This window comes from Uloborus diversus, chromosome 5, assembly GCF_026930045.1.
Source record: "Uloborus diversus isolate 005 chromosome 5, Udiv.v.3.1, whole genome shotgun sequence".
In the NCBI taxonomy this organism is placed as follows: Eukaryota; Metazoa; Arthropoda; class Arachnida; order Araneae; family Uloboridae; genus Uloborus; species Uloborus diversus.
In genome coordinates, this window is record NC_072735.1 from 3,266,255 (window position 1) to 3,338,343 (window position 72,089).

The 72,089-nt window shown below is 34.1% G+C and overlaps 1 protein-coding gene across 1 annotated transcript; it reads left to right on the forward strand.

Moving 5' to 3' along the window:
• The first annotated feature begins 11,050 nt into the window (after positions 1–11,050).
• LOC129222686 (uncharacterized) lies at positions 11,051–52,382 on the forward strand. Its single transcript, XM_054857216.1, has 9 exons — positions 11,051–11,249; positions 14,195–14,398; positions 18,728–18,947; positions 25,210–25,453; positions 32,630–32,753; positions 32,892–33,078; positions 40,416–40,423; positions 44,951–45,270; positions 52,100–52,382. The coding sequence occupies exons 1-9, from the start codon at positions 11,136–11,138 to the stop codon at positions 52,359–52,361; spliced, it is 1,683 nt and encodes a 560-aa protein (XP_054713191.1). The 5' UTR covers positions 11,051–11,135; the 3' UTR covers positions 52,362–52,382.
• The last annotated feature ends 19,707 nt before the right edge of the window (positions 52,383–72,089 follow it).

Here is a 72,089-nt window from a genome sequence, read left to right on the forward strand (position 1 = left end):
AAAAGGAAAACTTTTAAAGCAAACTTTTAAGCAAAAAACTTTTAAGCAAAACGTATGAAATGCAATAGACAAGGATAATATGACATTCAGCAAATATTTCTCACCGGCCAATATCGAGGACGATGGTACTCGTTGAAAAATTTGCTTCGATCGTTGTGGATGTTCTTGCGATAATCTGTATGTATTCCAGGAATATTGTAGTAAAGTGAACTGAGATGAGGACACCAGCTCTGGTAACTGATCAAACTAAATAAGAAAATTTCAGACTATCAGCATATTTGTAACCAGCAAACATACCCAGCGTTGCCTGGGTCAATACTAATAGTAAGAAGCAATTTATACTTTCCTTTATTTATTTTTAGCTGTGCCCCGCGGTTTCACCTGCGTTAAGAAGACAACGATGTTTTTAAAAACTATTTTAAGTACATCACGCTATGATATATATATGATATATATATGATATATATATATATAGTGAAAAATTACATACCGTTATCCACATCGATGTTTTCCGCTACATAAGAGAATCGAAAGAAAAAAAAAGCAATAAAAAATAATTGAAAACCCATGATTTATAAATTAATTAATTTTAAAATGAGCCGTTTCATAAATATTGAAAATCTCCCCGCCCTCAGCCTGACTTGAGCCCGTGACCCTAGGGGTGCTGGTCCAGCGCTTTACTGACTGAACTATTCGGACAACAAAAGTTCGAACTTGAAAAGTTGATGCAACAAAAAATGCATCATTATTATTATTAGTTTAATTTCAATCTATCGCTGCTCCACTGCTATTAGTCATAGTGGGATGTTATATTAGCATATAGCCTTCTTTACTAATAATAAAGCTGAAAGTCTCTCTGTCTGGAGGATGTCTGGATGTCTGTAGGATGTCTATATGTCTGTGACGTGCATAGCGCCTAGATCGTTCGGCCGATTTTCATGAAATTTGGCGCAAAGTTAGTTTGTAGCATGGGGGTGTGCACCTCGAAGCGATTTTTCGAAAATTCGATGTTGTTCTTTTTCTATTCCAATTTTAAGAACAAAATTATCATTAGATCGACGAGTAATTTACGAAATTATCATAACGTGGAACCGTTACATGGGCACAAGCCAATTGGCGAGATACGAAATTATCATAACGTGGAACCGTAACATGGGTACAAGTCAATCGGCGAGAAAATTCACCATACATTATTTGTAAATATACAGGCGAACCAAAAAACCTTTTAATTTTTCTATTACGGGCAAAGCCGTGCGGGTACCACTAGTTACTAATAATAAAGCTGAAAGTCTCTCTGTTTGGATGTCCGGAGGATGTCTGTAGGATGTCTGGATCTCTGTGACGCGCATAGCGCCTAGACCGTTCGGCCGATTTTCATGAAATGTGGCACAAAGTTAGTTTGTAGCATGGGGTGTGCACCTCGAAGCGATTTTTCGAAAATTCGATGTGGTTCTTTTTCTATTCCAATTTTTAAGCACAAAATTATCATAAGATGGGCGAGTAAACTACGAAATTATCATAACGTGGAGCCGTAACATGGGCATAAGCCAATTGGCGAGAAAATTCACCACACATGATTTTTTTAAATATACTGGCGAACCAAAAGACCTTTTAATTTTCTATTACGGGCAAAGCCGTGCGGGTACTACTAGTCCTCAATAAATGGGCTGTTCAACTCGTAAATAATTTTTTAATTCGGACCAGTAGTTCCTGAGATTAGCGCGTTCAAACAAACAAACTCTTCAGCTTTATATTAGTAGTATAGATTCTCCCCCGTCACATATTTGGAAGCTTTTGCCGCAATATGAAAAAACTATCCTTAGTTGACGGTACCTCCGAAAATGAGGTGCCTTGGTTTATACATGCATTTGACATCTTCAGAGAATGTCGGGACTAGTTGTTTAAGAGTTGATAATTTGTATTGTGAAAAGGAACAGTGGTCTGAGCTGCAGGTTACTTGTGTTACAGATATGAATTGTTTTTCATGATAATACAGTAATCAGATTGCACCGTTCCCAAAAGTCAAAAGTAAAATTTCGTAAGTTACAATTTCTTCTGTTTTTGTGTCCAGTACGTGTTTCCTAAATTGTCTCCCTTCCTTCAGGAGATTGGATTTTTGTCTGTGATTTAAAGTTTCGTTCTTTGTCCTTGTTTTCTTCTTGCCTTCGTCCTTTTATAAATGTTTTCATAATACTCAATTTTTTTTCTGTTTACTCCTTTAACTTGTTATTCTGAATTAAAAATTTCGTTTATGTGCTTTTTTTTGGATTTTTTTCCCAAAGTTCTAGAGATTTTCTGTCTTTTTACTCCTTAAACATTCTCTCTTCTTTGGCTCCTTTTTCAAATTTAAACAATCTTCTGGCGCAGTATAGCCTACTCGGGTTCTTGCGCCACAAAACCCAATCTAATCAACCAACCAGTACGTATTTTTTCTGTAATTATTCGATTTCAAGTACAATTTAATACTTGTGCATTACGTGAATGGGGCTGGGTACATATGTTACAGTTAAAGTATATGATGCAGTTATTTTATAGAATACCTAGCTATTCCATGAAATAACTAGGTACTCTATAAATTGACTTATAAGAGACAGTTAAAGTGTAAAATAAACAATTTATCTAAAATGAAATAACTATATATAGGTATTCTATAAATAAACTAATGATAGACAATTAAAATGAAAACGAAGCAATCTATCTAATTTATGCCGCGTATAAATGGTATAAAAGGAACAGCAGCCGGCAATGTACGTGTAAGCAATCAATTAACCGGAATGAACTGGCGCGAACACGCTAAACAAGTTCTCTCCATATGGTTTGGAATAGGTCATAAATGCAGTAGGGGTGGAGGGTAAATTTATTTGTCGTGCAAGATATATAATATAGATTATTTTACACTTTAACGGGATGCAGGTCGTTATTCTATGAAATAACTAGTTAAAGTTAAACCATGAAATACAAGAGAGTTTTACACTTTTACGGACTCGATCAGTTATTCCATGAAATAACTAGGTATTCTATAAAATAACGGATTTCATACTTTAACGGTAACATATACATTGCGCGAGATCCTCTTCAAATGCTTTGTGGTTGAACTGTAGGTCTGGTGAATCTTCATTGCCTATGGTTTCATTGGCTTATATAACAATTCGGTAAGATAGAGCCATTGTAATATTTTTTTCATCGCCGACTGTAATGTTTGCTCCAAAGGTTACAGTAATGTGGTAGTGGCAAATTTTCAGAAATCTTGGCATTACAGCTATTTTAAGACCTCCATGAATATGTATAATAAATAACTTTTTTAACAACATGAAAAAACAAAACAAAAAACATTGTAACTCCTTCCACACTTGCAACAATGGGTATAACTTTGATATACCCCCTTCAAAAATTACGCACCAAATCTGGTACTCCCTACGGACTTTTTAGGGTTGCTGTTTCTTATTTTGGTGTTGCCAATTCAGGTTTTTTCAGCTTTTAGATTTTTGCTGTTGTCAAATTTAGTATTTTCTTGTATTTTGAACCATTTTTTGAGTTTTTTTATAAAAGTTTTGTGGCAACAAAAACAGGTATTTTGCTTGGCGAGAAAAAGTAATCGCCAAATTTCCGATTTGGGGGGTATATCAAAGTAGTTCCCAACAATGATAGAAATAAATAAATAAAACCAGTCATTTAACAATATTAAAATACCATTAAAATGTAATTTTATTCGCCTACAAAGTTTTTTTATTGCCAATCTCGCCATGCGATTGTCTCGTGATTAAAATAACGTCAAGAAACACTGCGAAAAGTGCCAGCTATAATAGCTTGTAATGCGCCAAATTCACGATAAATCTCAACATCCCGCATTTTTTAATAATTTAGGCTTGGCACTGAATAAGACCATACGATTTCAGATTGGTTGCTTTAATTCTTTTCATACTCTTGGGGGAAAAGCCTCCTTTTCGCTTTTAGTAGAAAAAATTGTGGGAAAATTACAATGTACAACATGCCACATTGGCGGATTTTTTTTTATTGTGGAAATAGCTGTTGCCATCTTTGTTCATCCTAATTCAATGTTACATTTTGAAGGATCTTTTCATGTTATACTATGACTTATCTTTTTTTATTTGGCAGATTATTTTACATCTTAATGACTTAATTTAATTTTGTTCATCTTAATGTTGATTTTAGTCTTGTTAACGGCTTGTTATGTTTAAAAATTAAAAATTGAATTTCAAAATTCCGGCAAATTGAATTTCGTGACATTTTACAAGTAGAAAAGCACTTCGTTTTGATTAATTTTGCGAACATTTTTGAAAATGCATGTTTAAGTGATATTTTCCCCCAAACAATCGTATATCCCCTAAACAATCTCAACATAAACAATTTTTACATTGTTTGTATTGATATTGTAAAAAAAAAGAAAAGAAAACAAATCGCATAAAAATTTAAAAAACACGCAAGTGTTTCACATTGTATGACAATTCTCCCCAAAAACGAACTAAATTACACCAATAACGGAGGAGGAACCACCACGTGAGGAAAAACTGTCTGCAAAACATGCCTCTTTTGCTGAATTTCAGATTTTAATGGGACTTTTAATTATTTTTAATGACTTCTTGTTTACTATTCGGCGAATTATTTTATATTTTACTGGCTTCGTTTGCCTGTTTGGCAGATTTTATTTTCATTTTTACTCTTGTTAAATGTCTTGTTCTGTTTAAAAACAAACCGTTCATTTTCAAATTTCAGCAATTTTGAATTTGGTAACGTTTGCAAGCAAATAAGAGCTTTGTGTTGCCTGGTAGGTGCAAACAATTTTAAAACACATTAAATGTTCCACATTATGCTAATCCTACCAACAAAACTACAAAAAATATTGCCAAAATCTATGCATCAGCAATAAAGATTTATGTTACGGGGATATTTTGACAGCTGGGGTTTTGGTTTCACATTTTGTGCATAATGTGAGTCATTAAGAAACTATAAACGGTTATACAGTTAAATTTTAAAACATATCACCTAGTCAATTCCATTTCATCCAACATATGCTCGATGAAATTCCTGGACATGGTTTTCCCTGCTGAAGAGAAAAGAAAAAACAAGACATGAAAATAAAAACTTTAAAAAATAGTACAAGCACAAAATTTTAAATTGCAAGCTTATATTAAGGCAAAGTTTGAAATATATTTAACTAAAACAAAGTTACCCAATAACGTATCTAGTTTATAATGACTCTATAAGCAAAAAACTGTAGCAAACAAAAAGCGATATAGTAAAATTTTGCTTTTCAAATCCATTCTGATAAATGTCAACCGAAAAAGTTTAAAAATCGTGAAAATATGGATTTACAAACAATTTTTACTAGTATTGATTGATTGTTTAACACGTGAATGATGAGTTTATTTAAGTAGAAAGGCATCCACCCAACAGTTTATCGTCAATAGATTTAATCTTTGTGAGACTCAATCAAAGCTTTTGCGTCAAATAAGAGCCGCTATATATTCGCAACTCCAACGAACTATAGGGGGCACTGCAGTCACTGTCTAATGGTGGACGAAAAAACTAAAACAAACGCACGCCGTAGCGTAGAAAATGCTAATAAGCCTAGTAATTTTTGTTTGTAAGGCATGACTTTTTTGTTTTATTCTTTTTAAATTAATTTTCAAAATCTTGTGAATATTTTGGCCCATGTAAAAAGAAATGAGAATTCAAGAAGCATTACTAAACATTAGAAATTAATACAAATTCCGTAGTTGTAAACAGCCATTTCCAGGATGTTGAATTCGAAATTTATCAATTCTTGATGAAACTACATTTTTATTGTAACCATATGAACACTATAAATATTTCATGTAAATAAACCTTTGTTTATCAGTGTTATAAAAAGAGGAAGATGAAAGTTCTTTGTTTTGTTTGGTTAGCGCTAATTGTTTTACATTCGGTTTCGTATGTTTCTAATTTCTGAATTATGATTTAATTCTGTTACGCATCATCAATAAAATTCTGACGGATACATGGCAGTAGTTTTCTTTTTAATTGATCTTCCATTATTTCTTTAAACTTATCGAATTCTGTTATCTTTCTACCATTTTAATCCACACATGATAAAAAATAAAAATGGTTTACAACTGACATGCAAAATCTCGCCAAGCAAATGTTCTTTGCTCACACAATACTAAAACTATAACCCTAAACTATAACGCACTACTTTGGCGATGAAATTTCTCTGCGTTAAACATTTTTCATTCCGTTCTACGATAATACTGCATAATATCCTTCTTTTGAGCTTAAGAGTAAGAGAAAAAAAGAAAACCATATTCTTACAAATTCACACAAAAGAATAAAAAAATTTACCTTGTAGAAAGTTATCCTCTTCCAAAAAAAAAAAAAAAAAATGCTTCGAATAGACTTGCAGATGCGAAGTTTGATAATCCAGAGTTTTCATGTGATTAGGATTTCACGCCATTTACGACAGTCAACTCACTTTTTAGAGGGAAATAATAAAGACTAACTTTATTTTGAGGAGCTCGAGAATACCATTAAGGGACAAAACACTTTCTATTTCTGAAAGCAATCCAAGACACATCGAATGCGTTGATAAATACTCATAACAAACTGCCTATGTTTACGTCAACAGACACACATGGAACGCAATGTTTTAGTTTCTTCGGCAGTTATGTAAATCACCGCAAGGTAGCGTATTCGAACGCTGGAGTTGCGAATAGAGAGAGACCGTATAAAAAGGGGCCTTACGTCAAACTACTGATTTTATCGAATCAGAAATCAATTTGCAGTTCTGGAGCTTGAGCACGCCATCTTGCGGTGATTTACGAAATTAACCAAACAGCAAAACAGTTTAACTTCTAAGTGGATAAAGCAGATGCCTCTTTGTAAGGCCCCTATATATACGAGAAGACGCATCAGCTTAAGATTAGCCATTTTGTATCAGAGCGCGTGTTTGAGTAATTGTCTTTTCTGACGAGTTGTCTGACGAGTCTGGTGATTGTTCACTGTGAGCAATTATTAGCGGCACGTGAATTGTTTATGAAATAAATATTATTTTTGGCAAATTTGGCGCAATCCGAAACTTTGCTGTGGTTTAGCTCAACTGATGCGTCGGCCTATCTATATAGCGGCTCTAAGATCCGCTATATAGATAGGCCGACGCATCAACTTCAGTTTAGCCATTTTGGATCGGATTTTTCATTGTTGCACTGCTTGGGTTGCCACAGCAAAGTTTCGGATTTCGCCAAGTTTGCAGAAAATAATATTTTATTTTATAAACAATTCACGTGCCGCTAATAATTGCTTACAGTGAACAATCACCAACGTGATAACTCGCCAGAAAAGACAACCACTCAAACACGCGCTCCGATCCAAAAAGGCTGATCTTAAGCTGATGCGTTGGCTCGTATATATATAGGAGCCTTAGCGGCTCTTCCTCTTTTTATAGCTCGTTCCTTGCGTAAGCGGGTCGGTCTTGGTTTTTACCTGTTTCAGCCGCCATTAACCACTGCAACGTCATTTTATTGGAATTTTAAACTTCTTTTATGTTAATGTAAAAATAGTTTTCCCTTTTTCTCTTGGTACGCGCTGTAGTACTGGTTGATGGAGGACTTAAAAGAATTGACTGCCACACATTTGTCTACTAAATTTGAGAAAATCAGGAAAATTCCCAGTAAGCAGCTTTACAAGGTACTGTGAAACAGTTCTCTATTCAGGACTGTTTCACATTTGAATAACTTTTTAAAAACTTCTTACTTTTTAGCATCAAGCTTTAGCTTTACTTATATACTGGCATACGAAACAGGAGAATTGACAGCTCCCGGATACCGCGACATTTCATGACGAAGTTAGATGACGCGTCATTATGAGTTCGCAGTCACAAAGTGATATTGTGACGGCTCACAGAAGTCGCGTTGTGACACATTTGAGTCATTGGTGGTGCGCTCAGTGAGGCGTTGAACTCGTAACTGGAGGGTCCCGGATTCGATGCCAGCCGGTTGAAGATCTTTCGTGTTCGCTAATGGTAATTGATGCGTGTTAAATGTGTTCGCGATCACATTGTCCACCAAGTTTCCATTCCAAATCAATGCATTTATCGTGTTAGTGCCCAGGGTTTAGAGAACTGTTTCGGTAAGGGGGTCATCCCGACGTACTGAGCCGATGTTTGAAACTTAGAAATCGCTAGATCGGTTAATTATCGCCCGCTCGTACTTGAAAATGCGATTTTTTCAAGCTCAGGGCAAGCGGTATATGGCGTGCGTTGACGCGCGAAGCAGAAACCCCCCTCACGCCGTAAAGTCATGGTGGTAGCCACTGCATCCAGCTCAGAATGAGCCAGTGCGTGGCGTACGCCCGACGAATCGCGGCCTAATTTCAGTCGCGTCATGCGAATTAATTTTGGGGACACGATGGCCAAAATTTTTCATGAGCATACCGACGGGGTGTTGTATCAAGGGTTGCTCAGCTCCTGGTCTGGATCAAAAAAAGAAATCTCTTCAGGGTCCCATCCAATCGGTTAAACCACGTGTAGTGGTAGATACGGGGGACTCTGGAGTGACATATTTGTGACATGTTATTTCAATCCAACTAAAATGCAATAATTAATGTGTGTCAGCACATATTCTAACGTTGTGAAGACATCACTGCGACGTCACTTTGTGATATCGCCATGGACTCAAATAGAGTTAGAGCCGCTATATAGATAGGCCGGCGCATCAGCTTAAGTTTAGCCACTTTAGATCGGAATTTTCATTGTTGCGCTGCTAGGGTTACCACATCAAAGTTTCGGATTTCGCCAAATTTAACGAAAATAATATTTTATTTAATAAACAATTCACGTGCCGACTAATAATTGCTCACAGTGAACAATCACCAAACGCGATAACTCGCCAGCGAAGACAACCACTTAAACACGCGCTCCGATCCAAAAAGGCTAATCTTAAGCTGATGCGTCGGCTCATATATATATAGGGGCCTTAAATAGAGTAAGAGCCCATGAGCGCCAGACCTACGTCACAGTATAAAGGCCTAAAATTTTTCTCCGTAAGCACATCACAGCAGGTAAGAAAGGTTCACTGTTATTTAAGCTGAGTCGAGCTGGCGTTGGAAGGAAACAGGTAGCGAAAGTTGATGCATAAACTGAGTCATTTCATGTCAAGTGACCTCGTCCTCTCCAGCCGACCATCTCCGATTTGAACGAAATTTTATAAAGCTACAAGAATGCCTTTAAAACTAACTATACAAATTTTCAGCTCCCTAGATCCATATCCTGAGGATCAGAGATCAATAAAAAATGAGCTCCAAAATGGCGGATCAACTTCGTGAAACGAAATGGCCATGTTTAGCATGGTTCTCTCATTGGAGACCATTTTGGAGCCCACTTTTCTTTTCTTTTTGGGATATCCTAGATCCTAGTGATTTGTGTCTTGGAACCTGAAAATTTGCACAGGTCGGTTTCAAAGCCATGCTGGCACCACTGTAGAACGTCCTCCAAATCGGAGGTGGTTAGAAGGGGACCACCAGATCACGTGACATAGAATGCATCTACGATGTTTAGTTTTTGCAACAATTTTACGCACCTCTGATTCCTGTTTAATGCCAAAGTCAGCGCAACTCAGCTTCAATAACGAACCTCTCTTACTTGCTATGATGTCCTTACGCAGAAAAATTTTAGCGCCTTTATACTATGACCGATACACTGATTTTACACCGAAAAATACGTGAAAAAAAATGGGGCCTACAGAGGAAAAAATAAACCTCGTGATGACGAACTTCAATGAACCACAAATTTTGTACATTATAGCCGGAATTGGGTGGTTTCCTTCAGTCAAAAGTACTACTTTTAGTCATTGAAATGGAAAGAATCAGCAAAAAAAAAAAAAGAATTTTGTCATCTTGAATTCAAATTATGTTTTTCGCAATCACGAGTGTGTATGTATATGTAGGCGTGTGTGTTTGTGTGTGGGGGGTATGTGTATGTGTATGTGTGTAGGCATGTGTGTTTGTGTCTGTGTGCAGGTGTACAGGCATGAGTGTGTGGGTAGTTGTGTGTATGTGAGTGTGTAGGTGTGTGTGTGTGTTTGTGTGTGTATGTGTTTGTGTGTGTATGTGTTTGTGCATGTGTGTAGGTGTATGTATGTGTGTGTAGGTGTATATATGTATATGTGTGTAGGTGCGTATATATGTATGCGTGTAAGTGTAGGATATTGACGAAACCTGGTGACGGTTTTCGCTAGAGGTGCAGCATCGTGAGGAGCCGGTCGACGGTGATGCTGCGGAGGGTGCTGGTGGGAAAATAAAATCATAGGAACGCCAAAAACAGTCAAGTGAGAACAATAATCAATCGTGATTGCTCAAAAAAAAAAAAAAAACATGGACCCAGAAATTCCATGTTCGATTCTTTAAACAAGGCGTGGTCTTGATGACGTCACAAATGATGCAACTTGGCGCGTCTTTCTACTACGTTTCCACGTTATGGTAATCAAGCAGCGAATTAAAATTGCGCTCTACGCTTGCTAGCAACCATATCGTTGCCAATACACGTGAGTAAAGATGCGAATTAAATATTTTGTTCCGTGAATGGTAACATTGAATGGTATTTCATCATTTGTGATGTCATACGACAGAAGTGTAAGCAAGAAAAGCGCACCGATTTAAATATTTTTTAAAAAATATTAAACTTCAATAAATTATTTAAAAAATGATCAGATCCAATGTTTTTAAGCATGCTCTTTCAGAAAAAAATACATTTAAAATTTTGGAAACGACCCCATTTCGTTGTAATTTACTTCAAGAAGTGAAGTGAAATTAAATAAGCACTGAAAACTTATTTCGTTGAAACGGATATTTCGCTGTATTGGGTATTTGTTGTAAAGGGATTTCCCTGCACAAAAAACTATCATCTGACTGAGCTTTGAGACGAATTTAATCCGTCATGTATAAAACAGTGATAAGGCACGGTAGAACAGCTGGTTATTTTCATACGTAAGGCGATAATTAAAAATCCCTGATTTTCACAAAACTGATAAGATGCTTGTTTGCCTTTGGGAATCTATGCAGCAGCTCTCTAGATGCTTTTGGGGACTTCTTCATTCGTAATTTGGTGAAAACTTATAAGAAAAGTCTGATTCTTCTGGTTTTGGAAAATGCTGGCCAACATCTTGTATATTCTGCCCATGCTATTGGGGAGGACGTTCGATGCCAGAAATGATCGTGTTGGAATCGACATATTTCCTCAGTCTGAATTGAGTAAAGCAAGGGTAAGAACTTTTTTACAAACCAACTTTTTTATTGCATCTCTTTCTGTTACAAATAGTGATGTTCCGGATATCTGTATCCGTATCCACGAACATCTGAGGAAAAATAAAGATCTGTATCCGCATCCGTATCCGTTACTTTTAGGACGGATCTTAAACGGATCTTTTCTATTCTAAAAATTCTTAAATATTTGAATAAAAGACTCTTAAACTCCGTTTAAATTAGGTTTTATTCCGGGAGTTAAATTATAAGGTATCATTTCAGACGCCAGCGGCATTCTGAGACATGTTTTTTTTCTTTTTTAATTTTTAGTTTAATATTAGTTTTTGTTATTGATTTAGGGTTTCTGTTATTCTTCATTTTGGTTTTTTTCGGTATCCTTCAAAAAAAGTCAGACAAAATTCTCTATTCGCTGTTTGTAAAGGTGTTCCCGACTCTGTTATTCCGTTAATCGGAGTAATCTGGTTGGAATGGGTTCCCGACTCTGTTATTCCGTTAATCGGAGTAATCTGGTTGGAATGGGTCAGCTCTGCATTTATGCTGAAATAAAATGCGAAAAATTATTTCTAGCCTATCCAGTAGCAGCTTTACACTCTTGCTCCTGTATCCTACATCTACCGAGCACGATAGAAATAATTTTTCACATTCTATTTAAGCATTAATGCAGCGCTGACCCGTTCCTTCCAACTCTCCCTCAATTTTAACGGAGATTTCTTTAAAGAGTAAATCATAGTCTTTATTATATTTTCGCCTTAAATGACACTTTTTGAAGAAACAGTGTTATTATTATGAGGGGAATACCTTCCGTAATAAATTTTAAACTCGGATAGTTGAATTGGGCAAAAAAAAAAAAAAAAAAAAAAAAAAAAAAAAAAAAAAAATCGAGATCCGTATCCGTATTTGTGGATCTTGACACTGATGGTCCGGATCCGTATGCGTATCCGTGGATCTACTTTTTTAACTATCCGGCACATCACTAGTTACATATTTAGTTTTCTTCTTTCAAATAATTGAAATATTTTTTAATCAGTAGTATGGAATTCTTTGCATTAATTTTGATTTTTACTCCAAAATATGTTTAGAAACATCAGTACCTATGAAATGCAATTAGTAAATGAGTTAATAATATTTCTGTAGAGAAGTGTTAATATCGAGATTATAAGACAATAAATACTGTAATCGCTTTTTATGTTTAGCTTTTATTGCTGTTTGAAAAATATTGTAACATTTCTGAACCTCAAAACCAGACTAACGAAAGTCATTTTGTCACTACATAGCAGGAGAGCGGAAAACCGTTTTTCTGGTACATACAAATGGAATTACGTTCATATAGCTCGATGCGGAATAGGACTCTACATGCAGTGTACTAATAAACGGAAAATCGCAATTTTTCGACTTATGTCAGTCTGGCTCTGAGGCACAGAAATAAAAACCGTTTTTTATTTTTCAACTAGTGGTACCAGCACGGCTTTGCCCGTAATAGAAAAATTAAAAGGTCTTTTGGTTCGCCTGTATATTTACAAATAATGTATGGTGAATTTTCTCGCCAATTGGTTTGTACACATGTTACGGTTCCCCGTTATGATAATTTCGTATCTCGCCAATTGGCTTGTGCCCATGTTACGGTTCCACGTTATGATAATTTCGTAATTTACTCGTCCATCTTATGATATTTTTGCTCTTAAAATTGGAATAGAAAAAGAACAAAATCGAATTTTCGAAAAATCGCTTCGAGGTGCACACCCCCATGCTACAAACTAACTTTGTGCCAAATTTCATGAAAATCGGCCGAACGATCTAGGCGCTATACGCGTCACAGAGATCCGGACATCCAGACATCCTCCTTGAGCATTTTTAAAGATGAGGAAAGCTTCTTTTTGGTATTACCGCTAAAAATGTTGATCTCATATTTATATTAAAAAAATATTTGCTGAAAAAAAATCATTAAAATTCGAAAATTAAGGGGCGCGGTCACCGGCTGAAATTTGTTTTACTGGGCCGAAATTTTGAACTTTTCATCACTTTCGTTGAAAAATTTTTGAAATTTCATTTTTTTTCGTCCCACCCTAATATGCATCAAAACATTTCCAAACTCAGAATTTTATTTTTCAAACGCATAAAAAGTGTTCTGATAATTTTTTATCGTTGACATTTCTTAAAATTCCTTTTTAATATTCCTTAAAAGCATAACCTTCTCGCTGTTTATCTTGCGATTTCCACGGGCAACGTAGAAGTAACAAAGTTTGTCTATTCGGCAATTTCCCGTGGCAAAGTAAAAGTAACAAAATTGCTCATCCCGCAATTTTCACGGGCAACGTAAAAAAAGTAACAACACTTGCTCATGCCGCAATTTCCACGGATCTGTGCTTTCATTTGCTTATGAGTTTATTAGAAAAATTTCTGTGATTAATTATGTAAAAAATCAAAGTTTTTTTTTTAAAAATTGGTTTTTAAAGGTTTAACATGCTCTAAACATTTGAGTAATTTATAAAATGCTTATCCAATGCACAGTTTTGTCAAATATGTTTCCCCAATTGCAAAAAGTATTACTTTAAAGCTGTAACTTTAATAGAAAAAAATCCTTAGGGATTCTAATGACATGAAAACACAAAAATATCATCATCGAGAAAAAGAAGTTTAAAGTTTTTCTTTTGCATAAGAACACATAGCGAGCATGGCCTAAAACTGCTCATAACTTTTTAAATATTTGAACTAAAGCAATAAAACTTTTTCCCTGTGTTCAGAATAGTTTTTAGTTTTGAAATAAGCAATAAAATTTTTTTTGATCGTTTCATCATTTTTGAGGTACTGTAACCCCTTAAAACTCAATATTGCATTTTCTGAATCCCCCCCCCCCACGCTAGAATAATACTCGTATTTAACTTTTATCAACCGCTATTGATGTTCTTAGTAAAATCATTGACGGCTTGTCTCTTTACATGTCTAGACATATCCAGAACCCGACAGCGTATCCAAATACGAAGTCACCGAAACGTCTGAAGAAGTACGGAATCTTCTGGAGGTGTCTGCGGATTTAGCGTTGAAAGTCAAAGCCGGAAAATTGGACTTAAAAGGAACAGGATCATATCTGAAAGATACGTCAAAAACCGGCAAAGTGATTGAAATACTTACAAGGCTAAAATTCACAACGGTAAGTTTTTTTTGTTTGTCAGAGGAAGCCTGGTTAAAAATATCTATTCCTGCTGTCAGTTAATGTGTTGTTATTTTCAGTAAGTTACCGCCCTATAGCCAGGGCTAAGGCAGAAATACATGAAATACACCACCAGCTCAGTCAATTCCAGCCGAGTCCTCGGCTGGAATTGACTGAGCCGGTGGTGTATTTCATGTAATGTGTTGCTATTTAAAGCACAATGATCAATTTGTTTAATTAACACTCTACACGCTGTCTAACTTTTACGTTTTTGAACATCCTGAAACATTGATTTGGGTCATATAACATATGAGTTTAGTGGTTTAGCATACTAGTTTAAACCCCAAAAATATTTGACATTACTTTAAACAAATTAAGGTATAAAAAACAGTCCTTTAGCTTTAAAAGAGCCTAGTTTTGTTTTCGCTACGCACGAGCGAAAACAAAAAATGTGGTACAAACCACTGTTCCTTAGTTTTAAACGAGAATGGTTTTGTTTTCACTCGTGCATGGCGAAAACAAAACAAGATTCTTTTAAAACTAAGAGAATGTGATTTGTATAACATAATTTTTTTTTAAAAATTAAACATGTGCAATTGTACAGGACATAAATTGTACTAATTGATCAATTTTAGAAATCTTATCTGGATCTTGTTCATTGAACACTTTTGACGCTTCAGTGTAATTGGCTATTCTCATTTGTCATTTGTATGAATGAATATTTTTTTTGAAGAAAAAAAAAAACCCTCAAGCGAAGTCGATTTCATAAGAAGGTCGACATAATGCAAAAACTTTTAATCAGCACTCTGATTTCTTTGCTCACTTAATAAATTTTGAACAAATATTTAATCATTAAAAATGAGCTAACAACAATGTAAAAAGTAATAGTAATGAGAAAAAAACTAAGTTTATTTTAACTGTAAAAGGTTTTAGAGTTTTTAAAGTTTTAAGAGTTTTAAAAGTTGTTCTAGTTTTAAGAGCTTAAAGAGTTGTTTTTGGTCTTTGCGTCACTTTGACTGCACAAAGTCAAGTAATGCAAAAGAGGTGAGGAGCCTAGAAGGGTTTTATTCGTTAAATGGCACGAAATATTCACCAGCGTACCAAAAATAGAAGACTACTTAATTGGGCCTAATTGCTTGATATTAAAAGTTTAGAAATCAGTTATAATCACTTCAAGTCATAAAAAACTTGAAGTCATAAAATTCAAGTTTCATAATTCTACGACTAACTGCTTTCGATTTCAACGAGATACATGCGTACGTACTTACAGATTTCACAGAACAACTTCTGAAATTAACTCGGGTACGGTAAAATGATTTTCGCAATTGCTTAAACTTGTATCATCGCAAAAGAGAAAGTCAAGTTTTGAAGAGGTTAGAGGGGACGATAACGAGTAAGCATCACACAGGAACATATCTCACCCCGAGAACAAAAGTGACACAATGCAAAATTTTGAAAAAAACGTACGAACTATTGATATAAAATCTGAATTTAACTCTTGTTCTTGCCACAAAACTCTTATAAAGTTAGCTTACCTAACTGGTGTGGGATGGAGCATAAACGATATGTTGTCGAAGTGACACATCACTGAAGTTTCATTATTTAGTAGAAGAATTTTCGAACTTTACAGCTGCATTATTAATTTGAGCAACCAAGATTCACTAGTAAACATCAAATAATGATTTTTTAATGGGTATTGTAATATTTGAGATTAATCACTCATAGGATGACAAGAAATAACTTGGACACACATGATACATTTTCATTTTATTGCTGATAAAAATATTACGACCAAACTTCAAAATGAATATGAATACAATATTTCTTCTAACATATTTACAAACTTTCAAGGTGGTTACCTTAAGCCTTAATATAGAGCTTTGAACATGTCTCGAAATTTTGGGCTATGGGCCGCAACTCACTTACTATCCGACCATCGATTACATGGAAAGGCCAATATCCGGTTTATAAGAGGAAATGGTTATGACGTATCTATTAGTTTATAGGGATGTTAGCTGGTTTGTTTCAGATGAGCACTTTTGCATCTCTATTATTTAGCCTTAGTTATGTAAAAATGAAGATTTGCTCACAGCAACATTTTAAAATCTAAAAGTATATTCGATTTATATTTTCACGGCAAAAGTTGATTGATTTATTCACAACAAAGTTTTGAGCTTACTATTTTGCTTTTACATTCCTGAACGAAATGAAAATATTTTATTTTCTTTTTGTTGTTTCCATGGTAACTACTTTTGATTCCCCTTTTTTTATTTCTCAGAATGTAATAAATGAACAAGGCACTAGTGACACTATAAAACGCGTGTATCAATATCCCATCGCTATTTTCCCATCTTCCCTGCTAGATTCATTCAGATGGAATCGTCTTTACTTGGCAGATTGCCAGATTGCATACAATCCGTGGTCAAACAGTACTGATATTTTATCCCATTCCTTGCATAAGGATTTTATTAGGGATGGCAAAATTTTATGAGGTTTAGCACACACCCTTACCTCTAAGATGGACCAAACAGAGTAATACATTTGGGTTCTGAATTGGAGGATACGGGGGCCATTCTTGAACTCTAATGAAGTCCAGAAAATGTGTCTTCCACCAATCTTGAGTGTACTTTTGCGACTAAGATTGCATCTTCCAAAATGAGTTTGCGATAAGTTTCTTGATTAGTTTTTATCCCTTGATCAACAAAAACTAGTGGTGTTTCCCCACTAGCACATATCCCAACCCAAACCATTACAGATTGGGGTCACTGACGCCATCTAACAATACAAGAAGGTCTTGGAAACAAGGGTGTGTTCTAATCCGCATAAAACTTTGGCATCACTAAAGAAATCCTTATGCAAGGAATTTGATAAAATATCAGTAAGCGAGTTGTGGTCCATAGCCGAAAATTTTGTGACAAGTTTAAAGCTCTGCATTAAAGCTAACGATATCCACTTGGAAAATTTGTAAACATATTAGACGAAATAATATATTCATATTTATTTTGAAGTTTAGTTATAATATTTTCATTAGCATTAGAATTATAATGTATCCTGTGTGTCTGAGTTATTTCATGTCACCCAGTAAAATTACTATTGCTTAAAACCCTGGTTTCTCTTTTAGTGTTTTTTTTTTAGTGTTCTTTTTGTATATTTTTTTATTTGCTTAACTTTCGTTGCCGCTGTGCGATATGTTCCTTTATGGTTCTTTCTTGTTATCGTCCCTTCTAATCCCCTTAAAAATTCAACTACATATTTTCCAAAACGCTGTATTTGTAGAGTTGAAACGAAGAATCTACCCAAATTCAATTCAGAGATGATTAAAGTGAGATTTAAAATTGAAATCTTAGTGAAAAGAAAATCGTGGATACAATACCTTCCTTACTTTGAGTTTAGCAATAACAAAAACGAATATAAAAAAAGAAACAAAAATAAAATTTTTGCTTTTGTGGACATCGGAGAGATAGTTGTTGTTTTGATATTAAAAGTAATCCATCATATTCGGGATCCAACTCTAAAGTTCTAACAAAGAGAGAGTTCACGAGGCTTTTTTCTACTTAAAAATACAGGGTGTTTCAAAATGAATAGCGGGGTTTTAACATGTTATAATACTTATTACACCAAACTTACAGCCACATCTGATATATCAAACGAAGGAGAAACTCAAACAGTTTTTTGTTTGCTGGCATCAGTTCGCATGCGCGTTGAATGTTTCTGCTGCAATCCGCTAGAAAGCGCTTGTAGCAAAGATGGCGACTAAAGAACAGAAAGCGTTTTGTGTTTTACGGTTTGCAAAGACGAAATCTGTTGTTACTGTGCAACGTGCGTTCCGGATTAGGTTCGGTTGTGATCCGCCAAGTGATAACAACATTCGTAGATAATATCATCAGTTTCAAGACACTGGTTGCCTTTGTAAAGGCAAGAGTACGGGACGACCAAGAACTAGTGAAGAGAGCGTTGAGCAAGAGCGTAATTCGTTCACGCGTAGCCCTAAGAAATCCGTACGGAAGGCTAGTCGTGAATTAGCAATTCCCGCCAGCCGACCTTCCCGAATTAAGGAACAGGATTGAAACAGCTGTTGCAGCAATTACTAATGAGACACTCATCAAAGTTTGGGAAGAACTCGCATATCGTCTTGACGTGTGCCGACTGACGAATGGTGCTCACATTGAACACTTGTAGGCTATTATGTAAAAAACTGTTTGAGTTTCTCTTTCATTTGATATATCACTTGTGGCTGTAAGTTTGGTGTAGTAAATATTATAACATGTTAAAACCCCGCTATTCATTTTGAAACACCCTGCAGTTTTATATCGAGTTTTCTCTTTTCAGGAGACCGTTGCACTGCCTCCTGACGTAACACCAATCGCGGGTTGGTCTTTGAAAAACAAGAAAGATTTGGGAACCCACTTTGTGAGAAGCATAACGTATGGCGGGGAGCTTCTCGCTTCTATTCGGTTTAAAGCCAACGAAGAACAAGACTACGGCTCAATCAGTTTAGAAGTTCAAAATGATTTCTCCGGAGGTGATGCTGCGAGTTTAGTTGCCGAAGGTACGTGGGAAACTTAACACATTTGCTCATCCAAGTTTTCGTTTCTGAAAGCGAAAAATTAAATAATGAAATTATTTAATTTTTATTTATAACTTTGACAAGAACTGATATTAAACTAGCTGCATCGCCCGGCTTTGCGCGGTCTACCTCGAAAATAAAAGTTACGTCAAGTGACGCGTGTTCAAAAATTAGGTTTTAACAAAAAAAAAAAAAAAAAAAATCAGTAAAATTTTGCGGCAGATTGCAGAAAAATAAACAAAAAGTAAACATTATAAAATCTCCGTATTGCAAGAAAAGCCTTTGAAACAAAAGCCAAACTTTTTTGTTCATATTCGAGGAAAAAAACCGGCAACATTTCTTTCATTTAATAATTTTCTTCACACTACAAATTTTAAAAGCATTGTTACGGAAAGTTGAGATCTAGTACTGAATAATAATTTGAATGGAGGAAAGCCTTCGAAAAATAGGGATTTTGTGTCAAAATCCAACTATCATATAATTAATAATTTTTAATTAATATCTCTGCCAATTACTATCGGAGGATTATGTTAAATAGCCAAACATGAAGACGGGAAGATTACGAATACATCGATACCTAGTTCAATGGTCAGTTCATTGGCGTTCGGGGAAGTAACTTGGACATACATACATAGTTACATACATAGGTACATACGCTCAGTTTTTAATAATATAAGATAACAAACTTAAATCTCTCGACTGCAAAGGCCACATCCCATAATAAGACGAACATCATGGGCCAGAATGTACACAAAATTTAGATACAGTTGATTCTGGTTGATCAGACCACATTGGGACGGGATGATTTAGGTCTTAAGAACCGGTTCGTCCGATCATGCGAACGAGACCCATTTTGCAAGACCGAACATGCTATGCATACTGTGGGGTAGCTGGATGGGGCTGAGGGGGGGGGGGGGGGGGGGGGGTCCGTCCCGGGTGGCACTTTTCTAGGGGCGGCAAACTAACCCTTTTGATGTGTAAAAAATTAACAGGATAAAAATAATTTTCCAAATAAGGGGGAAATTATGGTTTTATTCTGTTACTGCAGGGTAAAAGGAAAATTTCCGAAAAGTAAAACTTTTGTATCACTACCAGATTAAAATCAAGAATCTTTCTTGATAGCATATCAGTACAATTTCTTGCTTTTCTCTGAGTGAGAGGCAGTGGACGGTCATGGTTCCAATGTTTTTTTTAGACTGTAGAAGTTAACACCAAGAGGAAGAAAACAATGAAGTTTTCCAATAATCATAGAAAAAAAAGTTAACACTGGATTCTTGAAAACCTCTTCGTGATACAAAACTTCTACTTTTTTTTTTACTTAAGGAAAATAGTGACAAGAGTAAGTAAGGGAGGGGGAGTGGCACACGAAGCAATTTATTGCTCATCACAGGGTTGGTTTCATGCAGGGTGTTTCTTAACTCTTGGGCAAATCTTTAAGGGGTGATAGTACATATCGGGACAAAAAATATAACGGCAAGAATAAGGGTCTCAAACGTCTGCCGAAAGAGGTAGGCGCCATTAAATTTAAGGGTCCAAAATTTCAAATCATCATAAAAAACGGAAAAATTGGTCGATTCTTTTGCAATTTTCGCTGAAATTGTTCTTTTCATCAGCATATTCTTGAAAATAAATTTTAATGATGTATACATAAAAAGTAGTCGAAAACTTTGTACTGCATAGTGAATAAAATATGACAACGTGTATAAAGTACAAATTGAGAATGAAAAAAGGTGAAAAAACCAGCAAACAGCTGTTTCGGCACGCTAAAATACAAGTGCCATCATCAGTGCATTAAAAACGAAGACAGGTTCACCCGACTAAAACACAGTCGAGGCGAACAATGGAATGAGAGACGAGTTGTAAAAGATATGAGAGCAGTACAGTACCGGAAACGATGACGTCAAAGTTACGTCAAAACTCCAGAGGACAGTTGCACTCAGGAGAAAACGTCACGGACAAAAAATAAATCAAATAACAGACTTCCAAACATTAGGAAAAGGGGGAGTGCTAGACAAATCATTGACGATTAAATTAGCATTTTTCCATATGTAATATGACTCCCAAAAATCTAAATCATGAATGGACGAACACTCGTGAATAACTTTGGCGGAAGAAAAAATAAAATTATGACCGCAGGACCAACAATGTTGAGCAATAGAGGAGCGTTTGAGATCCTGTTTTTTTGACGTAATTTTCGTGTTCTTTTGACCGGAATTTGAGGGATCGTCGAGTCTGCCCAATGTAGGCCAATTTGACTGCTCTCATATCTTTTACAACTCGTCTCTCATTCCATTGTTCGCCTCGACTGTGTTTTAGTCGGGTGAACCTGTCTTCGTTTTTAATGCACTGATGATGGTACTTGTATTTTAGAGTGCCGAAACAGCTGTTTGCTGGTTTTTTAACCTTTTTTCATTCTCTATTTGTACTTTATACACGTTGTCATATTTTATTCACTTTTAATGATGTAGTTTAAAAAACGCCGATAGAGGGCGCTTTAGACTTTGGAGTAACGAACAACTATTTTTTATCGCTATTTTTGATTTAGATTAGATTTTTTTTAATGCTTGGATCTAATTTTAAACTTTCAGCTCAAAATCAGTATCATTGGGCGTGATGAAGTTGCGCAAAAAGAATTGTGTTCAGAAGTTGAAATACAGTCTGGTGTATATAAAAAAAGAATAAATAAATAAATAAATAAAATAAATATAAATTAAAAAATAAATAAATAAAAAAAACATTTTCCCAGAAGGAAACGAGCGATCATTACGAAACTTAAAATGGATGTGGCCTATGACAAGATAAAGAAATGATTAAAAATTTAGAACAAAAGATAGTTTTATTATGAATTTATGACACAATAAAGGTTACAATACCGTAAGTTGTATAGTCTCCTCTAGCAGCCATACAAGACCAAATACGTGGTATGGAGAAAAATAGATTACCTTAAACCACTGGGACTAAATCGGGATTCATCGTTGAAGATAACATGCCTCCTGTCTGTCACAATCCAGCTAATTATGTACATCACGAATCCAATCCATCGAAATGGACGCCGGTTCGATAGCCTAGAATTGTGTTTATGAGACTTTAGCGCCGAAAAATTTCCAACGAAAGAACCCGAACCTTCCCAATTACACCAAACCACCAAAGATACCATTAAAATTTATTTCAATTTTAAAAATATTTCTGTAAGAATCCTTCAATGTCCCTCTCTCCCCTAACTCCTACAACTGCGTTAGAATATACGTGCAATTGCATTGTCATAGGAAGCCTAGAATTGCACATTTCAGAATTTAAAATTTTCGAATTGAGTATCCGACCATTCCCGATTTTCGGGAACTGCATTTTAAAACTTTGATTTCGGAAAACTTTCTTGTGGTTTCCACCGTGACCCTAACGTCAACAAAGAAACACTGAAAGAGACTTACGTTTTGAAGAGGACAGGAGCAAACATAATCCGCCCTTTCCTCTAACTGTTTTTTTTTTTTTCAAAATTCCTAAAACTGCGATTGTTTTATCTAAATTTAGCAATTTCCTCCAAGTGTGGGCCCTTATCCCCCCTCCTTTTTTTCTTTTGCAAGTATACAGAAATTAATTACGTCTCTTTTTTTTTTCTTTAATAAAATTTCTAGTACACCTTTGACAGCTTAATGTATTAGCTATTTCACAACTAAAAGGCGGCAAATTGAGGAACCGCCCTATGAGGCAAACACTATAGCTACGCCACTGTATGCACACTACATTTAAGTGCTACAATACATTTAAACTCTGATTATTGTTTTTGCATGGTTTCCTACATATATAGAAAGCAAACAAGAAAGACATATTGCTTTTTTCGAAATTTTTTATTGGAAATAAATTGAAATGAAACATAAGGTAGAATCCATGTCAATTCAACAAGGGGCGTAACTTGATGGTCTCGGATTTTTTTTAAATTTAACGTGCGTTAAAATTCATAAAAATTTTAAAAAACCTTTTTTTTTTTTTGTTTTGCCCACAAAAATTTCAGGGCCGAGATACGGGCCGCCAAAGATGACTGTCTTGTCATGATTTCTCACTTGGGATTTTCGTCAAAGTACATTATCTCAGGAAGTAGAGCATATTTTGTTGCAATTTGTTTTATTTAAAAGGATATTTTTTCTTGTTTGAACTTTGTTCGAACAGTGCCACCATGCAGGGGGAGTAGCGTTAAATATTTCCCCTGAAAATGTTGTTGGCTTTAATTAAAAAATAACAGGAACAATGCTTAATATTTATTGTATTATATTTCAAGCTCGTTGGCTCATTTGAAACTGGCTTCAAGCATTTGATTTCTAGATTTTTTCCTATTCGTTCTCATGTTCCTTGGTCTGACTGAACGGATTTTTGGTCCCAATAAGCAAACAATTAGGCTTATGAAACGGAATTTTTTTCAAGTTTTTTTTTTATTTGATTCGGACAAGCGGCTGGTTCTATTAATTCCTCCAACTAAGCGATTTCACGAAATTCAATTTTTTTTCTAAATTACATGGGAAAACATGGAAAAAGGAAAGATATTCACAACTACTAATTTTTGTTAGTCTCTAAAGTAGAATCAACAGAAAAAAGGGAATCCTTTTAAAGTCCAGTTTATATGTATCAAAAGTATTAACAAGTACATTTCATTTGCTAGCAAATAAACAACTGCGACAGAATTTTTTTTGCAAATTATTGAATTTCCCCCGATGGTCTGAATACAATGATCAACTACTTACCGCTTGAAGGCTAAGAATTATTGTTGAAATCTACTGAAAAAAGATTTTAGTTCCAACTCTATATAACTTAGAGGTTTTAAACAAATTCCATTATGAGCAGAAAATTCTTTCTTTCAATAGGTTTCACAGTAAGTTTTAATTCTAAAATCGCGAAAGAATTAATTAAAGAAATTTTTGATCAATATCTCCGGTTATTGAAGAACTACAAAGAAGAGACCCAGCTAATAACATTTCCGCTCAAGTCACCTTTCAAATAAAACATAAACTATCAAAATCTGATCATCTGTTTAGGACCTACTATACCACAGACAGACACACATATACAGACACGTTAAGCTTTTACCCCCCTTGCTTTTTAAAAGGTTAGTACTTATTGTAGCTTAATGGTCTGTGTCGCCCACATTCGTCTCGGGGCACGAAATATTCATTCAACTACTGGACTGAATTGAACGATGCTTCGGAGAAAGTTTTTTGATACGAAAAATATTTTGATATCAACAATGATTTGCGGCAAAAACGGGTAATCAAGCTTTTTGGACCCTCCAATTTATTTTATAACTATAGTATACAACTTTATCGCGATAGTATACAACTTTATTAGGCACTTATGTTCCTAATAAGATCAAATCGTATTTCTTTGTTAAAACTGATACGAAACATAATTTAAACTTAAACTTGCACTTGGAACTTTTTTTGTCATTTTCTTTAATGAGTCAGCTGATGAATATGCCAAAGTGGGAGTCAATTGAAAGTCAAGATATTTCAATTCATTTCGCTTTTCCGATTGTATGTAACTACGAGCGCTGTTAGAAAAGTATCCGACCTTATTATCATCATTATTATTTTTAATGAAACATTTTGAATATGAATCAAGTGAGCTTACATGAGATGAGCTTGAACATTTATGTGCATTTGTGAATTTTTCCCTTTTGTCAATAGCATCAGTCGCTGGCAAACACAGTTTGACTACGTTAGTTTGTAGGGTTCTCATTGGATTTTTTAATTTTAAGAAAACTAACGAACAGCTCTGCTGCATGTAAGTTCGCCAGAGACAGAACGACAGCCAATCCAAAGATGATGACAGATTTCTGAGTACATTTCGCGTACCTGATTTCAACGCTTTCGGCGAAAAATTAGACTTGTAGTTCAATACACTTCTTACTCTCCTGGCATGGCCCTTTGCGACTTTTGGCTGTTCTTCAAACTCAAGAGGCGATTGAAAGGTTATTGCTACTCTAGTTATTTCGTGATTTTACTTGAAATGAAAAAAAAAAATTACGAGGGCCCAACACTTTACGTCTGTCATACTCTGACTCTGTTTGGCAGCGACTGACGCTGCAGATAGGAAAAAAATCACGCTTGCGGAGGAACGTTTAAATTCAACTCATGCGAGTAAATAATCAAAAAGAGGAAAAATGCATTAATCCTTAAAATAACAAAATACCCTTATTCTGTGTTATTTTTTTAAAATATGTAACCTAAAAAACAATATTGTGAAAATTTCTTTTCAGGCAAACTTGAAAAACTTCAGAGTCGACTGCGAGAAAAGGCAAGCATGGAAATATCTTACTACGCGACAGTGCCATTGAAGGGAGTCCCAAACACCATTGATGGGCTCAGAAATTTAGTGACGGACTTTGGCAAACATGTCACAGAGGTGAACGGTGGCAAGGGGGTGCCCATTAGGGTAGAACTCATGGAGCTGTCCTCGCTCAGTGGAGCCAATAGTTCAGATTTCTCTTTTCTGAAGGACAGGTGAAGAAAACAAAAGATTTTATAATTAATTGTTGTATGCACACTGTTACCCGAGATTGCTCGCGCGACCAAAACGAACGGGAGTGCTCGCGCAGGGCATCTCATACCCGAGGAGGTTTTTTAGTATTTTTAAGTTCATTTTTTTTTCAAAAAGGTTAAAAATGCAAATAAGAGAAAAGAGTTTAATTATAAAATACTTTCGTAAAAAACTTGCATTCAATTTCTACCTTTTTTTTGCAAATGCATACCATGTGGTCCATGCAAATGTTTTTGTCACATTTTTCACACACAAATTTGTTTTTTGTCTTTCATATTGGGGCTTTCAGTACAGCTTTTGTATGTTGACTTTGCTTTTTTAGCAGGGGATGCAATGTCTTCACTAGATCCTAGTTTTAATTTTAAGTCTCTTAGAAGCATTGCGTATGCTTTAGTTCAGAACTGTAGCAGAAATACTGGCGCAGGGTATGATACACCCCTAGAAGTCAATTCCAAAGAAACTAATTTTAGAATGTCCTCACCGTTTCTACCCCTTCAATGTTATGACCTCTAGGTCAGCTACTCAAGGAATCGTCCACTTCTAAAAAAAGGTGGGGAGAAATTTGATTGAAAGCGAAGATGTGGGTATGTCATACCCTGCGCGAGCAATCTCGGGTTAAAAAAGATCCTGAAATTTTATGGTAAAAATTACTGGCATCCATGTTGCCAGTAACTTCCACCATAAAATCCTATTTTACTGTAAAATTTTACGGTAGAATAAACAAGAGTAAAAAAACGAAAAATCGGTTTCGATCTCGAGACCTTCAGATTGGCTGGCGACTTTGCTGCCCACCATACGAGTTGGGACGCATCGAGTGACGGGAAATACGGTGTCATATGCTTCGGACTGTAAGTCACGTGGTGTATCAGCGCTGCAATCGTTTTTTTTTTTTTTTTTGGTACAATTTCCTGTAATTTTTTCGTGTACTGTAAACACTCCATTTTACAGTAATATTTATCATAAAAGATTCCTGAATTTTCAACAGTGCAGGATGTCCTTACTAGTTGTAACTCAATATTTAACCTTAAAACCGTTTAATATAGGTGCAACATTTCTGCTTTAAAAATGGTTTAAATTGTATGATATTTTTTAATTGAAAAATTGAGAGTTAATTTTCACTTCCTTGGTCCTATTACGTTAATATTTTCTCCACACGAATAATTTAAAGAAAAATTTTTATTGACCTACTCCAAAAGCTAACTGAGTTTAAAAAAATCTAATAATTGCTGTTTTAGAGGATTTGTTTTGCATATAAAAGATAGTTCTTACTTAATAGCAGGTGGCTTATGATCTGCAAGTAATTTCCACACACACAAAAACAAAACATTCAGCTATCTGCACTAGCGTCCAGTTCCTGTCATTAATTATAATTTTTTCATCTTGAATTCAAATTACGTTTTCGCAATTACGAACTGCGATAGGACCCTTCTCTTAAAGTTCGAAATTGAAGTTTCAAAAACGCAGCTTTAGACAAACTTTGAAGATTTTATGGATAGGAGGATCTGGAGCATTTCCCAGGAAAATTGTTCAAAGTTATGGTCAAAATATTTAAGCAGTGTTTTACTTTCAGGGGCTATCCCACTTAAATTTTTTGTAAGTGTCGTTTGAAAAACCTATTGCTTGTGATATTAAAGAAGAAAAGTGGCATGGGGGACGAATATTTTTTTTAATTTAATTCTTAAAATCAATTTGTAAGGCCATATTTTGTAATATTAGGGCCAGTGATTTTTCGAAATTAGAGCTCCAAAAGCGCAATTCTGAGCGATTTTCGGTGTTGTTGAGTATTTGTAGGCTTCTCCCTAAAACTTACAAATAGTTGATGCAAAAGAATAGCATCTTTGTTTTATAACATATAAGAAAACTGATATTAAATTGGTACAAGTAAAACCAGAAAACTCTTGAAAAGAATCATTGAATGAGTTCGGATCGAAATTTAATTTTGATGTAATTTACTTCGATAAATACATTTTCTCTTCATAATCAGCAAATTATATTCGTGTTCTTAGTTTGATCAATATGAATAACCAATTCAGTTTTAATTGTTTGTTTTTACTTTCTTTTATATCTAATATATAGAAGAAAGTATTGGATTCGTGCAAATTTTCGAATTTCGAATTTTGACGGATTCGATTGTTTTGAGGTGTGCTGAGTCCATTTCGACTATTTTTGGAAAATGTCTGTCTGTGTGTGTGTGTGTGTGTGTGTGTGTGTGTGTGTGTGTGTGTGTGTCTGTGTGTGTGTGTGTGTGTATGTGTGTGTGTGTGTATGTGTGTGTGTGTATGTGTATCACGTCTGTGTGTGACCAGTTTTTTGTGGCCGCTCTACAGCAAAAACTACCGCATGAAATTGAACGAAATTTGGTACACATATGTGCCCCTATGTGAACTTGTGCCCATTGGTTTTTGGCGCGAATTCCTCCAAGGGGGGTGGAGCAATGGGACGTTTTTTGAGTTACGCGTGCTTGCTATTCCTCAGGAAGTAACTGGCGAAATCAAACAAAATTTGGTCCATATGTTGCCATTAACAGGAACAGGTGCTGATTCAATTTTGGTGTCAATATCTCAAACGGGGGTTGAGTTATAGAACGTTTTTTGTCCGCAATTGTGACTGCTGTATCTCAAGAAATAATGAACGGAATGAAAGAAAAATTTATCGGCAAGTAGCCCTTAGTGGGTATAAGAGCTGATTTTATTTTGGTGTCAACAGCTAAAAAGGGGGTAGCGCAATCGCCCGTTCTTTTTTTCCATTGTGAGTGCCCTATCTCAAAAAGTATTGCTACGTTCTGGTTGAAATTTGGAATATATGTGAATCCATACGTAAACAGGCTTTGGTTCAATTTTGACTCCAATTGCTCCAAGAGGTGTTGATTTTTTTTCTTTTTTTTTGCGAATAAAAATAGTTTTATTAATGCAGCAATAAGAAAGATAAATCATAATAGATTGTCGTCTGCGTATTTCTCGTGATTTTAATTGTATGGAAATGATCAGAAATATTATCTCAATGATTTAAAATTTTTAACTGTCGCCATCTTATGTTTGTTAATAAATAAAATATTTGTAATTAATTCAAGTAAGGCTTTTAAAGTAACTTTCAATTTTCGCTCTTTGTTTTGTTTTTACAATAATTCAGACATTGGGATGGTCGTCAAGTTTTTGCATGTGTAATTTTGTTTTTGTTAGGAATATTGCTTCCTCGTCAAGCATGGGGAGGGATCAGAAAAAGGAAAAATATAGAAGAAAGTTTCGTGATGGCCACAACATACTAGTTTATCTAGCGAGATAACATTTTACTAGATAAATATTTGGAATGTTAACATTTCCGTTTTTCGAAAAGTTTTTGGGGCATTAATGTTTTACAAATTCATTGCTTATTTTAATTTGTATTATGCATAGCCCTTTGAGTGTTCTGTTTATCAATATGTAAAAAATTCAAGTATGTACTATGCACTGATGTTATAACTAAAACTTGATTTTTCTGTGTGTAGGGGGGGGGGGGGCGACTGAAAACTTTCATCCCGGGCACCATCAGCTCTTCGGACGGCCCTGCGCCCAGTAATGTTTCTTTTTTAAATTTAGCTCTTAGTGGAGGATTTTGATATGGTCAGGGTTTAGTTTTCTAAAAAACTGAGCAAAAAGAAATAAATGAGCAAATAAAAGTGTCGTTTGTTCTTCAGTTTGTAAGCTTCCCTTCGGCGTCCGGTCGGAAAAATCTGTTTGTGGGCCGGATGTGGCCCGCGTGCATAAGGTTGGAGACGCCTGATTTTAAGTGATACAAAATAAATAATCTTGATGCTATCATCCTTAAAGCTTTTAAACATCAAAGTTTAAAAGCGCTAAGATCTAAGCAACAAGAGCACAAAGACCTAAGCAACCCCCTCCCCCCCAAAAAAAATTGTTTTAAATATTTTGTCTTCAGTTTTCCCACTTCTGCGTATTACAGACACAGTAAAATTCTTGTTAATTATACATTTTTATTGTCTCCGTTTTTGGTCACTTAAACAATCGAGTCGTTTTAATAAAAATACCAGACATTAACAATGCTATGAAAATATTTAAGTATTAGGAAGTTCTTTAAAGTGTGTCTATTTTTTGTAGCCACTTTATTCAAACCACTTTTAAAACGTTGCAGTTTTAAATTCATCATTTTTACTGGTATTTCCGAAACCGTTCAAATGCATTAGGTTTGATAAATGGATGAAAAAAAAAGAGCGGAATTGTGAGAAATAGCTATATAAAGAGCTTAATTCATCCGTTTCACTTTCTAACACTTCGTCTTGGGGGAGAAGAAAACTATTTCCATCTCACTTAAAATGATTGATAATTTGATCAATATTCTTGAAATAGCTTTCCTAGATTAAATCAGCATATTTCTCTGGTCGAGAAAAAGAGTTTTCCGATTGCATGAAATTCTTAATGCATCGTTGCGGGAAAAATTAGCATTTTTACGAGTTATAAAATTCGTTGCTGCTCTTGTGGCGAGGAAAGCAAAACCTTAATAGAGGGTAAAGTAAAGTATGATAATATTATGTAGATTACTTTTAGACAATATTCAAATGGTTTTAATGAGAAAAATGACGCATAAAAATGTTTTAAATCTCTTAAGTAATGATATGTACTTTTAAGGTTTTATAAATCTAAAACGTTTTTGTTTATTTTTTTTTTAATGAAGGTGCAACTATTAAAAGAATATGCGGTATAATCTAGTAAACTACGAAGAACAGTAAAGTTACAGTTACGAGTCTAGAGTTGCCGACTTTTATGATGATCAACATAAAACAGAACAAAAATGAAGAAAAATATTTTAAGTACTTCAACATTTATACTACTTAAGTTTGTAGTTAAATTTATCATATCGGTAAAAAGGAATAAAAATTAAAATAATAATTTTTAAAATGAAGATGGAAAATAAACTGGAATTTAAGATAACTGATCACTAAACATCAATTTTTGACTCTATTAAAAGGTTCTAGGGAGGAGAAAAAAAACATTCTAAACATTATTATTGAAGCTTTATGTGAAAAGAGGAGTTTTCATAGCAATAATAATAATAATAATAATAATAATAATAATAATAATAATTATTATTATTATTGTTAATTTGTATTTAGCGTATTTTACTGTAATAGGGAAAACACAGCGCATAATATAACGAATAAGTTTCGAATTTAAAAATAAAACCCTAAGATTGTTTTTTAGGTGTGCAGTAAAATAAGTTGATCTTGTTAAGGAAGCAGTTAGAATAGATTAGGGAAGGAGAGTAAAGCGGACGCTGGTTGCAACGAATTTATGGAGATTTCATGAAAATTTAATAAGTTGAAATCTTTGTTTCTATTGAAGCTTATAATAGAAGTCTATGAAATTAGGATAGATTTATTTTCCTTACATTTTCTTTCAAATGTATGACTCGAATAAACTCTAATAATTAAAACCTTTCATTAAGATGGCATGAATTCAGTACTTGATAAACGTGTTACAAAAAAAAAAAAAAAAAAAACCCTTAATGATGTGAAATTCTACATTTATTACATTGGTAATTACAATAAATAGCGTAGATTTTCATAGTGGCACGAATAAATAGCCGCGAACATTCAAAGGATTACTGTCGTTAAATTCTCAGAGTCAAAAATCTTTTGTCAGGCAATAAATTAAAAAAATATTATTTCCAATCTTTAGTATATAACACTCGACGTTAAAACCCGGTTATCACAAATTTGCCATTTCAACTGCGCTTGCGCGCGGACTTAGCTGATTTCAAAAATCAGCTAAAATTAATTACAAACATTTTAAATTTGTTAATAAATATGAGATAGCAACAGATAAAAATTAGAAATCACAAAGCTTTCTCTGATTTAGTTTTTAGGTCTCGGTAAAGATTGAGTTTTGCGTCTTAATTATTGATGGATTTGGTGTCCGATTTCTCTGTCCCTTTTCAGGCCAAATTTTTAACCTCAGAAGAGCGTAAGAGCGTACTAGAATTGAAGCATTACTTCTAATACAAAACCAAACTCTCAACCTAAATAAAATTGTATAATACTAAGCTGTATACGCCTAACGTAAAATATCCGCAAAAGACGGATATCTGTACTCATATTCCAATCATTTTTGAAGTACACAACGTGTTTTACGTTTATGTTAAATAATTTTTTCCAAAATCAATAAATATCGAAGTGTCACTTTTCTGTTTATATTATAAAGTTTATCAGTTTTTCAAATCCATAGTTTAATATACTATTTCATGAAATCGATATGAAAATATTCTAATCGCATTCATTAATTTGTTGGGACTCTAGCTTAGCCTAAATATAAACAAGCAACACGAAATTTTAAAACAAAAAGCCCAAAATGCAAAGTCCGTGCGCAAGCGCAGTTAAAATGGCAAATTTGTGATAACCGAGATTTAACGTCTAACATTACTAAATATATTTTTATAAATAGCTCTTCATAGTTCCACAAAATAACATTTATTAAAATGCAACTAAAAATTCTGCTGTTTAAATCTCAATGGACAAAAGTCAACTATATTTGGTGATAATTATACAGAAATGTAATTCCCAATCAGTTGCATGCGACGAAAATAACTTTGCAACCACAAAAGTTCTTAGACGTTCTCTGTATAGTCAGAAAAACTTATATTGAGCTCTGTTTTGGGACTAGACTATGGACTGACATATTTAGGGAATCACTCAATACTTTCCGTAAAATTTGAAAATTATTCTTCATAGCAGAATAAGCGATTCAGGAAAATCCTGAATCATTATTTTAGAGAGTAAATTAAACTGTTGTAAACTTATGGTGTATGTAACTGATAAAACTGGTAATTAAAGCCTTTTCATTAAGTTGCCATTCAATCAAACCTTGGTAAAGATGCTTAAAAAAACAAATAAATCAGTGAATTGAAATTCTAAAGTTATTACACTGCTACAGTAGAACACATTGTTTAAAGAATAATAATAGAAATCGTGATTTCATTTAGCATCGCGCATTAAATTTCTTTCTGATGCTAATAAATGACTAGGAGAATGTAAGACTAACAAATAATTTCAAATTATACGAATAACGAGTAAGATAATTTTCCGTACATATCATTGACATACAATGTCAAAATTTAAACAGAACTGATATTTTTTTCTTCTGTTTCAGTGCTCTAGAAAACGAACTGTCGGACTTAGAGAACGAATTTGATGATTTAAGAAAATCTCAAATAGTGTTGACAAACTGGTACAGAAGTCTTCCAATATCAATTGATTCTGAGGATGAGAAGAGGGTATGATTTGTTTTAAACTATTTCGTAGGCACTTACTATTAATTGAAAGACGAGTAGTGCTGGGTTTTTTTGTGAGATAGACATTAAATTCAACTAAGCTTCACATGAAAGCTTCTGAAAATATATGATCATTTTCAGATAAGCAGCCTTTATACGCGAATACAAAACGTTCTCAGGTCCTACTATGACGTCATTGGAAAACTTAACATTGAGGCAGGACCCGATGAGCAACTTGAACCAGCAAGGACTGCATACGAAGAAGGGAAATCTGCTTTGCCTGGGAAATTTTTCAAGGAAGTCAGCAAGCTGCAGAGGAACATCGTAAGTCTTTTTGTATTATATCGCTGCCCAGTGACGCATCAGAAAATTTTGAAAAACGTAACAATTATTAATTTAAAATCTAAATTTAATGATCTTTCTTGCCACAAAACCCGCATATAATTAGTTTGCATAACCAGTGCGTGATGGTGTGTAAACGATATAATCAATGGAGTCGCGTTATCAAAATTTTATAATTAAGGCAATGTTTCTAACGTTGACTATACACTATTAATTTAGATTACAAAACCGAGACTTTAAACATAACATGAAAAATGTTTCGGTTCAGATCGGAAAATGATTCTAGTGTTTCAGATTAAGTCAGTTAAATTAGTATTGACCAGACCCTTCATTTCCTTCAACGCTGTTTTTGCCCCTAAGGCATTCGTAGTGGTAATCTGTATGAATGTGGCCCTGCTGAAATTGCTGTAGCCATTATTTTTCTATCCTTTTCACAGTAAAGGAAGTATTGTATTCACGACAAATTTTTCACTCAAATATTGGAGTAAATGTCCCTTTTTCTTACCCCCGAATGAATGATGGGGGGATAGTTTTTCTTGTGACGTCTGTATGTGCGTATGTACGCACGTACGTACGTATATATGTATCTCACATACCTCAAAAAAGGTACGCCGTAGAAAGATGAAATTTGGTATGTAAACTCCTAGTGGGGTCTAGTTGTGCACCTAACTTTTGGTTGCATTCGGATGTTCCAAAAAGCCCTTTTACACCTTTTTGAGGAAAATCAGTGCTAATGTAAATGCAAACTGAAGTGATGTTATAATTTTTATAACATCTGGCGATGTGTCGTCAAGCTTTTGGTTGTCAAGTTTTGCCATCAACTTGGCGAAAAATGTGTTGAAATAAATTATTTTTCAAATTTGGTTCCAATTTAGCATTATTGGCGATATTTAGAAAATTATATGATATACTTGGCGATATTTAGAGAATTATATTTAGAGAATTTTAAATCCGTTAATGCCATTGAATCCAGTTAAAATTGTCGATATTGGGAAACGCAAATCTCTGTAAAAAGCCTTTTTGCTTCGGTTAGCGACAAACTAGTTAATATTTGAAATGATTTTAGATTCCTTAGTGTGAGTGACGCGCCCGAATCAGCCAAGGTTATGGTGTTGGTGTTTTTCTGAAAGAGTTGATTAAAAATCATTAAATTGGAGTAAAAGGAAGTCATGTGGTGCACAAGCTCGTTTTAAGTAGTCTATGGAAATACATTTCACTGATGCAGCAAGAATTCTTGTATTCATGAAAATTAAATAAAAATAACTGATTAAATAATAGAATAATACATCAAAGCTGAAACAAATTCAAAATTTACATAGACCTTTTGACACAAACAAATTACGCAACAGGATTTGTATATTAAATAGTTTATGCGCCTGATCTTAGCCTCATGGTTTAACGATGGCTTCTTTTGACGTGAAATCACTTTTCACTAATTGATCGGTTGTTGGGGCATTGGATTGTCTTAAATTGAGACTCCAAGAGCATCATTTTTCTAGTTTTGAGATTAATGAAGTCGTTTCCCTAACTCGTGTTTGTCTTGAGCTGAAGACTTTTGTGTTCAATGGTACTTACTTTCGCATGTCTGAAGGTTTAGCTATGGGTAATCCTTTGAGTCCTATTTTAAGTGACATTTATACGCACTATTTTGAGGCTAAACTTTTTGAAACCATAACGTATCCGTTCTATGTTTGTTATGTTGATGATTGCTTTGTTTTGCTTTCTTTCTTTGCCTTTTACTTTCTACTCTAAATTCTATTGATCCTTGCATCCAATTCACTATTGAAATGGAAACTGATGGTTCTCTTTCTTTTTTGGACGTCTTTATTACTAAAAGTAATGATGTATTTATGACTTCGGTGTTAAGTAAGCCTTTTATTGTTACACTACCTCCTCACAAATGCTCTTCTCATCCTCCAAACCAAAATTTGGCCTCATTCAAGGCTTTTGTGTTTCGTGCTTTGATCAGTTTTCTTATCTTAAAGCAGTGGCTTTCGATCGTGGTTATTCGCCTAGCATCATTGATTCAATTTATAATAAATTAATTAAGCCCACTCATTCTGACAAGGTTTCTGTTTCCAATGCTTCCTATACCATTGTTTTGCCTTATTATCCAAAAGTTAGTTATGAAGTTGCAAAGATTTTGAAGAAGTTTGGTTTCGATATAGCTTTTTTTCCTGTAAATAAGATAAAGTTTACAAACTTGAAGCACCCTCCATAGCAACTGGGGTATTTATAGCATCTCCTGCAAGTGTGGACTTGATTACGTTGGACAGACTAAACGTGCTCTCAAGCACCGTCTGAAAGAGCACGAAAACTTTGTTAAACATAAAGAACTTGCTCGTTCTTCCATCGCTCAGCATTGTTGAACTTCTGGTCACCGTTTTGATTTTTCACCTGCAAAGATTATTTATAAATGTTATTCGGTTTATGACCTTGAATTCTGGGAAGCTTACAATATTTGGAAAAATTATCATTCTCTTGTCAATGATTTTTCAAGGACTCCATTTTTCATTCTATTTGGAAGCAATTTCTACAACTGCTTCTTCGGTTTCCTCGATGTCTCTCACTCTTTTTGTCTCCTGGCTTCTGATTGACTGTCTCTCTCCCTTGCTCTGAGCCCGGGGTCGACATGCCGTTTGCTGATTGGTTGTTTGTTGTCTTGTGTCCTTGATTTCCTATTGGTTGGCCCTCTTTGGTATAAATACCGGTGTCCACGTTGTTGTTGTTAGTTATCTCGCGACTTTCGGTTGTGTTGGTGAGCTTTTTTCACTGGTGAAGAGGCTCCATTGTAGCCTTGAAATAGCTATATTCTGTATTTTCCTCAAAATTTGTGCTTTATTTACGTTGGTTTTCACTTTAATTATAAATGCATTCTTGCAATGTAGTTCCATAGATAGTGCTAAAATGATAAGCACTAATTCAAACTGGTAACCTATTTCAGAGAATTAGAATCAAATTCACTTATTTATTTGATTTATTTACGTAAGTGATTAGCCAAATAAGTTTTTTTTTTTTTTTTCAAATCTCTGCAAACATTTCGGAACAGTTTTAATTTGCATAGAACTGAAAAAAATAGTATTGTAAACTTCACGAACTTCTAAAATTGAAAGAAGGAAATAAAATAAAAAAATTAATTTGAATTCTGAAATTTTGAATTCAAATTACGTTTTTTGCAATCACGAACTGAGACAGGACCCTACTCATTGGAGTTATTGTTTCTAGAAACGGCTCCTGTCCCCCCCCAAGTCTGCCTCTCCTCCTGGGCGGTTACTTGTGCATAGTTGTGTGTGTGCGTAGACCTGTGTGTATGCACGTAGGTGTGTGTGAGTGTATGTGTGTGAAGTCGTGTGTGTGTGAACGTGCGTGTGTGTAGGACATGGACGCCTCCGACCAGGAGAAGCGGATAGCTCAAAACCGGAGCAGCCGCGCCGCGCCGCCAGCAGAGAACGGTGGGCGGTGGTGCTGAAGCGGCTTCTGGTCCAAGTTGAAAAAGGCACACACACCAAAAACGGTCAAATGAGAACAATAAGCAATCGTGATTGCTCAAAAATAAGACACAATTACAATGTATTAATACTATGCTTTTCATCAAATGCATTGATAGAAAATGTTTTTTTTTTGTTTCAGACTGTTGCCGGTGAGTAAATTTTTGCTCCAAAGTTTGTGCCGAGACTTCAAAATAGATAAGTATAAAACACAAATATGTTCAAATGCAAACATTTCAGTGAATTAAGGAATTCCCAAAGTCAGAAAAGTATTACTCACGAAGTATAAATTAAAGAAAAATTGTCATGATAAAACGTAATTGAGAAATTGCTGTGTTTTGCATCAAAACATTGATTGCTTTACTGACATAAAGGAACTAATCTTACTACTATTATATATGCGAAAGTTTGTCTGTATGGATGTATGGATGTATGTATGGATGTTTGTTACTCTTTCACGCAAAAACTACTGAACGGATTTTCATAAAACTTTACAATAATATAGCTTATGCATCAGAATAACACATAGGGTAGTTTTCGTCGCGTTATGGGGGGCAAAACCCCCTCAAGGGGCAATAAAACACAATTTTTGTATAAATTCTCTAATATTGGGATGAAAAAATACTTGCACATATTTACATTATATGTCCATCGAAAGCTCTGATTTTTCTGCTGAAGATGGCACCTGTTCGAAATTTCTAAGTAGAATAAAAAACGAGTTATGAGCTTTTTAGTTCCATGTTCGAAGGCTTTCCTCAACTCAATACAGTATTTAGTGTATCATCTCAACTCCCTGTCGATAGCGGCAATTGTTGTATTGTTGACTATCTTTGCTTTTCGTGACTGCTCAAGGCTTTTCTCAAGTCAAATCTTGAAGTAAGATTTTTGCACAAGATTGGCAAATAATACATGATTTGGCTGATCATTTTCCACTTAAACGGAACTTTAATGTAATTAATGGTTTTTATTATTATTTATGCTGATTGAACGCTTACTCATTACCCAATCAACCAGCAGATCGCCAAAATTTTTGCAGAAAGATTTCCGTAGCTGATGCATTTGGCAGTTTTTTCAACGTCGCTGTTTTTGAAGCCGAAGACTACGTCATAATGTTTCTCATCTTTCACCATGTGAACAAAATATCGCCAATCAAAGAATTTTCAAAAAGACTTTTTTTTACTGTGTTAAATAATCCAGCAACTAAATTAGGCAAATCCATAAACAGCACAAAAACTTCCATTAATTTTCCTTTTTGCACAACTTCAAACAATCACCAGATTTTACAACTTATTTTGGAAATATTTCGGATGAAACTGTTTAGCGCCATTTTATGGTGACCAAAAGTATCTCAGAATCTGGCGACGATATCTCTGTAACGAAAATTGATATCATATCGTTTAACAAAGGAAGGAAAGAAGGGGGGAGAATCATCAAAGGTACCCCAAAACGACTCTCGCAAATTCGGTAAAATCGCACCAAGAGCCCACAATGATTGAAATTTCCCAAAATAGCTAAAGCAAGTATAAGGGGATTACGAGCGCAGATACTTTTTTTAAATCACTTCGTACTTCATTAGCCATACAGAGAAGGTTTTAGACTCCATGTTAAAAAAAAAGTATCAACAGATCAATCTTTTTAAACAGAGAAGATTAATTTCATGTTTTGGAAATTTGTATATGCTTAAATATAGTGCTTTCGTTTCTAAATCAATACTATTTTGTTCTTTATACTTATTGCTATTTTATTTTTATGGGTAAGGAAGAAACTCGATTTTTAATCACGTCAAAAAGATGTGTTTTAAATTCTTTCACTTAAAACAGAAAACAAAAGCAAGTAACGATTTTTTCTCTTAATTATTACTGACCCAGGCAACGCCGGGTATTTTCACTAGTTTTACATAAAGTAAGATAAAGTTCTTTCTCCACATAATTGAAAATCGTGATTATGTTTACTGTTAGTAACTGAAAAACTATATTTAGATTACGAAAGGTAATTAATTTACTCAGTAATATATATAACATATGATTTAAGTAAAAAAGCAATTTAAAGATGAAGAAGAGCAAATACAAAAAAAATTGAAACTAGATAAGGTTTCTATAATAATATGAACTTAATAAAATCGAAAAATCTTACTTAGTAATAAGACAAAACAACGTTAGAAGAAGCACAAATTTGTAAATTACAGCAGACACGTGTTTCGGCGTTACAGGGAACGCCTTTTTCAATGCAAAAAATAATGAGCTTATGGATGAAAAGACATCCGACAAAAGCCAAGAGCAGATAAGCATGCAGCTTAAAAGATAAAAACAGCGGATTAGCCAAACACCAATGACAAAGTTATAAACCGATCAGGAACCAATAGGAATGCAAGCAAAGGCCAAGAGCTTTCTCTTATAGGTTGTCTTTTAAGTCTAAACATCGAAATTGATCTGTTTCGAACAGATAACTTATACTAAATCTTGCTATGGTGACTCGACCTTTCTCTATGATTACCATTAGTAATAAATAACACTCTAATTACCGATTTTTCAACTAAAAATCAAAAAATTTAAAAGTTAATAACAATTCCCTGAAAAGAGGCCAACCGGCTTTGCAGCTAGCCAATGAGAGCGCTCCCCTGTTTCATTGCATTCTCCCAATCAGAGAACTTGAAGGTTGTACTAAATGAGATGCATCATACTTCGAAATTATTTAAATTTCAAATTTAAATACTAAATTATCCCAATAGTTAAACATTTAATAACAATTAAAACTTTTCTGAAGCAGTTCACTAGATGGCGCAAGCTTAACTTGCGACCGTGATGATACAATTTAAAAGTTTTCTCAACTTTAAATTGACTTAACTGTAAAATTAAAAATGAGACAAGATAAAGGGACCTGAAATCCCATGATCTATTCCCCATTCGAAGAAGAGAGAGATAACTTAATCATGTTGCGTTTTTTTTTTTTTGAGAAAAAATCAATAAAATTCCAACTTTATACGGGTAAATATTTTATAGCTTAATTCGAATGATATTTTCTGACATGTTTCGTCAACCAAGGTAATATAGAATGAAGGAAATAACTTTATTGTTACTAGTGGTTAGGCTTGCCAGACGTCCCGGTTTGACTGGGACAGTCCCAGTTTTCCGATTCCGATTCCGAGTCACACCTGACTACAACTGTATTTATGTCGAGGACTGCAAACTAAGTGCCTTGCCTCCATTATTTTTTATACCGATAGATGGCAGCACCATCATCGGATCGTCAGTTAATGAGAATTTAGAACTAGACCAGGAGCTAATAGCTACCTGGTGCTAGCACCCCCAGAGGTATCGTTTCACTTGGAGGACATTGAGACCACGAGCATATTTAACGTCGCCCAGTCCCCTTTAATGACGACGGTGGGTCTTCGACCATCGAGGTTCAAACTCAGGACCCTCCGGCCCCGAATCCGACACTATACCAATCGGGCTACCACGGCCCAGTCCCAGTTTTCAGACAAAATTCCGGTTTCCCGCCCAGTTCACTTCGGGTTCCGAAAAATGATAAATTTGACTGTAGATGACCGAAAAAGGCAAAAATAATTAACTGTGAAGGATTATTTAGGAAAATTACTTTGTTATTTGCAACTTTAATGCGTAAAATCAATTTTGAGTTTGCTTGTAAAGGTTTTTTCAACGATATTAAAACCAAAATAGTTCCAGCTAATAAAAAGTACATGTAAATATTGTTCATTTTTTACATTATTTCAGGTGTTTCTACTTACTTAAGTAACTTCAGAATATTAACATGTAAAAAATAAAATGTTTTAATTTATCTGCTTGGGTCATGTGTTATTACTCCTGGTTTTTAGTTCATAATGTAGTAACCATTTAGTCATAGAATTAAGAATGAACTATTGTCTAAAACACTCTTAAGACCAGTCAAGGGTGTGAACCGTTTTGAAAACCCACGACACTGGGAGGGGGGAGGAGGTTTCTCTTCCAGTGTCCCGGTAGAACATTTCAGAAATCTGGCAAGCTACCAGTGGCAAATGATCCCGCTTCAATCTATATATATATATAAATGAATGTTTGTCTGTATGTCATCCATGAACTCAAAAACTACCCGGCAGATCTGGCTGAAACTTTCACCGTTTGTTATTTTTGGTACTGGGAATGTTTATAGACCAGTTCGAAAAAAATCCGATCGATAGTTCCTTTTTTATTCCAATTTAAGTCACAATCCATTGGATAAATACGAATAAAATTATCGGCTGCAGAAATTAATTCGCGTGAAAGATCTCATTGATAAGAAGTTAGCTGTTGCCATTTTTCTTGAGTTTGAACAAATAAATTCTTTCTTTATTGTTTTATGGCTTTTCATGCAACGGGGGGATGTAAAACTTTTTCTATTTGATATTTTTAGCGATTGATTGATCTTGCAAACTGCGTGAGTACAAAATTTGAGTATAGTCACGGCTTCACTTGATACCTGGACCGATTATTATGAAAATTGCTATATATATGTATTTTTCCACGGAGAAGGTGCATAATATGCTCATTGAAGCCACTCGCCACCAGGTGGTACTGCAGAGTAGCAACTTCTGCCCCGTTCAACCGATTGTCATGAAAATCAGTATAATGACGTATTTTTTTGTTGGCGTAGCAACGCGCGTCGGGTACAGCTAGTATAATATAACAACGAAAACAGTACCTTTTTATTGCTAATACTCTGTAAAATATTATAAAGGCATTTTCTTTTTGAAATTAATAACCATATCGCACCCTGTATCAGAACTGAATCTCAAAAATTTGAATAAAGTGGCATAGTCCGACCGTGAACAAATGACCTTTGTTGACCATTTGAGAAAACGAGTCCATTTCTTAAAATAGGTAGAGAAGAAAGAAAGGACTCATATTTTGGAGCAACGCAACAATTTGGCGAAATGAAAAAAAAAGTACACGTGGTATATTTTCGTTGTGTGATTATTTAGACCTGAAAGGTTTTAAGTTTCAGCAAGGACTGCATTCAGTTGGCGAAAAAGTAAAAATGACAAGCTTTGCACTCTTTATATCAACCCTTCTCCCGTCAGTTTTTAATTCAAAGTAATTTATAGCAGGTGTTGTTTTCTCGACCAATGGCTGCTGAAAGAGGTTAAACCAAAACCCACCCACTTTCGTAGGATATTACCTGTCCAATGAGACACGTGCTTTGACAGCACAAAATTGAAATGTTTCACCTCTTTTGCTAATTGCTTAAATTTCAAGGGCTCCAAAGCCAATAACGCACTTGCCAATTCCGTTCTTCAACTTTATTCTTCGTATCGTCTCTTTACGAAAAACGGACACTTCTGAAAAAAGGCGGAGCGAACGGTCTACTCTTCGCGGTCAGACTTTACTAACTATTACATTAAAATCTAAATTCAATGCTCTTTCTTCCCTCAAAACTTGCAAAAATTCAGTGTACAAAAGTAGTGGTGCGTGGTTGCATGTGAACAACGTAAGCAATAGTGACACATCCTAAAATTCAAAATTTTGAAGAACAATTTTCGAATTTTAAGAGAATAAAACTAATTTAAACTAGAGAAACCAACATTAAACTTAACGTTTTAAATGCTTCGCTCGTGCTGCTTTTAGAAAAAAAAAAGAAGCAATTAAGTGTCGAGTTTCGTAAAATCTTGATTTACTCCAATACAATGTTTTTTTTTTTTTTTGAGTTGTGTCGTTTCTACTGCCGTCGCGCGATACAATCTCATTAGAAACTATACAAACAGATAGGATAAAGCCTTACAATGTTATTAATAAAACATGTAGTGTGAAAAAGATATCAATAAAATAAAATTTCTGATTGATATAGCTTTTAAATGCTTATAACCACTAAATCTTATACAACGAAACCATGTCTACAACGATACTGTTGAAACCTCAAAAATATTGTTATACACAAGTTATCGTTATAGACATATTCAGTAAATTACCGCCCAATAGCCAGGGCTTAAACAGAAATACATGAAATACACCACCAGCTCAATCATATCCAGCCGAGAACTGCAGTTTCGTGCTTATTAGCACTCATCAGCCCGGCATAGGAAAGTGACTGAGCTGGTGATGGAAAACCTCTTAAGGAAGCCAAGAGTGCCAAATAAACTGGTAGCTAATATAGAATTAACGCAGACCAGACGAGTGACCGAAACAATGGTTCGGTTCAACTCAAATATTGAAGGCAAGGCATGGTATATTCAGTAAATTACCGGCCCAATAGCCAGGGCTAAAGCAGAAATACATGAAATACACCGCCAGCTCAGTCATATCCAGCCGAGGACTGCAGTTTCGTGTTTAAGCACGAAATTTACTGAATATACCATGCCTTGCCTTCAATATTCGAGTTGAACCGAACCATTGCTTCGGTCACTCGTCTGGTCTGTGCTGATTCTATATTAGCTACCAGTTTGTTTGGCACTCTTGGCTTCCTTAAGAGGTTTTCCATCTCCAGCTCAGTCACTTTCCTATGCCGGGCTGATGAGTGCTAATAAGCACGAAACTGCTGTCCTCGGATGGATATGACTGAGCTGGCGGTGTATTTCATTTATCGTTATAGACAGTTTGATTGTTTATGCTGACATTTTGCTGGGACCAAAGAAATTATCGTTGTGGACAGGTTTATCGTTATGGACATTATTGTTACATGCAGGTTTCACTGTACATAGGAATCAGAAGACTTTCAGCGGACTTTTTTTGTCTTTATTAATTCATTCTAAGCATATCAAGGACAACAGTTATCGAAAGACTAATCTGATAATTCATCGAAAAAATAGTAACAACAAAATGACAGGTTTAGAGTTAGACTGAAATCTTCACGAGATGTGTTGTAAGTGTAAGGCGCCATCGATAAAATCGAAACCACAATAAATGTTTACTTTTTTTTTATCCAGTTAAAATAAAAAAAGACTGCTCAAACTGAAAGATTTCACCCAAGTTTTCACGCAATAATTAACTCATTTTGCCAACAGCAAAGCCAGGGCCGGATTTAGGGGAGGGCAGGCGGGGCTACTGCCCCGGGGCCTCCACAACAAAGGGGCCCCCACAATAAAGTTTTTACAAAATATCCAAAATAAAAAAATAAATAGCAGTAACTTCAAGATGTATTTACTATTAAAGTGCTGATCGAAAATATTGGATATATACATATATATCAAAATATTCGGATATATATCAAAGAATCGGATGTTTTCGAAAATATGATGATTTTTCGAACTCTGATTAGGGGTCTCCACTCCTTCGTTGCCCCGCTTCCAAGGCCTCCACGCTTCCAAATCCGGCCCTGAGCAAAGCCATTATTAAAAACACATCTAAACTAATTTGAGAACTGAATTTTTATTTGTTAAACACAAGAATAGTGATAATGAGTAGCCAAGTTCCAAGAATATGCCCCTCATTGTTTTGAAATCTTTCCTTTAGCGAGGAAGTGGATAACAGACAACTGATAGATAATCTTAACTTTAAATAAGATAATGAAACTCCCATTAAAACTTACGTTTTCAAATTCCTTACACGGCCTGGAAACTAAAAACATATTTCATGCAGTAGGTTGTAGATGACACAGTATTTTCTTCCCTCCATAAAGTCGAAAGAGAACTATTTCGAGTCAAGTATCAAGAAATTTGTCAAAATTTATTACTCACTAGTGGCACCCGCACGGCTTTGCCCGTAGTAGAAAATCAAAAGGTCATTTGGTTCGCCTGTATATTAAAAAATAATGGATGATGAAGTTCTCGTCAATTGGCTCTGTTAAATGGATCTCTCATGTTACGGATCCACGTTATGATGATTTCGTAATTTACTATTCCCCGTTGTGATAATTTGCTCGGAAATTTTTTTTCTTAAAATTGGTATAGAAAAAGAACAAAATTGAATTTTCGAAAAATCGCTTCGAGGTGCACACCCCCATGATACAACCTAACTTTGTGCCAAATTTCATGAAAATCGTATGAACGGTCTAGGCGCTATGCGCGTCACAGAGATCCTGACAGACAGAGATCCGGACAGAGAGAGAGATCCTGACAGACAGAGGGACTTTCTATTTTATTATTAGTAAAGAGTAAAGGTAAAGATAAAGAGTACAACAAACTTTCTAATTAACTAGTGTGTAATAAGTCGTGGAATGCTGAATAAAAAGTGTGCACTTTGTAATTATGAATGTTTTTGTGGAGTTGCTTATTAGGGATTTTAGAAAAAGTAAGAGCAGTTTCTTAAAAAAAAAAAAATTCTCACCCCGATACTGCGAATAACCTCGATTTAACGTATGAAATTTTCGGTTCGGATGAATTCGTTAAAACGGGTCCGGCTGTAAAAATTAAAAATTCACTTCCATTTCTTCGTTTTTTAAAGAAATTTGCAATTTTCAGAGAAGAAGATGTATGGCACTGGAACAACCACATACGTTCGCTGGGGTTCCAAAGAATGTCCGAAATCCCCCATGATATTTCAGTTGGAGACAGGATATGTTTCTTCGAGCATCAACAAGGGCACAGGTGGAGGATCTGATTACCTGTGCTTACCAGAAAAGCCAGACAAACAAGACACGCAACCAAGCTTCGATGATGAATACAAATCTTTCTTGGCTGGAGCCAAGTATGGCTTACTTGATGACCATCCCTTCGAGAATAATGATGTTAGGAATTTTTACATGAAAGGAATTCCTTGCTCACTATGCCATCTTACGAACAGGTTAGTAGATTTCGATTACAGTTTTTTTTCTGTTATTCTGTACTAGTAAGGTAATTAGTAGGGTTGAGTCAATTTTAATGATTTTTTTAAATTTAAATCGCCCGTGGTGGAAAAGTTGTAAATTAGCATCAGATATTCGTGTAATACATTTTTTTGAAATTAAAATATGTTTAGACTCTATGCAGGACTCTTAAAGTTTCACTAAACATCTAAAAATGACACATTAATATACTGTTACAAATTCTGTAAATATTAGTTATTTTTGTGATTAATTTGTCGTAATCTAGCTAAATTTGGCGTTTATTAAATTATCTGTCATCTAAAATTATTGTAGTAACGTAACCTGTAAATAGTTTCCTGTAATGAATATGCAGCCCCCGTATATTCGGCAGAAGTATACGGTTCCCTCATTTCTGAATGATAAAATTTGCGAATGGAAAGAAATAAGAAAGTGTAGAACGGTGTAGCATTTTCTGGAATAGTTGAGAGGTCTCTTTCAAAGTCTATAAAATAGCCGTTATTCATGATAAAAAGTCAGTCTCGATTGAGAATTTGTGCTGAGAGTGTATTAGCTCTGTTTATTGCGAGGCATTTCGCTGTTTTGTTTTGCGTATTTGAATACGTGCGTAACCGTTGAGTTTACGGTTTTGATTGTTATTAGCTTAATTGCTGATGATTAATTTTGCAGTTGTTAACGATCTTTTCTGTACATAGTGTAAATAAATCACATGTGTTTTTCTCAAAAACTGTGTCGTCCTTTCAAGAAAGTTGGAAGTCGCACCGGATCCGTTACAATACTTTTTTTTTAAATAATAAAAATTTTGCAAATGTTCCAAAATTCACTGGTCGAAAAAATAAGCGACTTAAATATTTTACGATATCAAAATATTTTTTTTTTCATGAGCAAAGAATTTTACTAGGCAATCATTTTCCCTAAAGGGAATTAAAAAATATAATACAATTGAGACAAAGAAAAAAGAAACATTTTTGGCGTAATTTCAAGGACCTGGCGGTAGGTCTCAAATATTTAGTTTATCAAAAGTTTTATACAGGATTATTTGATGCCAATATGCACAGCTTTTCCCACCACAGACGATTTCGAATTTTTAAAAAAAGTTAAAATTGACTCAATAATAATTAGGTTACCAAAAGAATCAAAATTGAGGCACGCAAAGCGCAAATTCTGTCTATGTCTGAAGATAATTTTAAAACACATTTTACAGGAGGTTATATAGGGTGTCCACCACCCTATTGGTGGACCAATAGCTAATTTCTAAATCGTTAATAGAGATAAGCATATAGTTCCATTTGGAAAAAAAACTTTAAATCCCTTAAAGAATCAAAAGTTATGAAATTTTTGTCAAAAAATCAAATTTTGAAATAATTACAAAATTTAACTTTTTATACAGTTCCCCAGTCCTAGCAATAACATTTAGTAAAATATTCTTGACACACTAACATTTAAAATTAAAAAAAAATCACTCTTCTACGACCAAAATTTACCGAGTTACAAAGTTTTGAAAAATCACGGTTTTTGAAGATTTTGTGACGTTAGCCAGAGAACTCTTAAGGGGATGTATACGAATTAACAAAATGTGTTAATAGGTTTAAACTTATTTTGGGTTCTTATCATCAGGAGGCAATATTAACAGTTGAAAAGACTTTGCAAGTACTATTTATAAGCTCAAAGGTATATTTATGATTAAAAGCTGTTTTATAATCTGATTTGTTTCAAGAATATCTAATTTCCATACGTGAATTTGATTGGAAAACATATTTTGTATCTCAATTTATGTAAAAAGTTATCATCGTATTTAAATTTAGAGTACTGATAAAAGAAAAAAAATAGTATTTAAAATAAAAGGAAAGTAAAAGTTTGGATTATTCAGAACTTCTGTTATTGTATTTCAAAGGGCAAACGATAATTTTGTAATGCTAAAAAAGATGTTTTTTTCTTTTTACGCATTTCATTTAATGGGTCTATTTCTGGCCAAGAACGAAAAAAAAAAAAAATCTAATTTGAATCCTGAAACTTTGAATTCAAATTATGCTTTTCGCAATCACGAGTTGCGACAAGACCCTACTCATTAGAGTTATTGTTTCTAGAAATGGCTCCCAACCCCCAAGCATGTCCCTCCTCCTGGGTGGTTATGTGTGTATAGTTGTGTGTGTGCAGGCTTAAGTGTGTGTACGTAGGCCTGTGTATGTGTGTAAAGGCGCTCACGCGTTGGCGAGTGTGTATGAGCATGCGTGTGAAGGACATGGACGCCACCACCCAGCGGAAGTGGATTCCGGGGGACAGTGCTCAGGAACAGAGCAGCCATGCCGCCGCCGCGCCGGTGGGCGGTGGTGCTGCTGGTCTAAGCTGAAAAATAATCCCAACGTCAAGGACTGTCAAATGAGAACAATAAGCAGTCGTGATTGCTCAAAAAAAAAAAAAAAAAAGGTTGTGCAGACGATATAAGCGGTGGCTTCGTTACAACATAAATTATTTTCTGAAACAATGCTAGACTTTAGGTGTTTATATATATAGGTGCTCTCTTAAACTTAAATCTTTTCTCGTTAGTCTTATTTTCCTTATTCTTTTAAAAAAACTGATTTGATTGCTTTGTCGTGTTTCATAAATTAATTGACGAGGAGCTAATTTTTTTTTCTCATTTCCATCCCATTCCGTTTGTAGAACAAAGAAACTCAACGAGTAGGGTCCTATCGCAATTCGTGGTGGCGAGGAACAAAATTTGAATTTACATTTTTTTGAGTTTAAATTATGTTTTTCGCTATTACGAATTGCGAAAGCTTATTTGTTGGGTTTCTTGTTTCCACAAATGGAATGGAACAGAAATGACGAGCAAATTTACACCCATCATAATATTATGACTTTATTTTCTAGAATACGTAATATACGACGTATATCCCTAAAAAATAAGTGGTGTTTAGGCTGATTAGGAATAAAGATAGAGATTTTATGGCCGATATCTACCAGTACACATATTATAAAGATTATTTACAGCATATACCGTCATGTATTATTATTTCTGGTCAATTTTAAATGATGAGAATTAGTAATCTCGAAATTTTGTAAAGTCTGCTTGAGTTGCCCTGAAAAAAAAAATGAATAAAATCAATTCACAGATGATTTGTAACTATGACGATGAAAATTTTACTCGATAAATAAATATTAAAAACAACCGTGGTCATGGCTATCTGAAAAATTAGAGCAACATCAACTTTGATCAAATGAGGACAACAAGCAACTCGTGATTGCTCAAAAAATCCCTGACATTAAACGAAAATATTCTTTTGGATAAAAAAAAGAATATAATTGTTTAAAAAATAATATTTGATTCGAATTTAAAAAAAAAAAGTCAATTTACTTAATGATATTCGGGGGATATAAATCAGAGGTTTTTAAAACAAAAAGACAAACCACTTCGATACTCACTTTTTAACCATAAATAGACTTTGAGCTTATAACCATCACTTGCTAAATCTTTTCAACCGTTCATATGGCCCCATGATAACAAGAACCAAAATAAATTTAAATCTATTAACACACTTTGTCTATTCGCATACATCCCCTTAAGAGCTATTTCGCTGACGTCATAAAATTTCCGAAAATCATGATTTTTCAAAACTTTATAACTCGGTCAATTTTGGTAGTAGCAGAGTGATTTCTTTTAGTTCAATGTTAGTGTGTCAAGAATATTTTACTAAACATAAATGCTAGGACCGGGGGACTGTATAAAAAGTTAGATTTTGTAACTTTTTCAAAATTTGATTTTTTGACAAAAATTTCATAAATCTTGATTCCTTACGGATTTTAAAGATTTTTTCTAATTGGAACTATACGCTTATCTCTAAGATTTAGAAATTCGCTATTGTTCCACCAATAGTATAACTCACATAAAGAAATGAAATCACTGAGATTTTTTAATGTGATAGGAAATAAAAAAACACTTGGAATAAATTTAATAATTAAAATGTAGTCAATACGAATTCCAGTAAGAAGTTTGGTAATAAAGTATCATAATAACTAATTTTGCATAAAGCTTATGGCCAATGATAAGCAAATAATCTGTCAGGCGTAAAAAATAAAAAAATCTAGTCAAGAAACGGAATTTTTCAGTGACTTATTCATTTTATGTAAAAGTGTTAAATTTTGATGTTGATAGGTAAGACGGCTGTTTGATTAGGATGAATGGCAAAAAAGGAATTTTTCAAAACAATGTTTTAAGGGTGGGGAGGGGGGGGGGGGTTGAGGAGACGATGGAAGAGAAAAAAAAGCCTTTCACCAAAAAACTGAAAATAAGTGTTCGTTTTTTAGTAATACTTTTTATGACAAAATATTGAGAAAGATGACTACAGTCCACATAAATTATTTTAATGGACCAAAAACTATACGCTTGTTTATGGTACCCACCTTTTTATAGGACAAATTAAGGTATTGCAAGAGCTAATATAAGATTTAAAATTAAAAAAAATAAAAAGAAAAAGATAAAAGAAAAAAAAATTGAATTTTGACATCTTGAATTCAAATTATGTTTTTCGCAATCACTAGTGTGTGTATGTAGGCGTGTGTGTTTGTGTGTGGGGGTATGTGTGTTGTGTGTAGGGGTATGTGTGTGTAGGCATGTGTGTTTGTGCCTGTTTGCAGGCATAAGTGTGTGAGTAGTTGTGTGTATGAATGTGTGTGTATGTGGGGGGGGGGTATGTGTATGTGTGTGTAGGCATATGTGTTTGTGTCTGTGTGCAGGCATGAATGTGTGGGTAGTTGTGTGTATGTGTGTGTATGTTTTTGAGTGTGTGTGTGTATGTGAAGGTGTCTGTATGTATGCATGAATGTGTGAGTAGTTGTGTGTATGTTTTTGTGTGTGTGTATGTAGGTGTCTGTATGTATGCGTGTGTGTATGTGTATGTGTGTGTAGGTGTATGTGTGTGTTTGTGTGGGTGTGTGTGTGTAGTGTATGTATGCGCATGTGTGTAGGACATGGATGCAACCTGGAGACGGCTTTCGCTATAGGAGCAGCATCGTGAGGACCCGGTCGACGGTGATGCTGCAGAAGGTGGCCGTGGGAAAATAAAATCAAAGGACATCAAAACAGTCAATTGAGAACAATAAGCAATTGTAATTGCTCAAAGAAAAAAAAAAGACAAATAAACAACCCTGATGGCCGACCTCATATTAGGATGATTTTTGCGGATAATATAAAGTTTGAATGCTATAAATTTTTGTTCTAGATGTCATGGGAAGGACGAAAAAGAAATTTAATCACACCTAGTAAAATTTGCTAGTAGAACCAAGAGAGAAAATTGAAAATCCTTTTAAAAGTCTTTATTTGCTGAAATGAACTACAAATACTATTTATTTCGTAACAAATAGAAACTGGAAATAGTTAAAAGTTCTAAATCAATCAGCTTTCTTTCCTTGTTGGCCAACAATGCCAGGTAACCAATTGGGTTGTTTCCGAAATTTTAAAAGTATTTTTTTTTTGAAAGAGCATGCTTAAAAACATAGGATTTAACCATTTTTTAAAGAATTTGACTAAGTTTAGTATTAAAAAAAATATTTTTTAATCGATACGCAGATTTTACTTACTAGCAACTACAGTGCGCAGAACAACATATTATTGTTTAATGGCAACCTTTTTTTTAACAATGCGGAAACATTCAGCACGCCAATGGAGTAGCGCGCTAAAGTATATTACTTTTGACGTCATAAATGCCACGCCTTATTTTCAAAACCGGACATTGAGAAAATTGAATAAAAAAAATAACTGTTGGGAAAATAGAAATCATTTCTTCCTTAATGTTTTTTTTTTTTTTTTTTGTTTATTCTATCGATTTTAGTGACTAAAATTAGTACTTGTGACTGAAGAGAACAACTCCATTTCATGAATAAAGACTATGATTGCACTTAAAACCTGCTAAAAAAGGGATATAAAATCGGAGAAACAAATTTATCAGACGCAAAAAAAATCTCTCTTTTTTTGGTACTAAGTGATCAAGTATGGTGTCAGTACTAAAATCGTGAAAGACACAAATTTCGGAGGTTCAACAAAGACGCGCACTCTCAATCAAGTCTCCTTTCGTAGAAAAAGAAAAAAAAAAACAAAAAAGAAATGGGTGTGTCAAAATTCGGTTCATTCGTCTACGGGCTACGGTGCCACAGACCAGATTAAAGCTCCATTTTTGTGTAAAACAATACACCAACTAATTTAAGCAATATAAACAGCTTTATTAAATACTAGTGGCACCCGCACGGCTTTGCCCGTAGAAGAAAATCAAAAGGTCATTTGGTTCGCCTGTATATTGACAAATAATGGATGATGAATTTCTCGCCAATTGGCTATGTTAAATGACTCGCCCGTACTACGGTTCCACGTTATGATGGTTTCGTAATTTACTATTCCACGTTGTGATAATTTGCTTGGAAAACTTTCTTAAAATTGGTATAGAAAAAGAACAAAATCGAATTAAAAAAAAATCGCTTCGAGGTACACATCCTCATGCTACAAACTAACTTTGTACAAAATTTCATGAAAATCGGCCGAACGGTCTAGGCGCTATGCGCGTCACAGGCATCCTACAGACATCCAGACATCCGAGACTTTCAGCTTTATTATTAATAAAGAAGATTTCATGGAATTAGAAAGCAATCGTAGAATGTAAAATGAGGAGGAAACATGTCAATTCCGTAAACGATATTTTTTCTGTTTCAATTTAGCTTTGGTTTTTGCGTTCTGTAGGAAAACAATTTTTCAAACCAACTACAAAAGATAAGACTGAAATACACATATGTATTAATAATAACAATTTCATTTTTTTCCAGAACACTTGTCCACGCATTCCCGGCAAAGACTGAATGCCCAGAGGACTGGATCTATGAGTATTCAGGTTATATGATGTCTGGATCTAATTTACCAGGCACCAACATTTGTGTGGATGAAAAGCCCGAATCTTACGAAAAACCCTCACAAGAGACGAACTCGAACAGTTTGACTCTCGTTCATGTACCTGAAAATGATTTTGGAATTTCAAAACCACCCTATGTTAAAAAAGGCGTCTTCAAGTGTGTTGTTTGCTCAAAATAAACGTGTGTGTGTTAAGCTCTAATAAAGAAAGATTAGAAGATAATTATTTAAAATTTATTTATTTGGAATTGAATTCTCATGTGACAAGAGGCATTAATTCTTATTTGGTTGCGTTTGGAAATTGGCTGTTTGTGCGTAGGTTTGTATGTAATGATTGTGTGTTGATTTTGATTCAGTTACGAATTTAAGCAACTGCTTTAGGTTTGTTGAGTTTTTTAGAGTGGTGTAGTAAAGATAGTTATTTTTTTTACAAATGCTTATTAAAGTCCATTTTTATCAGATATAAAAGAAAGATGTTGAATCATTCCACGGGGTCAACTGACCTAATTTTTCATATCGCCCCCACTCAACCATCTCCGATTTGGAAGACATTTTATAGAGGCGTAGAGATGTTTTTGAAACTACTCTATGCAAATTTTCAGCTTCCTAGTTCCAAATCTTGAGGATCTAGGATCTCCGAAAAATGTGATCCAAAATGGCTAATCAGATTTTTGTGTCAAATTACCATTCATTCCATGTCATGTGACCCCTAGGTCACTTGACATGGAATGACTATGTTATTATTAAATTTACTCGTTCTGCCCTGTCAGTTTGGACAGGTGAACAAGCATTTTAATTGTTGCCCAAAACAAAAAAAGAATAATAGTAATTACAAAGTTAATGATTAACAAAGACAGCAATTTAATTTCAGAGATAAAATTAAGCAAGCACTGAATTGTAGATTCTGGACTAGTGAAGTTTTTCAAATTTACAAATATTCTAGTTGTGGAAACTTTTTTCAATTAAATAACTTAATATTATTTTGCGAATCAGTGTAGGTAGCATAAATTTTGGTCTCTTTCGTGTTATTAACAGAAAAGAAATAATCAGAACTTCTTTAAACTTGGAGGATATTTTATTCATTTTTTGAAGTACACCTTGTAATTTTATGGAGTGATTTCCTCCAGAATTAGTGGAGTTAGATGCTGCCTTCCATGGGCGGTCGCCATCAGAGCTTGTTGCTGGTGTGCATTACCGAAGCCACATTTTTGCCTTAGCTGCAATCATTGCCATTTTTCTTTCTCTTAAACAACATATTTCCCTAGAATATGAAACTAATTGTTATCAAAAAAGTTGAAAATTGCGCGTTTTTGAGGTGTTTGATTGCAATGTTATGTTTTTCTACCATTTTATTTTCACTTTTCTTGCATTAAAGAAAATATTTTTATTAATAACTCGATGCATTTCCCGGCTTTGCACGGTGCACTTCGAAAATTAAAGTTATATCAAGTGACGCATGTTTAACGATCAGGCTTCAATTAGAAAAAAAAAATACTGTAAAATTTCCCGTCAAAACCACTCCTAGAGAAAAAAAAATTGCATACCAAAAATTTCTGAATAAATTAAATGCAACCCTCCATAAATACAACTAAAATCCTTGATTATCTTCTGCTGGCAGTACAAAAAAAGAAAGTAGATAAATCGTCAAATAATAATCCAAAGGGAAAATTTTTACCTCAAAAAAAAAAAAAAAGAAAGAAAAAAAAATGTGTATTTAGTCACAGTAGATCACAGTAGAGGAAAAAAAGTGGCAACCCTTTTGAATGGTTTTAAAATAAGATCGCGCAAACGATAATTTTCCGATATGAAAATGCTGTTCCATTAGGTTTAAAAATGCTTTTCATTTTTTTTCCCGGTGATTTTAAAACCTTGGTTTTTTTTCAAATTCGAAGAAAGTAAGTAAATTTCAGCGGTATTTTTCGCGGGCTTTGGAATTACGCTAAAATTGAACTGGTCGGATAATTACTTCGGGTAGAAAAAGGCATTTAATGCCATTTTCGGGGCCAAAAATTAGAATTCGAACGGTTCAACCACCATTGCTGCGGACCGTACCATTGATTACGGAGTTGAACCGTACCATTGCTGCGGTCATTCATATGGTGTGATAATTCTACATTAGCTACCAGTTTGTTTGGCTCTCTTGGCTCCCTTAAGGGAAGTCAGTACCCTCTATACCGTCAATGTTAATTTGCACAGGTTCATGTACCTTTTTCTGAAAATCTGTTTAAGATACATTTATGAAATTTTTTCTGTACCTTAAGTAGACTGTTTTCTCTATACTGAAGTAACATTTTACAGAAAGGAAGCTTAGTTTTTTTTAAAAAAATTCTAATGCGTAAGTCACTGTATTTTTTTCAAAAAATGCCATTTTGTAACACGAAATCAGCTCTATAAAAAAATATTTTTATAATTTGAGAAAGATTTTACTTCAGCATATGTAAGTATATGTATGGAATAGGTGGTAAAAATGTCAAAACCTAAGACAATTTAGTTTCTGAGAGAAAGGAACATTTAGTTTCAAAAATACCATTTCGAGATATTGCAATTTAAAGGGGAAAATCATACCTTATCAACATGCGTTTAAATTTTTTCAAAGCTTATTTTAACTTACTTCTAATATGAGCACCATCAAGAAATTTGTATCATTAAAAAGGTATTGAAATGGAGTTTCAAAACATATAAAAATCAAGAAATCAAATTTTTGAAAGTATTTAGGGTACTGACTCCCCAGAGGTTTTCGCCTCCAGCTCACGTGATTCCTATTCCGGGCTGATGCGTGCTAAAAAGCACGAAACTGCAGTCCTCGGAAGGAATATCTGAGCTGGTGGTGTATTTTAAGTAAATATAGGTATGATTGAATCAAAACCATTAACCCTTTATTCCAATATTTTTTCCTTTGTCCTACCTTAACAGTACTTACTTCCCTCGTTAGTAATGTTTCTCATTCGGATTACAGTTAGAAAAGTATATGAACAGATAAAAAATTGACAACAAGAAACATGTTTTAGAACTCCCGAAACCATTCTTCAGTTCTCATTTTATTCTGTTAGAAATAGTGGTCTAGACTTCTATTTAAAAAAGAAATACTACTCTCAATTAATGTTTTATATTTTTTGGTGAAGTTTTTGATTATATGAGTCTTAAATCAGTCATGAGCACTTCCTTAATTATCCGAGAAGCATCTGATCAACGTTAGTCGATATATGTTAGATTTTATGAGTTTCTTCAATTAATTTTCTGAAGCAGATATCGTGGCGTCATCTATTGTCACTCAACGAAAAGAAATCATTTTAAAGTTTTTCTGACAATTTAAAAACCAGGCCATATAAATCTTTCCCATTCTCAAAAATAAATAAATCATAAATATATATAAAAAAGTAAACAAATAAAGTAAAAAATAAATAAAAATACCAAAAAAAAAAAATAAATAAATAAATAAGGAAAAGCAAAAATTAAATAAAAAAATTAAAAAATAATACAAAATAAATAAAACAATTATAATAACAGCAAATAAATAAAAAAAGAGACGTGACAGTTTAAAATGACATATAAATCAGAATTTTTTGTTCTTTCAAATGTACCAAAAATTCCCACAAACGCACTAGAAGTAAGGAAAGTAATAGTTACTAAGGGGGCAGCAGTAGGTGTGGAGTGCTAAGTCCGTGTTTAGACTAATGTAAGTTTGGAATAAGCAATCGGCACTGAGAGACTATTGCTTGCTTGGGTAAAATAGTGCAGTCAAAATACCTTTCTTCGTTGATTTTAAATGAAAACTTTTACTTATAAGTTAAGACATAAATAATATTGGCAGTTTGATAACGTTCGACTTTTCGACCTGCAAGATAAAATTTTTCCGCTTTTATATTGACTTACGGGGGGCTATATAGAAGTTAGAAATAATATACAACTTCTCTTATCGTTTGGCTCAGTATAGCTTATTAAGGCTCTTGCGCCATTAAAACCAATACAACCAATCAACAACAATTTCTTCCCGAAATACCCCCCCTCTTCCCAACCCCTGCCCGCTAAACATTATTTTTACAGTCGAAAAAACAAATGAAGGCTTTTACTACCAGAGGTGTGATCTTTACCCTAAATATTTTTGCTTTCAAGAATTTCATTCGTCACGACACAAAACGCCACAAATGCAATGACTCACGCTCTACAAATTAAAAGGTAAATGAAATTAATTTGAATCCTTTGAGAATTGAAATCTTTAAGCATTCTCGTAACGTATGGTAACAAATTATATATATATATATATATATATATATATATATATATATATATATATACAGGGTGTCCCAAAAGGTCGTTTACAAACTTAACATGCCGGTCTGTCATATTATGATGAACAAGATTTACATAGGAACATGTATTCGCAAACGCAATGCTGGCGCACTACATGCACACAAAGTCAGACACTAACGGATGCACAACATGTTGCATATCTATTACATAAAGACGGTTTTATACACAACATTTTAGAATTTAAGCAAAGCTTAAAACAGTTGCTAAAATTTGCGGCCCGCCAGCTCTCATAACCACATTGCAACGACAACGCAGCATCGGTGAAATCTTGTCAGAATGGATCGTTATTACGACGGTCGGTATTTAGTCGTTGCGACGCGTGTATGACAGCTAAAGGCAGCAAATTTCAACAACAGCTATAAACCTTCCTTCAAAACTAAAATGTTGTGTAAAATCGGCTTTGTGTGATAAATATGCGACATGTTGTGCATCCTTTAGTGTCTGACTTTGTGTGCATTTAGTGCGCCAGCATTGTGTTTGCGAATGTATGTTACTATGATAATCTTGTTCATCATGATATGACAGGCCAGCATGTTAAGTTTGTAAACGACCTTTTGGGACACCCTGTATATATATGTATATATACCGATAACTGATTAATCGGCTCTGGCCGAATAATGATCATAATAATTTTTTTTAAAGCTACCAATTGCTCCGTCACTTTTTTTCTTGACTTTAGAAATAGTTACGTTTATTTCTAAGAGACGATTTTTCTCTTTTTCTTAATTTTACAAAACTAATTTCAAAATTTCATGCAATTTCTTTGAGCTAATTTTCATATTAATGTTAATAAAATCAGGTATAACTAGAAATGAGAGTGAAAATATTAGGGGCAGCCTGTGTTCAGCAGGCAAACTTAGGAGCATTTTGTAATCTATTTTAAAATTATTAGTAGCCATTTAATCCAAATTTAATTCATTAAAAAAATATAAGAAAATCTAAAAGCACTATTCTAAAGGGGAAAAGTACTCATGAAACATAATGCAACATTGTAGGGTCTGGTGGGGGAAAGTGGTCAATGGGGTAAAGTGGTCATAAGTCAAATAAATGGCTATAGCTTAGAAATAAATGTTCGAATGAATGTGAAAATTTTATTTTAAAGTAGGGAAGTTAGAAACCACATTTTGAATACAAAATTTCACAATTGGCAAAATTTTATTTGGCAAAAAAAAAAAAAAAATATTTTGCGTCAATATGAAAAATTTTAAAATCTAAACACCTTTTTTAACTTCCTTGGGAAATTTTGTTTGTTAGAACAGATTGACTGCACAGGAGGCTTCTTACATGTCTCAAGAACTCTTACTTATTAGCAGTTAGCTGAATCTATTTTAGATAATGTTTTAGAACAATTTCAGTAAGATGGGGTAAAGTGGTCATAATATTAGGCTTAACGAATATTGTTCTTCTAATGTCACTTAATCTTTAAGTAGACGGCAGATACAAATTAAAGATTAATTTTAATTAATATGTATTGTTTTTACAGTAAACGGGGTTAAATATACGAGTATATGCGTATATATAGGCATGTATACTCGTGTAGGCCTGTACATAGACGTATTCATATAAATGCACCAATAAATACATATGTGGGTAGTTTGCAAGTATTTTTTATCCATATAGCTATACATTCTACTATACACGTATATACTCGCTTATACTCGTATATATACGAACATTTATATACTCAGGTAGACACTTACATACAAGCATAAGAAATACAAGTATAAAGAGGAAGTTTAAATTCTTGAACAAATTATTAAAAGGTGTTATAGGAGAGGATAAGAAGCAAAAATCACATAAGAACCTATGGTCAAAAACACAATGCTGACGCGCTACATGCACGCAAATCCAGAAACTGATGGATGCAAAAAAGGTCGCAAATTTATAACACAAAGACAATTTTACACAACATTTTAGGTCTTAAGAAAGTTTTAAAGCGATTGGTCAAATTTGCGGCCTGCAGCTGTAATACATGCGTCGCATTCACAGATCACTCACTGTTGCAATAACGAGACTTTTGAAAAACTTTCATCAGCCGCTGCGCCTTTGTTGCGATGCGTGTATTAGCGCTACTACAGGGCGTAACTTCTAACAACTGCTCTAAATATTTCTTAAAAACTAAAATGTTAGGTAAAATCATTTTTGTGCAACAAATTTGTACCCTGTTTTGCATCCATCAGTTTCTGACTTTGTGTGCATGTAGTGCGTCAGTGATTATAATTTCCTTATGATCCTTTGCTTCCTATCCTCCCTTTTCACGGCTCTTTGATTTTTGCCCAAGAACTTAGATTCACTCTGTAGGCCGACATGTATATAAGCGTATATTCTCGTATATACATACATGTACTGTTGAATACACGTAAATGTAACCATGTCTATACAGGTATATAATCGTGTTTACACATATACATTCGTATATGTATCGTGCTTCCATATTATATATACATGAGTAGACACGTACTCCCAAAGACGCAATGAATGTATCCACGAATTAACTCGTGTATACCCGTATATGTATGTATGTACACTTATATATGCGTATATACATCTACTGTACACGTATATACTTAAGTATGCACGTATGTTCTCGAGATACAAGTTCATACGCGCATGTCATGCTCGTTTATACTCGTATATACTCGTATATATACGTGAAACGTATATACACGTGACACGTATGTACTCGTGTAGACACGTATACACTCCTGTAGGTAATTACGTACACATGCTTATATACTCGTATATACACGTACATACTTGAGTAGGCACGTGCATGCATGTATTTGATGTATACATGTATGTACTCATATTGAAACGTGTTTACTCGTGTATAACACGACACGTAAATATTCGTGTGTACACGCATGTGCTTGTGAATATACTTGTAACAACGAAAACAACCGAAATATACAAGTATCAGGGTTATTTGTAACGGTTTTCCATCTATTTTTAATTATGACCACTTTACCCCATGTTATGACCACTTTCCCCCACCCCATGGGGTAAAGTGGTCATAAAAACATAGGGAAAGGAAAGTGCTGTAAAACTAATATAATTAATAGTTTTCTTCCTAAAATTCAATGTACCGTGTTCTTTAATAACGCAATGTAAAATAAAAACAAAAAAAGTTGAAGTGTTTAAAGAATTTATTGTATTTATTATCCACCTAAGTTGAAAACCTACGATTTTATGACCACTTTACCCCACCAGACCCTATATATGTGCATATTTGTACAAAATAAAATAAATTAAATTTAAAAAATAATATTACGTCAACCATCAGTTTGTAAAAAATAAATAAAGAAAAATATGTACATATTTTTTTACATCAAGGAATATTTTTTTTTTTGCTTTGATGAATCCAAAATTAATAATTTTAATAGTAACTTGTACGATGTAATCATATGTTTAGTTACGAACGAGGAACAAAATAACTAAAAAATAATCAAGTTGTGTTACCAAAAGCTGGGGTTAGGGCATCATCATGAACTTTATCCTGATTTTCTTTAAGAAATAAAACAAAATAGTTAAGGGGGGGGGTGAGGGAGGTTCCAGTGAGATCATATACACATTTTTCATTTCAGTTACATTTCTGTCCTTCAAATTATAAATAGCAATAACATTAATAACATAAAAATAAAAAGTAGATGAAATGAAAAGTGTAGGGGGGCTGGGGGAGGGGGATAAATACTTTTCGCATTCCTATTAAAATGTCCTGTAATTTAATTATTCTTTGTAGTGTCATGTGAATTTCAGCTGTGAGAATTATTCTTTAATGTTTCATTCAGTTTTACGCAGTGTCTAAACGATTTGTTTTTACTCTGTACACTTTCATACTGCAGTTCTAACATAATGTTTGCAGCAAATTACGTTTATTTGCTGTTCATAAATGCATTCCTTATAGTTTCTTGTTGAAGGTATGCTTACAAAATTTTATTTTGAAAAATATTTTTTTCCACCCATTAATCGGCAAAATTTGGCCGATTATGGCTGATTAATCAGAGCACCCCTAATATATATATATATATATATATATATTTATATATATATATATATATATATATATATATATATATATATATATATATATATATATATATATATATATATATATATATATATATATATATATATATATATATATATATATATATATATATATATATATATATATATATATATATATATATATATATATATATATATATATATATAAATATTATATATATGAACAGCGACTTTTGAAAAATATTTCAAGAGTCACTTTTTAAAAAAAGTTAATAGCTTTGGCAGCCGGCGTATTTTTTTTTTCAGACGATCATTTTTTCTGATGGACAGCTAGCGATGTCATTGTTTTCGAAGCAAACGATGATCATGGATTTCAAATAGATTCGGGATGACAGAGATGTATCGATGTTTGCTTTACTTGGTTCAGATTTTGCAATATCGAACCAGTTTTCACCGTGAAGTAGAATTGGGACAAGAAGTTGGAGTAAATACCAATTATTTTTCATACTAACAAAGCAACAACTAGAGGGATTAGTTCTTTTTATTTCCTTTTACAAAAAAGGAACTATTGTATTCGCGAATAAAATTTCACTCAAAAATCGGCTTTAATTTTCAGTTTGCTCACCCCTGAATGAATGTTGAGTTTTTTTTTCGACCCGACCACACGTGGATATATGCCTAGGAACGTACAGACACCCGAAATATTCGTTTTGACGATCCCCGAGTTAATTACGTATGTACGTATGTATGTGCGTATGTGTGTATGTGCGTATGTATCTCGCATAACTCAAAAACGGTATGTCCTAGAAAGTTGAAATTCGGTACGTAGACTCCTCGTGGGGTCTAGTTGTGCACCTTCTCTTTTGGTCGCATTCGGATGTTCCTAAGGGCGACATTAACACCTTTTTTTTGGGGGGGGGGAATCATTGTTGATTTCAATGCTAACTCAAGTGGTGTTATAATTTGTCTAACAATTGGCGATATATCGATAAGCTCTTGGCCACCAAGTTTTGTCGCCAACTTGGCGAAACATTTGGAGATTTTTTTTTTTAATTTTTAATTCTGGTTTTAATTCGGCCAGTGTTGGTGATATTTAAAGAGTTAACCATTGAATCGCATTAAAATTGCCAATGATAGGGAAATAAATCTGTGGAAAACTTTTTTTGCTTCAGTTCACAAGAAAATAGGGGTGAAAATATTTAGTGTTTCCTTGCTTACTCCAAGGCTCTATTATTATTAAATTAGCGTAAGAGGAAGTCATGTGATGCACACATCAGCTCGTTTTTTTTAATTTTAAAACTTAGGGATATCTAATGTATATATTTCTCCTGTGCGAGTGTTTGTAGTCATAAGGCTTTTAAACAGGTGGACCGATTTTGATAACTCTGAAATGATTAATATTTATTTTAACATATTGTTAAGCTAGAATTGAAATAAATATTTAACCTCTTGCCAAAGAACAAAATGAAATTCAGCTCTGCTTTCTGTAGTGAATTAAATTGGTTAAACATTGGATGGTTCATGTCCCTTCTGAATACTTAGCGTATTCAGTGAGGCCATGGATGGTTATGTCTCCCAAATGATTCATATTTATTTTAGTCTATTGTTGAGCGTGAATAGAAGTAAATATTTAAACCATTGCCAAAAGATAATAAGAATTTCAGCTCTGTTTTTTTTAGTGAAAATTTCCTACTATAGTTGTGACGTGCCTTTCTGTAGAAACATTTTGGTTCCCTTAAAAGTGGCATGTATTAAGCAGTTTTTCAATTCGCAACTCCAATGAACTATTGGGGGCGCTGCAGCCACTGTCTAATGGCGGATTAAAAAGATAAAACAAACAAATGCCGTAACTTATAACTTGCTTTGACGCTTAGTGAATGACAGTAATTTTTCATCGTGTTTGTGAGAAGCTTTCTCTTCTATTCTTCTGAAATTACATTACACCATAAACTGCCTGAAGCCAGTTATTTACCCCAAAGAAAACACGTGGAATGGAATGTTTTACCCTTTTCTTTAGTATTATTAATCACCGCAATGTAGCGTATTCGAGCTCTGGAGTTGCGAATATAGAGGACTAATCGGGACAAAATAAATCACGTAACATGATAAGAGATAGTATGATTCAAAATAGCAAGAGAGAGTGAAGCCTTCATTTCTTGAAAGCAACGATTTTAGGCCCCGTGACATATTTTAAGTACTGGAAGAAATCGGATTTCTTTCACTAGGTTCACGCAAAACGTGTCTTCCCGTCGTCGTAGTAAAACCACGTGACGGCATCATTGCCTCAGGTTTTCCTAACCAACTGATCAGAAAGTACTGTACCTAGCACAGTACATTACTAAAGGAAAAGATGATGGAATTTAAATACGAAACAAATTTTATTTTCTTCCAGATAAATTACAACAGGGTAGGTCTGTACACATCAGGAGAGGGGGAGAGGATGAGTGATTTGCTCTAATTCAGGGAACTGTTTTTAATTTTATTATTTTTTTAAACGATAGCTTTTCCATTGTTTTATTCCTTTCCATATGGGGGGCGTTGCAGCGGAATTTCCTGTTTGTTCCAAATGAGTAGTTAGTTTTTTGCACTTAATATCTGAGGACAATTTTCATCCTTTGAGTATGGCGGAAGGAACAAACCATGCAATCTATGAAGATCTTTCAAGTAGGCGAGAAAAAATAGTTAAAAACAACTGCTGAGCGGGCTTTAGATGAATTAAGTTGTAATAAATGTACGCATTCTGACACAAAATATATTAAAAACGTTTTCTTTTTTACGCATTTTTTTCAACAAAACGGTTCAAATACTTGATATTTTATTGAAATGTTTCAACTTTTCAATTTACCAAGTATGAACAGAACAATGTCTGTCGGGTCCTATGGTTTTTTATAAGTTACTACATACTTCCTAAATAGTCAAATCTACTTAGGTATTAAAATCGCAAAGTGCGATGCTGGAAAGCATCGATGTACATTTAAATTTTTCGTACAAATTGAACTAGCGAATTTTAGGCCGGCGACATTTTGGACCGGCGACATTTTGGACTGGCGACATTTTGGGCCGGCGACATTTTGTATAATAGTATCTTGTACGATGTAATCATATGTATAGTTACGAACGAGGAACAAAATAACTAAAAAATAATCAAGTTGTGTTACCAAAAGCTGGGGTTAGGGCATCATCATGAACTTTATCCTGATTTTCTTTAAGAAATAAAACAAAATAGTTAAGGGGGGGGGTGAGGGAGGTTCCAGTGAGATCATATACACATTTTTCATTTCAGTTACATTTCTGTCCTTCAAATTATAAATAGCAATAACATTAATAACATAAAAATAAAAAGTAGATGAAATGAAAAGTGTAGGGGGGCTGGGGGAGGGGGATAAATACTTTTCGCATTCCTATTAAAATGTCCTGTAATTTAATTATTCTTTGTAGTGTCATGTGAATTTCAGCTGTGAGAATTATTCTTTAATGTTTCATTCAGTTTTACGCAGTGTCTAAACGATTTGTTTTTACTCTGTACACTTTCATACTGCAGTTCTAACATAATGTTTGCAGCAAATTACGTTTATTTGCTGTTCATAAATGCATTCCTTATAGTTTCTTGTTGAAGGTATGCTTACAAAATTTTATTTTGAAAAATATTTTTTTCCACCCATTAATCGGCAAAATTTGGCCGATTATGGCTGATTAATCAGAGCACCCCTAATATATATATATATATATATATATATATATATATATATATATATATATATATATATATATATATATATATATATATATATATATATATATATATATATATATATATATATATATATATATATATATATATATATATATATATATATATATATATATATATATATATATATATAAATATTATATATATGAACAGCGACTTTTGAAAAATATTTCAAGAGTCACTTTTTAAAAAAAGTTAATAGCTTTGGCAGCCGGCGTATTTTTTTTTTCAGACGATCATTTTTTCTGATGGACAGCTAGCGATGTCATTGTTTTCGAAGCAAACGATGATCATGGATTTCAAATAGATTCGGGATGACAGAGATGTATCGATGTTTGCTTTACTTGGTTCAGATTTTGCAATATCGAACCAGTTTTCACCGTGAAGTAGAATTGGGACAAGAAGTTGGAGTAAATACCAATTATTTTTCATACTAACAAAGCAACAACTAGAGGGATTAGTTCTTTTTATTTCCTTTTACAAAAAAGGAACTATTGTATTCGCGAATAAAATTTCACTCAAAAATCGGCTTTAATTTTCAGTTTGCTCACCCCTGAATGAATGTTGAGTTTTTTTTTCGACCCGACCACACGTGGATATATGCCTAGGAACGTACAGACACCCGAAATATTCGTTTTGACGATCCCCGAGTTAATTACGTATGTACGTATGTATGTGCGTATGTGTGTATGTGCGTATGTATCTCGCATAACTCAAAAACGGTATGTCCTAGAAAGTTGAAATTCGGTACGTAGACTCCTCGTGGGGTCTAGTTGTGCACCTTCTCTTTTGGTCGCATTCGGATGTTCCTAAGGGCGACATTAACACCTTTTTTTTGGGGGGGGGGAATCATTGTTGATTTCAATGCTAACTCAAGTGGTGTTATAATTTGTCTAACAATTGGCGATATATCGATAAGCTCTTGGCCACCAAGTTTTGTCGCCAACTTGGCGAAACATTTGGAGATTTTTTTTTTTAATTTTTAATTCTGGTTTTAATTCGGCCAGTGTTGGTGATATTTAAAGAGTTAACCATTGAATCGCATTAAAATTGCCAATGATAGGGAAATAAATCTGTGGAAAACTTTTTTTGCTTCAGTTCACAAGAAAATAGGGGTGAAAATATTTAGTGTTTCCTTGCTTACTCCAAGGCTCTATTATTATTAAATTAGCGTAAGAGGAAGTCATGTGATGCACACATCAGCTCGTTTTTTTTAATTTTAAAACTTAGGGATATCTAATGTATATATTTCTCCTGTGCGAGTGTTTGTAGTCATAAGGCTTTTAAACAGGTGGACCGATTTTGATAACTCTGAAATGATTAATATTTATTTTAACATATTGTTAAGCTAGAATTGAAATAAATATTTAACCTCTTGCCAAAGAACAAAATGAAATTCAGCTCTGCTTTCTGTAGTGAATTAAATTGGTTAAACATTGGATGGTTCATGTCCCTTCTGAATACTTAGCGTATTCAGTGAGGCCATGGATGGTTATGTCTCCCAAATGATTCATATTTATTTTAGTCTATTGTTGAGCGTGAATAGAAGTAAATATTTAAACCATTGCCAAAAGATAATAAGAATTTCAGCTCTGTTTTTTTTAGTGAAAATTTCCTACTATAGTTGTGACGTGCCTTTCTGTAGAAACATTTTGGTTCCCTTAAAAGTGGCATGTATTAAGCAGTTTTTCAATTCGCAACTCCAATGAACTATTGGGGGCGCTGCAGCCACTGTCTAATGGCGGATTAAAAAGATAAAACAAACAAATGCCGTAACTTATAACTTGCTTTGACGCTTAGTGAATGACAGTAATTTTTCATCGTGTTTGTGAGAAGCTTTCTCTTCTATTCTTCTGAAATTACATTACACCATAAACTGCCTGAAGCCAGTTATTTACCCCAAAGAAAACACGTGGAATGGAATGTTTTACCCTTTTCTTTAGTATTATTAATCACCGCAATGTAGCGTATTCGAGCTCTGGAGTTGCGAATATAGAGGACTAATCGGGACAAAATAAATCACGTAACATGATAAGAGATAGTATGATTCAAAATAGCAAGAGAGAGTGAAGCCTTCATTTCTTGAAAGCAACGATTTTAGGCCCCGTGACATATTTTAAGTACTGGAAGAAATCGGATTTCTTTCACTAGGTTCACGCAAAACGTGTCTTCCCGTCGTCGTAGTAAAACCACGTGACGGCATCATTGCCTCAGGTTTTCCTAACCAACTGATCAGAAAGTACTGTACCTAGCACAGTACATTACTAAAGGAAAAGATGATGGAATTTAAATACGAAACAAATTTTATTTTCTTCCAGATAAATTACAACAGGGTAGGTCTGTACACATCAGGAGAGGGGGAGAGGATGAGTGATTTGCTCTAATTCAGGGAACTGTTTTTAATTTTATTATTTTTTTAAACGATAGCTTTTCCATTGTTTTATTCCTTTCCATATGGGGGGCGTTGCAGCGGAATTTCCTGTTTGTTCCAAATGAGTAGTTAGTTTTTTGCACTTAATATCTGAGGACAATTTTCATCCTTTGAGTATGGCGGAAGGAACAAACCATGCAATCTATGAAGATCTTTCAAGTAGGCGAGAAAAAATAGTTAAAAACAACTGCTGAGCGGGCTTTAGATGAATTAAGTTGTAATAAATGTACGCATTCTGACACAAAATATATTAAAAACGTTTTCTTTTTTACGCATTTTTTTCAACAAAACGGTTCAAATACTTGATATTTTATTGAAATGTTTCAACTTTTCAATTTACCAAGTATGAACAGAACAATGTCTGTCGGGTCCTATGGTTTTTTATAAGTTACTACATACTTCCTAAATAGTCAAATCTACTTAGGTATTAAAATCGCAAAGTGCGATGCTGGAAAGCATCGATGTACATTTAAATTTTTCGTACAAATTGAACTAGCGAATTTTAGGCCGGCGACATTTTGGACCGGCGACATTTTGGACTGGCGACATTTTGGGCCGGCGACATTTTGGGCCGGCGACATTTTGGACCGGCGACATTTTGGGACGGCGACATTTTGGACTGACGACATTTTGGACTGGCGACATTTTGGGCCGGCGACATTGTGGACCGGCGACATTTCGGACCGGCGACATTTTGGACCGGCGACATTTTGTACTGGCGACATTTTGGACCGACGACATTTTGGACCGGCGACATTTTGGACTGGCGACATTTCGGACCGGCGACATTTTGGACCGGCGACATTTTGGACTGGCGACATTTCGGGCCGGCGACATTGTGGACCGGCGACATTTTGGACTGGCGACATTTTGGGCCGGCGACATTTTGGGTCGGCGACATTTTGGGCCGGCGACATTTTGGCCGCGACATTTTGTCCTGCGACATTTTGGCCGCGACATTTTGGGCGTATACCGTTCTAAATTTTTAGTTTGTTGTTTTGTTCATTTACGGTAGTGTGAATCCACGTTTGCAGTTTCGAAAAACATGTGATTGCTACGAACACATGAAACACTACAACATTAACTTATAACGCTTAAACGATACATTTGCGGCTTTAAAGTACAGTTTGCCTACTGATGATATGGAATTGGCAAACATCCAGGTAGGACGAGTCTAACTCAATGAGGGGGGAAAGTAAAAATTAGATGCGCTTGTTTTGTCAATTTCATTTTGACTTTGCTTAATTTAAAGGATAACACACATCAGCAAAAACAGGCATCCCCGAAAACTGATAGATGCATCCAATTTCCGCCTCTAAACCGGATATTTACCTTTCCATCTCATCGGTAGTCAGACTATACATTAAATTTACAATAATTTAAGTACAATTTAAATACTGTACGGCTACTAATGGTTGAAATATTGCTCTTCAAAAGTTGGCTATTTTTTCGGTAAAACTACATATCTTGCAAATATTTTGGCTGTAAATGTGTTAAATTTTTTAAAATGATATTGTAAAATTTGGATACATAAACTTGGGTTATAATAGTTTATTAAAATAAACCTCTTGGTTTCTACTGAATACTCGATTTATTGCAAATTTCTTTGAATAAATTGAAACTGAACTAAGTTCTTAATAATACATTAATGAAATTTCAATGAATAGTTAAGGAAAATTTGGAACATTCCTATAAAAAATATTTCTTTAACTCTCCTTTCAACTTGCAGTTGATTAGCTGAAATAATTTCATTGTTTTAGAATTTGACTTATTTCTATCACTGGATTTTATCTGTTGTTGAAGCAACAGCAAAGCAGGCATTATTGGAGTCTGTCTTCTTATTAGCTTTATCCGCACAAAGCTCTATTGACACAGGCCGGGGGCATTCTTTTGTCTATTTCGTGGACTTAAGGTTAAGATGGCAGAAGAAACTTTCCTAGTAAATAAAAGTTTTACCGGGTTATGAGCTAGCAACACGATAACGGCTTTGCCCAAGTTTCGCAACCGTCTATAGACAGAGTTGGACAAATATCCGTTGATATATGGGTTGCTTTGCTTTTCTTAGTTTACTTTCATGAACAACGAGAAACAATATTTGACAATTTTGCGATAACGATTTTTTTATTGATGTGCCTTGATATATCTAATAGATATAATTGAAAATTTTACAAGCATTTGACTTAGTATTGCAAATATGTAGAGATTAAGGAGAGAAAGCTTGCTGTTCAAGAATATCTGAACAGGTCTTGGTTAAATACAAAAATATAAATTAATATGTTGAATTAATGTTTAGTAAGTCCTTTAGGAAGTTCCAATTGCACCTTAAAGGACTAAACGATTTTTGTTATTGATATGCCTTGACATATCTAGTAGATATAATTGAAAATTTTACAATCATTTGACTGAATATTGCAAATATGTAGAAATTAAGGAGAGAAAGCTTGCATTTCAAGAATATTTGAAAAGGTCTCGGTTAAACATAAAAATAATAATTATTATGTTGAATTGATGTTTATTAAGTCCTTTAGGAAGTTCCAATTGCACCTTAAAGGACTTAACGATTTTTGTTATTGATATGCCTTGACAAATTTAATAGATATAATTGAAAATTTTACAAGCACTTGACTTAGTATTGCAAATATGTAGAGGTTAAGGAGAGAAAGCTTGCTGTTCAAGAATATTTGAAAAGGTCTCGGTTAAATATAAAAATAATAATTATTATGTTGAATTAATGTTTATTAAGTCCTTTAGAAAGTTCTAATTGTACCTTAAAGGACTTAACGATTTTTGTTATTGATATGCCTTGACATATCTAATAGATATAATAGAAAATTTTACAAGCACTTGACTTAGTATTGTAAAGATGTAGGAGAGAAAGCTTGCTGTTCAAGAATACTTCAAAAGGTCTCGGTTAAATACAAAAATAATAATTATTATGTTGAATTAATGTTTATTAAGTCATTTAGGAAGGTCCAAAATTGCACCTTAGGTATACCAACAAATACGTACTAGGGGAATGGGGGGCGAAGTGAAATAGTTGAGATGACTGAGGTTTTTCAAAATGAACGAATTGGAAATATGTTTTGAAAAGTACAATACATAAAGAAAGAACAATATATTCTATGATAACACTTGCGCTGAAACATTATTTTTTATAATTGGCAGTAAATTTGTACCTTAAAAAAATAATAGTTTAAAAAACTAAAAAAAACACGCTTTCGTAGCAAAATGAACTAAAAAGTGAAAAATAATCTTTGGATGATAGTAGTTGACCAATCACTTAATTTTAATGTAATACAAAAAAGCGTGGGGTGCTGTCTATTTACATTTTTGCATGGACAACAAATGGAAGAAATTCAAGACAACTGATAAGAAGCCCCCCACGCTTTTTTTGTATTACATTAAAATTAAGTGATTGGTCAACTACTATCATCCAAAGATTATTTTTCACTTTTTAGTTCATTTTGCCACGAAAGCGTGTTTTTTTAGTTTTATAAACTATTATTTTATTTTCTTCTTTTTAGTTTAACTTGTTTTACGAAGAGTATTCATTTCAACATTGTTCAAAATCTTTTATATTCATAAAATTTGCCCCAAAAAAGCGACTAAAGGTTTCGGGTGGCATTCGAAACGTGGTCTCTCGAACTCCAAAAAGAGCAACTGTACCCCTTAAACAAATAAAAACTGCCCCGGATATTAGTAGATCTCATTAATTGTTGAAAATGTTAGTAAAAAGAACTTTATCACTTTGTAACAGAAAAAATAAGTATGAATATCGATATGAATATTAATTTTTGACAAAATTGATCAATTCTTACAGTATGACTATCAATTCTTGTCAATCCATCAATCATCATCAAATTCTTTGGTCATTCGAGTATATCGTTTTTCATAGTCAAAATCTTACAGGATAGTTTGCACTAAAACATAATAAATATTTCACCATTTCAAATTGCGTTGCTATTCCAGTTTTCCCCACATTCCGTGACTTTAAACTCTGTTACAAACATAGCGGAAAAATAACTGAAACGTAAAACTAAAATACTAATTGCAAAGCATAAACTAAAAGCTCAATGCATATTAGATTTCGAGTAATTTGAAGTTTTTTAGGAGTTTTAAAATTTAGCCTAGAAATCAGATAAGATACAAAACCTTTAAAAACCGGATTTATCACCGTAAAATCAAACACACACACAGAGGAAAAATAAAGTGTTATTCTGCTGTTTAAAGTAAATGGTGTTACAATAATTTTAGTTGTTAGTGGGTGAAATCGTGTTGTATTTTAACTCAGAGACTATTAGAGACGAAAGAAAACACCCTATTTTTACTTCCTTTTACAAAAAAAGAAGTATTGTATTCGCGAAAAAATTTTCACCCAAAAATCGGCCTTTATTTCCATTTTGCTCACCCCCAAATGAATGTTGAGTTATTTTTTCAACCCGACCACACGTGGATATGTGCCTAGGAGCGTACAGACACCCGAAATATCCATTTTGACGATCACCGAGTTAATTACAACTAGTTTTCTCGTGACGTCTGTATGTACGTATGTGTGTGCGTATGTGCATATGTGTGTATGTATGTCGCATAACTCAAGAACGGAATGTCCTAGAAAGTTGAAATTTGGTACGTAGACTCCTAGCGGGGGCATAGTTGTGCGTCTTCGTTTTTGGCTGCATTTGGATGCTGCAAAGGGGGGCCTTTTGTCCCTTTTTGGGGGAAATTCATTGTTAATTTCGATGTAAACTCAAGTGGTGTTGTAATTTGGCGGACACTTGGCGATATATCTCCAGTCTTTTTGTCGCCAAGTTTTGTCGCCAACTTGGTGACAAATTTTAAGATTTTTTTAAATTTATTTTTTATTATTTTATTTTTTTTTAAAATCTGGTTTCAATTTGGCCATTGTTGGAGATATTTAGAGAGTAAACAGTTGAATTATACTAAAACTGCCAGTAATGAGAAAATGACATTAAATTGGAGTAAAAGGAAGTCATGTGATGCACACATTAGCTCGTTTCTCTCCTGACAATGATGTAGGCAGATAATTAGGCATAGAAGTTGCACCAACAAGACTGAGTATATGTCCTATAGATAGCATGCCACCAGTTAAATTCACAAATGTAATCTTAAATCATTTTAAAAGAAACAACACACAAAAATTAAATTATGCAGTGAATTTATGTAAAACGCACACAAGTGTGACTTACACAAAAATTTAATCTTTCAAAATTTAGGAAGGATGAGAAACTTAGGTATTTCCATTCACCCCTGAGTAGAGTAGTTATGTAGTAGATGGAAACACCTAAATTCTAAAATATGTGTTGGGAAGGTGAAATTCATAAAAAAATGTTTTTAGTAACCTTCCACATGGCAAGTAAAACTAGTTGAAACTAGTTATTTTGCATTT

Excerpts from the sequence above, each read along its gene's own strand:
- LOC129222686 (XM_054857216.1), top strand. The coding sequence starts at position 11,136 with ATGCTGGCCAACATCTTGTATATTCTGCCCATGCTATTGGGGAGGACG. Across the intron at positions 14,399-18,727 it reads CAAGGCTAAAATTCACAACG|GAGACCGTTGCACTGCCTCC; the intron begins GTAAGTTTTTTT and ends TTCTCTTTTCAG. Across the intron at positions 18,948-25,209 it reads TGCGAGTTTAGTTGCCGAAG|GCAAACTTGAAAAACTTCAG; the intron begins GTACGTGGGAAA and ends ATTTCTTTTCAG.